Source organism: Rutidosis leptorrhynchoides, chromosome 4, assembly GCF_046630445.1.
Source record: "Rutidosis leptorrhynchoides isolate AG116_Rl617_1_P2 chromosome 4, CSIRO_AGI_Rlap_v1, whole genome shotgun sequence".
NCBI classification, from domain to species: domain Eukaryota; kingdom Viridiplantae; phylum Streptophyta; class Magnoliopsida; order Asterales; family Asteraceae; genus Rutidosis; species Rutidosis leptorrhynchoides.
This window is the reverse complement of record NC_092336.1, coordinates 48,726,836-48,798,924: the sequence shown is the minus strand read 5'-3', so window position 1 is coordinate 48,798,924 and position 72,089 is coordinate 48,726,836. Positions and strand designations below refer to the sequence as shown.

General features: G+C 34.8%; 1 long non-coding RNA gene across 1 annotated transcript; it reads right to left on the bottom strand.

Moving 5' to 3' along the window:
• Positions 1-13,795: 13,795 nt before the first annotated feature.
• On the bottom strand, positions 13,796-64,755 carry LOC139840226 (uncharacterized). The gene is made up of 4 exons (XR_011757283.1): positions 64,171-64,755; positions 63,960-64,030; positions 63,618-63,872; positions 13,796-13,942 (listed from the first exon to the last, which is right to left on the bottom strand). It is a non-coding gene; the product is annotated as an uncharacterized lncRNA (long non-coding RNA).
• Between the last annotated feature and the right edge of the window lie 7,334 nt (positions 64,756-72,089).

Here is a 72,089-nt window from a genome sequence, read left to right as displayed (position 1 = left end):
CCTTTATAAATATTGTAAACTTTGTAATATCAATATTTTTAAAATTGTAAATATTTGAAAAATTAATATAAGTTTGATATGAATTTATGAATTTTTAAATTAAGTTTGGTGTGAATTTTTAAAATATAAATTTTTAATTTTATGCATTTCAAATTTTAAGTTTGGTGTGAATTTTTAATAATAATTTTGAATTTTATATTTAAGTTGTGTGAATTTAAAAACAAAAATTTACTTTATCTCATTAAGTTAAGAATATGATTTTTAAAATTCATCGTAAGTTGAAGACTAGGTCTTTGAACCGAAATTGCTTTACCCGAGGGAGGGACGAGAACTTTTATTATCATTATTTTTAATCTTATTGAATTAAAGTATGCCAAAAACATTAAAAAAACCCAAAAATCTTAGCTTTTAAAACAATCGCTACAAAAAGACAAATTTTAAAATTTTGTCGAGAGACAGACTAGGACATCGATCCGAAACGACCTCGTCCTAAATAACAAGGGAAACAAAATTTTAAAATTAATTTCTTAATTGTTTTCAAAAGTTAATGATTATAAAAAAAAAAAAAAAAAACAAACAAACTCCGCGAGTCGCGGAGTTTGAAGAGTATTTCACCGCGACTCGCGGAGGGTCTAAAAATCAGAAAAAAAATATACCCGCAGAACAGATCAGTCCCCAACCCAAACCAAAAACATACTGCGAATTCTGCACGAAAAAACCCCGAAAATACACCCAAAAACACCCCAAAAATCCCAATTTTTAACCGTTAATCACCAAATCTTTTGCTAAAATCATGTTGAGAAGGATGCTATCTAAGAATTACTCAAGAAAAACGGTAAATTTCTACACCTAAACACCATTTAATCCGAAATTTGATGTTCTTGAGTCATTTTTTTTTCCAATTTGATTTTGATGCTTTTTAGTGTAATTATGCTTAAATTGTTTATGTATTATGCTTGTATAACCTAGATTGATGCTGTTTAACATGATTAGAAGCCTTAAACTTCAAATTTTGAATAATCTAGGGTTTGTGTTCTTGAGCAATTTGGGGCTTTTTGATATAAACAGGTTATGGCCGATTTTTGTCATGAATTGTTGCTAAATTAAGTAGTGTAACATGTTTAGGTAGTTAAATGATCCAAACTTTGAGCCTAAACATGATTTTGAGAATTAAAGTGGACTTTTTCAAGTCTAAAATTCATGAACTTGATTTTTGAAAGATAATGCCATTTGAGACTTGTTTAATTGCTAGTAATGATTATTTTGACATATTATTTGAGTTGAATGCTTATGAACTTGGCGAAAATTTTCGTATATGCTTATTTGAAAAAGTGTAGATTTGATAAAAATGTGAAAATAAGCTTAAGTTTGATATAAATTGATAATGTCATTGTAATTATTTTGATTGATGATTTTGCTGACACTAATGCATATTTGGATGCACAAAAATTGTGTTTGATGTGTTTTGCAGAATGAAAGGGGTGAATCTTCATCCCAAGCCCGCAATGCTCCTGCTGAGAATTTGGAACAACAGGAGGTGGATAACTACTACAAGCAGGATATACCTCATCCAGTCATGACCTTTTCTGATATGCACTTGGAAGAGTTGCACCCGAACCTGAGATTTGACAGACTTTGGATAGATTATCCAAAATATCAACGGGGTTTGCATACTCTTCATTCTAAGGTTGTTGAGGTACCGAGGGTCATAGAATGGGGACCCTTAGAAGCTGTAGAATTGGCCGGGCCAATTAGGGAATTACTTGTACAGAGGTATGGTAATTCTTCTTTTAATGACTGGATATGTTTATTCACCATACGTAGACCTGTATATAAAGTATGGTGTGAAGAATTGTTATGTAGTATAGAGTTGAATGATCGGGTAGCTAGTTTAACCGATCGTTCTTTTATTAGATTTTTGTTAGGCGGTTCGATGCGCCACATGTCTTTTCTGGACATGGCTCAGGCTTTACGTATATATACGCCTGAGGAGTTAGCGTCTGCCGATTATAGAGGATTGATACTAAACGGTAGAAAGATAGATGAAAATTTTGATACACACGGTGTGTGGAGTCAAATGACAAGCCATCACCATTTCAAAGGGGGAAATTACTCTTATTTGGATATAGATAGAGCCGAATTAAGAGTGATACATAGGTTTTTAGCTAATTCGATTACACAAAGGGGTAAGAACAAGGAAAAAGTAAATGAACAGGATTTGTTTTACCATATGTGTATTCGAGACCCACAAAGCGCTGTAAGTATACCATATTGTGTGGGTTATTATTTATCAGCTATGGTTCGGGGGATGCGACCACATAGCATAATAGGAGGTGGAATTTTTATTACTTTGATTGGTGAATATCTCGGTGTGGATATAAGTCGGGGGGGATTATTAGTAGAAGAACCAGAACCCCGCGATACTATAGGTTTAAATGTATACCATGGTGCGAAAGTTTTGAAGAGGCGAAATAACGCCGCAGTACGATACCATGGTAGACATCCACAGGTGGAGAGAAACCAGCAGCAAGGTAATGTAGGAGGGGGGAATGAGATGCAAGAAATGCATAGGTTTAAAGCTTCTCAGGAATACGAAAATGCTAGACAGAGAGCATTTGAAGATTGGCAAGTTCATCAGAACCAGATCATAGCTCATTACCAACATATAGGTAGAAACTATATTCCTACACCGAAACCCATCTTCCCTCCTTGGTCTATAGAGATGCAGCCACCATATCCTACGTATGACCCTGCCGAAGCATTCTATAGCACTTATGGTTATGCCTGGAACCCCTATTGGTACCAATATCATCCTTAGTTTACTTATTATTTTTTTTATTTTATTTTGTAATTTGTAATTATTGATACGTTTAATACTTTTGTTAATATTGTAATCATTTTTATAATTATCTAACTTTTATTCTTAGATTTTAATAATTTTTGAATGTGGGGTAATATACCAAACTTCAAAAATATGTATATATGTTTGCAGTTTATCTTATGTACACAACAGGGTAAAACAACGCATTTTCAAAGACTGGCATTAAGTTCAGCAAAAGCAACTAATTTTGACGACAAGATGCAAAATATATGTGAAATAACAACAAGACGGAATGAACAAATGATGTGCACCATTTATCATTCAGCAAACAAATGCCAATATATTTGGAAACTTTGGTAAAATTTAATCATTTTCACACTAATCACCCTCAATAATTTAAATTGTTACTGATTTCTTGCAAATGAGGGCATTGCAAGATCTTAAGTGTGGGAAGGGGTTAAATTCTTTCGGATTTTAAAATTTTTATCTTAAACACTTGGTTACCATTAAAAATACTAGTAAAGCAGTAGTTGTATTAGAATCTAGTGCTCTCTGATAAAAAAGAACAGCCCTGGTCTTATATACTGACTACCCAATTCTAGTAAAATTTTTCAAAATTTTCAATTAAATGAATTCAAAATCATGTTTATACATATTTATGAACGATAAAACTAGGTTTTAACACCGAAATTATTGTTACCTCGGAAAGGACATAAATTGAGAAACAAACTAAAATGTTAAAATTCATTTAAAATGGAATAGAGGACGATAAAAAGGAAAATAAAAGCCAAGTGTGGGAAAATTTACCAAGTTATCTTAACATATGTCACATATATCTGTAACAAATAACTGAAAATACTTTTGCTTTGGACTAAACTAAACTGTTTTTACCCGATGAAAGAAAAGAAGAGATGGATCTACACGATGAATCAATTCCATCATTAAAAGGAAGTAAAGTCTTCCGAAAAAGACACGCGCTTCTTGATTTAGGTCATGAAGTTGTCGTCCAGACCAGCTGTAGGTTGACGAAAAATCTAGAAAAGTCATCACTAAAATCAGCAGGAAATCCACGGACCTCAGCATTAAACAGGGTCGCCAAGTGGTCAGATTTATCCTAACCATGAGAAGGATTTATCTCGTACAATGGGGGGGCACCATGCAAATTAGCTGGATAAGACTAATGAATCAGATCCCCAGAAAGGATAATCTCCTTAAAGATTAAAAATCAGCTTTTAAGACTGATATTACTCAATCCTAGAGATTGACCTTAAAGATTGAGAATTACAAACTCATGGAATTCGATGATATCTAAACTCGAGCTTAAACGAGAAAATATTTTGATCAAAATTATAAACCGATTTGTTTTCTGAAAACCCTATTTTCAATGCGTTCATTACCATTGAACGTAAAATCCTAGGAATTCACCTGGAATTCATTAGGTCACCTGAACTAAATCGGGTGTCAACCGTAAGAACGGTGGTTGCATAGTGGTCAAAGACAGGACCTTGTGCTAGACCGAAAAATTATAAGGGTGAGCTTTACTATTGCTCCTACCAAGGATAGTAATTGCGTCCGACACGTTATAGACCATAATCAAAAGCATGTCACGGGACATTGCCTTAACAGTTGCTTGTTCAACGCTTTCCTTTACAACCGGACGGTAGTTTGCCGAAAGGTAATATACGGAACAAGTAAACTGGACGTGTTGCTTTCCAAATACAAGGTTAGCAAGTGGGTGACACAAAACAGCAAGTTTTGAGCTAAAATTTTCAATTCTGAACCCCACCAAACCCACAAAAATATTTTGCAAACACCGGTAAAAGGTTATCCCGGAAAACTTATCTAGGGTAAAAACTAGATTTAATTTTCAAAAGATCAAATGTTTTCATAAAGATCCAATTTCCTTAATGGATCTAAATTTTTATAGTCATGTGGGACTGTAAACCATATCGTTACTACCATTGTTTATACCGCCGTATAGAAATCACTGATGTGCAAAGAGTGAAGAATAAAGAAGTGATTCTAGTATTTCAAGACAATATTGCTTGAGGACAAGCAACGCTCAAGTGTGGGAATATTTGATAATGCTAAAAACGAACATATATTTCATAGCATTATTCCTCAAGAAAGACAAGCTTTTAGTTGCAATTGTTCTATTTACAAGTGATATTCGTTTAAATAATAAAAGGTGAAGACAAAAGACAGATTCGACGAATTGAAGACGCAAACGACCAAAAAGCTCAAAAGTACAAAAGACAATCAAAAAGGTTCCAATTATTGATAAGAAACATCTCGAAATTACAAGAGTACAAGATTCAAAACGCAAAGTACAAAATATAAAATTGTACGCAAGGACGTTCGAAAATCCGGAACCGGGACCAGAGTCAACTCTTAACGCTCGACGCAACGGACTAAAAATTACAAGTTAACTATGTATATAAATATAATATAATATATAATTAATTATATTAATTATATATATATTATATATATATTATAAAACCGTCGGCAGAGAAAGACTCCAAGGGTGTGAGCTGTAAATTCATTCTCCGCGACTCGCGGAGTTTGAAGAGGATTTTGCCGCGAGTCGCGGAGCCCCAAATTTCAACTTTTCCTATAAAAGCAACCGAATTCTGATCGCAATATATAATCTATTTCTCTCTTCTCTCATATATACGTAAAATATATATATATAATTTATATTTTAATTTTAATTTTAATTATAATTCTAATAATAAGGGTATGTTAGCGAATATTGTAAGGGTGTAAGTCGAAATTCTGTCCGTGTAACGCTACGCTATTTTTAAATCATTGTAAGTTATGTTCAACCTTTTTATATTAATGTCTTGTAGCTAAGTTATTATTATGCTTATTTAAAACGAAGTAATCATGATGTTGGGCTAATTACTAAAATTGGGTAATTGGGCTTTGTACCATAATTGGGGTTTGGACAAAAGAACGACACTTGTGAAAATTAGACTATGGGCTATTAATGGGCTTTATATTTGTTTAACTAAATGAAAGTTTGTTAATGTTAATATAAAGATTTACAATTGGGCGTCCCTATAAATTACCATATACACTCAATCGGACACGATGGGCGGGGTAATTATATGTACGAATAATCGTTCATTTAACCGGACACGGGAATGGATTAATAGCCACTAGAATAATTAAAACAGGGGTGAAATTACATTCAAGGGTAATTGGTGTAATTGTTAACAAAGTAGTAAAACCTTGGTTTACACGCAGTCGATAACCTGGTGTATTCATTAAACAAAGTATTAAAACCTTGTTACAATTCGAATCCCCAATTAGTTGGAATATTTAACTTCGGGTATAATAATAATTTGACGAGGACACTCGCACTTTATATTTATGACTGATGGACTGTTATGGGTAAAAACCAGACGGACATATTAAATAATCCAGGATAAAGGACAATTAACCCATGGGGCATAAAACTCAAATCAACACGTCAAACATCATGATTACGGAAGTTTAAATAAGCATAATTCTTTTATTTCATATTTAATTTCCTTTATTTTATATTTAATTGCACTTCTAATTATCGCACTTTTATTTATTGTTATTTAATCGCACTTTTAATTATCGCAATTTTATTTTATCGCACTTTTATTATTCGCAATTTCATTATCGTTATTTACTTTACGCTTTAATTTAAGTCTTGTATTTATTTTATATTTTACAATAGGTTTTAACTGCGACTAAAGTCTTAAAATCGACAAACCGGTCATTAAACGGTAAAAAACCCCCCTTTATAATAATAATATTACTTATATATATATTTGTATTTTTATAAAAGTAAACTAATATAGCGTTGAGCTTTGTTTAAAGATTTCCCTGTGGAACGAACCGGACTTACTAAAAACTACACTACTGTACGATTAGGTACACTGCCTATAAGTGTTGTAGCAAGGTTTAAGTATATCTATTCTATAAATAAATAAATATCTTGTGTAAAATTGTATCGTATTTAATAGTGTTTTCTGCTAAAATTAATAACTATTTTATATACACCTCGCATAACATCAATGATAGTAATAATAGTAATAATAATAATAATAAAAAAATGTTTCTTTTTAATAATGAAAATTTTAATAAAAAATATGATAGTTTTTAATGATAACAAAATAATAATTTTAGCGGAATGATACTTTTAATAATAATAGTAGTTTTTAACTAAAAAGATAAGTTTAATAATATTGATAATGAAAATTGTCACGACCCGGAAAATTTTGACTAATTTTAAACCAAACTCTCAATACGATATTGTATTTTTGACACGATAAGCAAAGTCTGTAAGGTTAAGTCTCAAAAATTTTGAATTTGTTTCATATATTCAATTGACCTTTGATTGTGTCCGACGATTCACGAACAATTAATTATAAATAAATATGTATATATATAAATATAAGTATATATATATATATATATTAATTTGAAATTATAAAATGTAATTTAAGCATTAAAATTGAATATGTAAAAACAAAATACAAAATAATTATGTTGTAATTTAAAAATGAGTTTATATATAAATAGATAAAAGTTCAATGTATAATTATTATTAAATGCATAATGTAATAGATATAGTAAATATATATTAAATTAAATATTACTAGTAAACATTACGTAAGTAATAAATTGTAACAGTATTATACTAAAAGTAATAATTTTTATATTATCATTATTAATATTATTACTGTTATAATTATCATTACCATTAATATCAAAAATCATTGGTATAGCTATCATTATTATTATATTTCTTTAAAAAAATAATACAATATATTATAATTATCATTATTTTTCATATCCTTATTATTAATGATTTTATTTTTATTATTATTAAAATAATTATTATTAGTATTATTATTAGTATTAATACATTTATTATTAATATTTATTTAATATAAATTAAACATAAATACTATAAGAAGATGCTTCATATCACTTTCCGTTCTGTTCAATTTGTATATATGATTGACATTCAATCAAATAAAATTCCTGATACATACAAAATCTGTTACTAATCGCCATCTAACTTTTATTTGTCTTCTGCTTCCATGTAATATTCTTGGCTATCCCAATTATACACCACCAACCCATAAAACAATCGCCCGAGATCAATCAAATTCATTTTTTTTATGATCATTCCAAAACACAAACTCATCCTTTCTTTCTTTCTTTCTTTCTTGATATGTGAACTAACCAAACATAATCTCACCATCTCCTTCACCATTATATCTCTCCTTCTCTTCCCTATTGAAACGATCACCGCCACATGCCATATTGTTTCGGTTGCTTGATAAGTCACCACCATCATGAAACCGATACTGTTTCTGGATTTGCTATTAGATGGAAACCCAAACCAAAACCCACCAAACCACCCTATCCGATCAACACACCATAGCCATCACCTTCATCAACACAAACCCAATTGTTGTTGCTTTTGTTACCGGTCACCACCGCAACTACCTGTTGCTGCCACCTTGGTCTTCGGTTTCATTCAACCATTGTCTTCCACCATAACCACCATTTAACCACCACTAAGACCCCGCACACCTGCAACTATTATTACTATATTTTCTACTGTACTTGTACAGGCTGCAGTTACAATACCATCGTGAACTGCTACTACTGGGTTTGTTGTTTCTGTTATATGCGTTGAGTGAAAACCCTAACCGAAACCCATGATTATTAATACTGTGGCTAACGAAACCCATCACCACCACCTTCATCTAAACCGAAACCTACAACCAACATGAACCACCATTACAACCTTAAATCATGGCTCCAACCCCACCTTTAATTTCTTGCTTCTCCTCTTCCTTCGGTTGTTTTAATCGTAACCGAACACCCCATAATTTTACGGTTTTTGCTATGTTTGTTTTGGGTTATGCAAACATACATTTTTTATTTATTTAATGATAATGGGGGGACAAACATGAGCTGGAGAAGGTTGGTTGTAGTGCCCACGTTGAAAGCTATGGGGTGACAAAACATACATGCACGAAAATGATATTGTAATGGAGTGTGGGTTCCATTTTACTTTATCTATAATTTTTTTTTACCGTTCCATGTTGTATTCGTTCCACAATGTATCGGATCAATTGATTTCCTCTTTTGGGCCGTGATTCTTGGGCCATGATTCAACAAATAACCTCCTAATTGAGCCGTAAAGAAGTAACCTCAAGTTCGTCTTGCTAATTAGTATGAGGAACGAGCTATGAACGATGATGATTAGTAAAATTGAAGAAGAAGAAGAATTAAGGGAAACAAGAAAATAAAATTTAAATAAAAATGATCATTAATTTAGAAAAGTAAGCGACAAAGGAACGGTTAAGGATGTTACCGGGTTAGCGGGACGTCACGGGTTCAAACCCGGATTTGGGCATTTTTTTTAGGGGATACTTCCTTGAGGTAGTTATTTATTATTATTATTGTTATTATCATTATTAAAACTATCATTTTTAATATTATCATTTCTAATAATTAATTTTATCATTTTTATTAAAATTAAAATTATTATTTTTCTTTTATTATTTAAAAATTAATATTTTTATTATTATTATTATTATTATTATTATTATTATTATTATTATTATTATTATTATTAGTATTATTTAAGTTATCATTTTATGATCATTAAAAACTATCTTTATTAATATAACTATTTTAAGTATTATCATTATTATTATTATCATAAAATAATACAACTTTTTATTTATTATTACTAATATTATTTTACCAATTAACAATTAGTTACATAAAACTATATTTAATACATGTAACATATAATTTATTGAAATAACAAGTATATCATTAATAATATATAAGTTATTCGATTACAATTACATGTGTTAATATATATAAATGATATAGGTTCGTGAATCCGAGGTCAAACCTACACTTATTCAATATCGTCATATGTATTTTTACTACAAAATACAGTATGGTGAGTTTCATTACTCCCTTTTTATATATATTTTTGGACTGAGAATACATGCGCTGTTTTATAAATGTTTTACGAAATAGGCACAAGTACTAAAACTAATTCTATGTGGGTTTAAACCAGAAATATACCCTTAGCTTGATAACATTAAACTACTTGTCTATGTACGGTAGGCTCGAATCCTAAAGATAGATCTATTGGGCCTGACAAACCCCATCCTGACTATGGGATGCTTTAGTACTTCGAGGTTATTTTAAACACACCTGATCTGGTGTACTTCAGAGGGTAAAACATGAACGTTAAGGCTTGTTACCGGGTGCCTATGTCTTATAGAATACTTTTATACACTTGCGAGTGTACATATATTTATAAACGAAAATCTTGTGGTCTATTATTATATTGAAATGATTGTTATGATAAACCTATGAACTCACCAACCTTTTGGTTGACACTTTTAAGCATGTTTATTCTCAGGTATGAAAGAAATCTACCGCTGTGCATTTGCTCATTTTAAAGATATTACTTGGAGTCATTCATGGCACATTTAGGTCAGTACCTCGCAATGGGACCAGATGTTGATGATTTCGTCCGGATGGATTAGGACGGGTCACTACAAAAATAATAATTTTGATAATAGTACTAATACTTAATAATAATAATAACAATAATTTAACTATAATCTTAATAATAATAATAAATGATAACTAATACCTATATTAGTAATGATAAGAATAATAATTGTAATACCAACAATAATAATAACAATGATAATAATAATAATAATGATAATAATAATAATAATAATAATAATAATAATAATAATAATAATAATAATAATAATAATAATAATAATAATGATAATTATAAAAAAAGACTACCTCAAAATAAAGGCCTTGGATTCATAAAGCTTAGAAGCATTAAAAAGAAATAAACTGCCCAAGATGGGACTCGAACACCCGACCTCTCGTTAATCCAACCCACCACTAAACCGTGGATCCATCAGCAACTTTTCTGATTTAAATTACTAACCTAATATTTTTAACCCGAAAACAGTTTAAATATTCCACTTGTTCATGTTTCAGCCCAATAGAAAAACAAAACGGCCCAAATCAGAAAATGGCAGCCCAATAACAATTCGATCCAGTTTATTGAAGTTTAAAACCCAAAAATGGAATACGATGAGGAGTTAGCAGCCGTATGTAACAGTAGGTTTTCGATCTGCAGCCATCTCCTTCGATTTATCATCATCAACATTATTCACCATTCATCATCATCATCTCCATAACACCTTTACTGTAACATCACCACGATCATGTTATCATACTCTTCATCAATAATCATCGTTGTTGTAGGTCATCGTCTTTCGAGCTATAAAACAGGTTCATTGTTCATCATCTTTATTGGAGTATAAACAAAACGCAATAGTAGTCTTTTGGGTTTTGTTGGGTGGTTCACGATAGGAAGAAAAATAGTATTGGGTTCTTAGTAATCATAGAACGGAAGAAGAAACAGAAAAAGAGAAATCGTTCGTGGGTTTATGAAGGTAACGGTTTTAATGGGTTTCGAATAAGATGGTGTTCGAGCATGAATAAATATTAGCTCGATGTGGTGTTTGGGCTGTGATCATAATTGAAACAGACAGATTATTGGAAATCATTTAATAGTACCTTGTATAACTAAATGAATAATTAAGTATGATCATAAGTATCACCTTCCTATCGTTATCAATGTCCTGATCGTCACCACTATAATCATTGTTTTTTTTTCTGTTTCCACAACATCATCCTTTATTGTAGCATCGTCATCAACATCCTTTCTTTCTGTTTTAGAAATGAAAACGGACGTGAGCTACAGTTTAATTAACACTGTTGGTGTTTGCAGCTGTACAGCGGTCGAGTAATAACATGGGTGTTTATCTTTGGGTGTCGGTTTACACAAGATAGAGGTACAGCGACAAGATTGATTCGTTTATGGTGGTTTGTTGGGCTGTCGATAAAACAGAAAACATAACAGGTTTGTAGCAGCAGCAAGATAATAGCAGCGGTGATGGTTTGGTCATGGTGATGTTAAGATGGTTTTGAGGTTGGAAAACAACATAAAATAATGGTGATGGTATTTGGTTGTTGAGGGTTCTCGGTGGTGGTGATGGAAGGTGATAAGGTGATGGTGTACGGTGAAAGAGGGTGGTTGAAGGTGATAGACGTTTTGAGCAAGATGGTGGTGATGTGGTTGTGGTTTATAGTGGTGATCGAGTAGTTTGAAGCGGTTGATGTGGTGAAGATGGGTTTCAATTTAGTGAGGGTAATGAAAAATGGTCGATGGTTGATCATAGATGGAAGTGGGTTTGGTGATATCTTTAATCATGCCACTGGATATTGGATATACTTATGTATTTATATAAGTAACCTATGTTAATATAATACTAATAATAATTATAATTAATATTAATAATAATAATAATAATAATAATAATAATAATAATAATAATGTAATGTTAGTCAAAAAGTAGAGAAAGAAAACAACTAATATAATCAAACGTGCAAAAACAAGTTGCAATTCTGCCGACACTGTTAAACTATAAATCACAGACCAGATTTTGTACTCCGTTGTTAATTAGTGGCGAATAAAAAGTACTCAGAAAAATTCCAAATTTTTAAATTAAGTATCTTTATTTATTTAGGTCATTATGGTATAAAATTTGATCGTTAACTATTAAATAAATATTACATTAATATTCACTCCCATTCCCTAAGTAAAATATAAAAAGTTTTAAACTTTATCAAATAACTTCTAAATGTATTATTAATTAGCCTATAATTTATAAAACTCCTTTTTGGATCACCGTTTATTTTAAAATCACATAAGTTCCTTTTTAACTCGTATACTATCAATCGTATGAAAATTGAGTGTTACCTTCGTTTACAAAATAGATTCGAAATCACAAAATATATATTTAACATAATTTATTTATATATATAGATATGTTTTAAATAATAGCTATCATAATATCTCATTTTTATTTTATTTTACATAATTAATTTTAATAACAACAACATATAATATTTAATATTATATCTCCAATTATATTTCAAATAAAAATATATATATGTATCTATTTACAATTAGTCGTTCATGAATCGCCGAGAACAGTCGAAGGTCAATTGAATATATGAACATCGTTTCAAAATTTTCTAGACTCAACATTACATACTTTGCTTATCGTATTGAGAATATATATAGATTAAGTTTAAATTTGGTCGGAAATTCCTGGGTCATCACACAAATCCCATGGAATTTCAAATCCTCGAAATTGAAATCCTTGAACCAAACGCCCCCTAATTCTTTTCAAAATCAAATTTTGACCCTGAATTAACAAAATTAGACTAGAAAAGAAGTACCTTATAAAGGAAGTATAATAACACTAAACATATTGAAAAATGATTTTTTTTATTATTATAATTTTTTACAAATTTACAGTTACATGAGGGGAAAAATATTGAATAAATTAAATTAAATTATTAAATATAAAATAAAAAATCGAGAAAATTTGAGGGAAATAATGATATTTACTTACAGATAAATGTCAAATGTGAGGATTTCAGAATATAAATCTAAAGAGCAGAAGCAATTTAAGGGTTTGTAAGATTTAGAAATGAATTAATTAGTAATTAATATTCATAAAGAGAATTAATAGTAGATTGGTGAGTATTTTAGTATTATTATTAATTGTTATTTATTATTAGTATTAATTATTAATTATTAATTATTAGTTATTAACTATTAATTTTGTTATTGATTATGAATTTATATTATTATTATTATTATTATTAATTATTATGAATTATTATTATATTATGAATTTTTATATTATGAATAACTAGATAACTTTCAGACCGCGCGTTGCGGCGGTGTCTTTTGAATATAAGTTATTCAATACACGATGTTATGTACAAAATAGCTCTGAATAAGCTGGCAATGGTAACGTACTAAGGTATCAGTGTGTGCGAGTGCAGTTTAGTAAGTGAGCATAGATAACATTGTGCATTGTAGCAATTGAAAAGTTGAAGGAGCAGCACGACAGTTACAGTAGTAGCTGTGTGAGCTGCTGGGTTTTTTAATGTTTATGTTTCTCAACAGCGGAATACCTACACACAAAATAGGATACATAAAGAGATTATTAGATGGGTACAACTAATAAGTAAAGCTACTATTGTTTTTGAAAACCATGTCTACTGCACTCGCAATCAATAGCTGGCACTACACGCGTTATTGTACTTTCTATTGCATTTGCTACTGGACTCAAGATTAAGACCTGCTGGTGCAATTGTTGGTGTTCTCCTAAAATATTTACCTTTCATATATAATATAAGAGCCTCTTTGAGGCTCCAAAAATACAAACGAGCACAACCTTTTTTATCAGCATTTGCAAAAGCTAATGGCAACAGAAAGCTAACAACTAAAAAGAACAGCAGAAATGCGTATAAAAGTATATATACGTATATTCATAAACTACTTTTTTAGACCGAACACCGAAAGGTATTCATAAGTAAACATTTAAATAGTAACGTGAAAAGAAGTGTTGGAACCACTAACCAAAGCATACTGATTAATAACACCAATCCATCAAAAGATAAACATAGCAGTCAGTTTACATATCCATATATCTGTAATTTATAACCAACCTAATTATAATAGCAGAAAGTTTACAATATTTTCTTCAACTAATTTTAAGTTTTTATTTCAAATCAAGTGATCAACCATGATGAACATATGTTGTGATGCCCCGTACAAAACCATCGTGTACGAATCATCAATAACAGGATCATTACAAGGTTAAGTACTATATGCTGTAATAAAAGAAGTTGCATTCACGATAAAAAGATGACGTCATAATCGACGTCAATTGTTTTACACCAATAGTATGCTTCTACGAATAGCAAGCATGAATAAATGTATGTGACCCTTAGGTCGTTACAAAACATAGTTTCAAATGTATTAAAGTTTGAATGCAAGATAAAGTAGTTCATGCGGTGATAACACTAGAGCAGCGGGTGTCTACGGCAAGACTTAGCACGACAGCGGAAGCAAATAACCTTAGGCACCTGAGAAAAACATGCTTAAAAATGTCAACACAAAGGTTGGTGAGCTATAGTTTAAGTATAATAGTAAGTAAGGTAGGCCATGAGATTTCAGTGCTACAAAGAGCGTTTCAAAACAGTATGATAAAGTATATGTTAACCGTGGGCACTTGGTAACTAACTTAACGTTTATACCCCCTGAAAGTACACTTGGCAAGTGCGTATATTTACGAAGTATTAAACACTCATTAAATGCTAGCGCTACTAGCCCGAGTGGGGATGTCAAACCCTATGGATTCATATCTAAGATTCGCGTTCACCGGTTCAAAAACCAATGACTAAACGTTACCGAGCTAAAGGGAATGTTTCTGCCATTGTATAACCCACACATATATAAGTTTAAGTACTCGTGCCTAGTATGTAAAACATATAAAAGCGCATGCATTCTCAGTTCCCAAAATAAGTTAAAGTAAAAAGGGAATGCTATAACTCACAATGATAAAGTAGCGGTAAAGTATGACTCGAAAAGTAAGCAAGTAATGAAGGTCGTCCAAACGGGTCCTCAACCTAAGTCAAATTGTACTAAGTCAGTAAATCGTCTGAAATGGTTTAAAAGTATGTAAATAAGGTCTTAAGAGTCATCATCATTCATCATCAAACATAAGGCGTAAAGTAAGTTTCGTTTATGAAAGTAGTTTAAAACAAAGGCTGACTTCAGTCAGTCACCACGGCCTCTACCCTTATTGAAATAAGGTGAGACCGGTGGCCATGGCTCCGTATATGAGTCCTTTAAGTGTGGTAAAATTTAAAGAAGCAAACTCGTCTTCGTTTGACCGTGGCGACGGTCTAAGTGCGAGTAGGTCAGAAATTTCTGCACAACGTTAAAAGGACATAGTGACGATCGGAGGGCCATAAATCCTAAACCGTAACTCGGATTAAGACGAGTCCTATATGAAAAGTTATCTACTCGAACAGAACTATTTGAAAATCAAGGTTACAGTAGCCCAGTGTACTGGTCTGTTACAGAAAACAGTAGGTAGAAGGCAGAAAGCAGAAAAATAATGGGTTCCGGTGAGTTTGGTGCTTGATGTTCATCATGGTTCTCATCCTTGATGCCTATAGCTTCAAGTGTACAAATCATTGATGTGTTTACATCATCTTTACCATGGTTTGACCATCATAACCTAAGTGTAAGTCTAAGACATGAAGCACAACTCACTTAAGAGTTGTATGAAGTTTGATGAACCAAAGTTACATCAAAGTCTTAGATCTAACACATACATGAACTTTAAAACTAATAATAAGTTACAAACTTGAAAGTGAACTTATGAAATCAAGATCTTAAGTTGTAGAACATAGTTCTTAGTTTGATCTTGAAGATCCAAGACTCAAAAGTCTAGATCTAACATAAGTGTACAAAGTTATAATTAAAAAGTTTCATTTATATGTTCTTGAACTTTTAAAGTTAACTTTAAGTTCAAGATTAATGAGATCAAGGTTAACTAGTAACACTTGACCAATAATAACCAACAAACATGAATTTAAAGTGCAAGAATAAAGTGATAAATTAAATAAACAAGTAAAAGGTTCATGGTTGTTCATACTTTTAAAGATTCAACCAAAGTTTGATCTTTAAGAAAAGTAAACCTTAAGTTTACTTCAAGAACTACAAGTATGAATTCAACACATGAACTTACAAACTTTTGAAATAATAAATGTAGAATCATAAACTAGTAAGTTTATGTTCTTGTGTTCTTGAAAATTCAAGATATTATAAAGAATGAAACTAAAGAGTTTGATTCTTGGAAACTAGTAAGTAACTAATAACAAGTAACAAAGTAACAACAACTAACAAGTAATTAACAAAGACAAGTATCAAAACAACAAATGATGATGATGATTTAGGGGTGTTTTGGTTCGGTTTTACAAGAGGAAAGGAAGGAGAAGAACTCAAGTTACTTACAAAGTTTAGAGAGAAAAGAGAGGAAAAAGAGTTGCAAGTATGTGTGTGTGTTTTTGAATGAGAGAAATCTAGTATGAAGTGATAAGGTAAAATGAAACAAAACACTCCATATGGGAGCCTTAGGCCTACGGTTTTCCAGCAGAAAAATGGAGGGAGGGTAAGGTTTAATGGTTACTAGCATGTAAAAGTCATAAAAGGTGGTTAATGGAGGTGTATGCATGGGGATTGTATGTTAACTAGATTCCATGTGCTTAAACTAACTAGTTACTCTTGAAAGTAATACTTACATGTAATGTTGGGCTAGTTAAGTCCATATAGGAAGTAGGGTGGGCTTATAAGCCCAAAGTCATGAGTCCATTACACTAGTCAAGCCCAATTTCAAGTATTTAACAAATAAATCCAATTAAAGCCCAAGTAACTAACTAATAACCTTAGTTAATTAAAATGATTAATAAACTTAATCAAGAATGTAAATAATACTTGAAAATATTATTCGTGAAGTTTCGTGTGTCACTGATGTCAAAGCTAAGGGGTATAAAATACTATTGAAGTTTACAACGAAACACTATTAAATACGATATAATTTTACACAAGATATTTATTTATTTAGAGAATGGATATACTTAAACCTTGCTACAACACTTATAGGCAGTGTACCTAATCGTACAGTAGTGTAGTTTTTAGTAAGTCCGGTTCGTTCCACAGGGAAATCTTTAAACAAAGCTTAACGCTATATTAGTTTACTTTTATAAAAATACAAATACATATATATAAGTAATATTATTATTATAAAGGGGGGTTTTTTACCGTTTAATGACCGGTTTGTCGATTTTAAAACTTTAGTCGCAGTTAAAACCTAATGTAAAATATTAAATAAATAAAAGACTTAATTTAAAGCGTAAAATAAATAACGATAATGAAATTGCGAATAATAAAAGTGCGATAAAATAAACTTGCGATAATTAAAAAGGACGATAATTAAAAGTGCAATTAAATACAATAACAATAAAAATGCGATAATTAGAAGTGCAATTAAATATAAAATAAAGGAAATTAAATATGAAATAAAAGAATTATGCTTATTTAAACTTCCGTAATCATGATGTTTGACGTGTTGATTTTAGTTTTATGCCCATGGGTTAATTGTCCTTTGTCCTGGATTATTTAATATGTCCGTCTGGTTTTTGTCCATAACAGTCCATCAGTCATAAATATAAAGTGCGAGTGTCCTCGTCAAATTATTATTATACCCGAAGTTAAATATTCCAACTAATTGGGGATTCGAATTGTAACAAGGTTTTAATACTTTGTTTAATGAATACACCAGGTTATCAACTGCGTGTAAACCAAGGTTTTACTACTTTGTTAACAATTACACCAATTACCCTTGAATGTAATTCACCCCTGTTTCAACAAGTTTATTAACTATTAATCCATTTCCGTGTCCGGTTAAATGAACGATTATTCGTACATATAAATACCCCGCCCATCGTGTCCGATCGAGTGTATATGGTAATTTATAGGGACGCCCAATTGTAAATCTTTATATTAACATTAACAAACTATCATTTAGTTAAACAAATATAAAGCCCATTAATAGCCCATAATCTAATTTCCACAAGTGTCGTTCTTTTGTCCAAACCCCAATTATGGTACAAAGCCCAATTACCCAATTTTAGTAATTAGCCCAACATCATGATTACTTTGGATTAAATAAGCATAATAATAACTTAGCTACGAGACATTAATGTAAAAAGGTTGAACATAACTTACAATGATTAAAAATAGCGTAGCGTTACACGGACATAATTTCGACTTACACCCTTACAACATTCGCTAACATACCCTTATTATTAGAATTATAATTAAAATTAAAATTAAAATTAAAATATAAATATAAATATATACGATATATTGAGAGAGAGAGATATATATTTGGTGAATTTTTACGATCAGAATGCGCGAGCTTTATAGGGATTTTCGATTTTTGGGGCTCCGCGACTCGCGGCATTTTTGCCTTTAAACTCCGCGAGTCGCGGAGAATGAAATTAGAGCTCAGTCCCTTTGGAGTCTTTCTTGCCGACGGTTTTTATTATTTATTATAATATATAAATAATTATAAGAATTATTTAAATATTATATTATATTTATGTGCATAGTTGACTTGTAATTTTTAGTCCGTTGCGTCGAGCGTTGAGAGTTGACTCTGATCCCGGTTCCGGATTTTTGAACGTCCTTGCGTACAATTTAATATCTTGTACTTTGCGTTTTGAATCTTGTACTCTTGTAATTTCGAGACGTTTCTTATCAATAATTGGAACCTCTTTGATTGTCTTTTGTACTTTTGAGCTTTTTGGTCGTTTGCGTCTTCAATTCGTCGAATCTGTCTTTTGTCTTCACCTTTTATTATTTAAACGAATATCACTTGTAAATAGAACAATTGCAACTAAAAGCTTGTCTTTCTTGAGGAATAATGCTATGAAATATATGTTCGTTTTTAGCATTATCAAATATTCCCACACTTGAGCGTTGCTTGTCCTCAAGCAATATCGTTTTGAAATACTAGAATCACTTCTTTATTCTTCACACTTTGTACATCAGTGATTTCTATACGGCGGTATAAACAATGGTAGTAACGATATGGTTTACAGTCCCATATGACTATAAAAATTTAGATCCATTAAGGAAATTGGATCTTTATGAAAACATTTGATCTTTTGAAAATCTAGTTTTTACCCTAGATAAGTTTTCCGGAATAACCCTTTACCGGTGTTTGCAAAATATTTTTGTGGGTTTGGTGGGTTTCAGAATTGAAAATTTTAGCTCAAAACTTGCTGTTTTGTGTCACCCACTTGCTAACCTTGTATTTGAAAAGCAACACGTCCAGTTTACTTGTCCCGTATATTACCTTTCGATAAACTACCGTCCGGTTGTAAAGGAAAGCGATGAACAAGAAACTGTTAAGGCAATGTCCCCTGACATGCTTTTAATTATGGTTTATAACGTGTCGGACGCAATTACTATCCTTGGTAGGAGCAATAGTAAAGCTCACCCTTATAATTTTTCGGTATGGCACAAGGTCCTGTCTTTGACCACTATGCAACCACCGTTCTTACGGTTGACACCCGATTTAGTTCAGGTGACCTAATGAATTCCAGGTGAATTCCTAGGATTTTACGTTCAATGGTAATGAACGCATTGAAAATAGGGTTTTTAGAAAACAAATCGGTTTATAATTTTGATCAAAATATTTTCTCGTTCAAGCTCGAGTTTAGATATCATTGAATTCCATGAGTTTGAATTCTCAATCTTTAAGGTCAATCTCTAGGATTGAGTAATATCAGTCTTAAAAGCTGATTTTTAATCTTTAAGGAGATTATCCTTTCTGGGGATCTGATTCATTAGTCTTATCCAGCTAATTTGCATGGTGCCCCCCATTGTACAAGATAAATCCTTCTCATGGTTAGGATAAATCTGACCACTTGGCGACCCTGTTTAATGCTGAGGTCCGTGGATTTCCTGCTGATTTTAGTGATGACTTTTCTAGATTTTTCGTCAACCTACAGCTGGTCTGGACGACAACTTCTTGACCTAAATCAAGAAGCGCGTGTCTTTTTCGGAAGACTTTACTTCCTTTTAATGATGGAATTGATTCATCGTGTAGATCCATCTCTTCTTTTCTTTCATCGGGTAAAATGGTTTAGTTTAGTCCAAAGCAAAAGTATTTTCAGTTATTTGTTACAGATATATGTGACATATGTTTAAGATAACTTGGTAAATTTTCCCACACTTGGCTTTTATTTTCTTTTTTTATCGTCCTCTATTCCATTTTAAATGAATTTCAACATTTTGGTTTGTTTCTCAATTTATGTCCTTTCCGAGGTAACAATAATTTCGGTGTTAACACCTAGTTTTATCGTTCATAAATATGTATAAACATGATTTTGAGTTCATTTAATTGAAAATTTTGAAAAATTTTACTAGAATTGGGTAGTTAGTATATAAGACTAGGGCTGTTCTTTTTTTTTATCAGAGAGCACTAGATTCTAATACAACTACTGCTTTACTAGTATTTTTAATGGTAACTAAGTGTTTAAGATAAAAATTTTAAAATCCGAAAGAATTTAACCCCTTCCCACACTTAAGATTTTGCAATGCCCTCATTTGCAAGAAATCAGTAACAATTTAAATTATTGAGGGTGATTAGTGTGAAAATGATTAAATTTTTACCAAAGTTTCCAAATATATTGGCGTTTGTTTACTGAATGATAAATGGTGCACATCATTTGTTCATTCCGTCTGTTGTGACATCACATTTATTTGTCATCTTGTCGTCAAAATTAGTAGCTTTTGCTGAACTTAATGCCAGTCTTTGAAAATACGCTGTTTTACCATGTTTTGAACAATCGACAATATACATACATACAAGTATAATTATGCAAGGCAATTTGAAATGGGACTTAATATCCTACTTTCAAATTCTAAATATGAAATATTAGTACACAATAATAATAAAATAATAAAAATTACACAAATTTATCCAATAACATAAGTTTAAACATGAAAAAGTCAAAAGATAAAAACATAAAAATCATAAAAATAACCAATTGGAACTAAATCAGTCTGGATAGGGGTTCCAGTTCATCTCATCGGGTGGGTTCCATTGTTGGTTATAGGTGTTCTGATAGGCTTGGTCATAGTCATACCGGTTAAAGGGTGGTGGGATATCGGGGCTATGTGGCGGAAAATGAGCAGGTCGAGTAGGTACATAGTTATTTGGTACCTGATATGATAGCTGGCTCATGATTTGGTGCTGATGAACTAACCAGCTATCGTGTTGGCGTCGCCTATAATCCTCGTATACTCGCTCGGAGTTCCACTGCTCATACATACTATGTCTTGCCGCGTTCGTCATTGCTTCCTCATCTATACGAACGTGGACGTCAAGAATAGCATCTCGAAAGACATCCCTAATGTCTTCCGCCTCCTCCATTTCCTCGTCTGAGCCTCTCTCTACCTGAGGATGAGATCCCTCATAGGGTACTGCCTGGTTACGTCTACTTTTCAATACCTTAGCACCCACATAAACTTTCAATCCTAAGGGCTCAACCTGTTCTCTTCAAATCTATAATGGACCCCCTTGGTTCCTATCAACACCTAAATACTCTCCAATGAGAGTAACAAAAATACCTCCTCCTATTATACTCCCGTCCTGCATTCCCTCTACCATTTTAGATAAATAAAAAGCAACACAGTAAGGGATATTGACAAAGCTTCTAGGATCCCGAATACACTTTAGGTAGAATAAATCATATAAGGTAATTTTTTCTTTATTATGACCTCTTTGTGTAATCGAGTTGGCCAAAAATCTATGAATAATACGAAGCTCGGCTCTGTCAATATGTGTATAGGAGTGTCCTCCTGCTCGTGTAAAAACATCAAAATGTGACATACGTCTCCAAATGGCGTCAGTGTCAAAGTTACTATCTACCCGTTCACCATAATGAATCAAGTTTGTACAATCGGGTAATAGCAACTCACCAGGAGTATATATCTGTAAGGCCCTGGCCATGTCCAGCATGGACATTCTGTACATTCTACCGCCAAGGATAAACCTAAGAAATCTTCTATCATCTATCCTAACTATATTTGTATCAAGTGATACAGTACTCATCAACTCAACACACCATTCCTTATATACAGGTCTACGAATGGTGAAAAGACGTTCCCAATCTGTAAAAGAAGAACTGCCATACCTTTGAACTAAAAGCTGTCTAACACGGTCAGCTAGATGGACCGTTTCCAAAGGGGCCCAATCAATTACCCTTGGCACCTCTACATTTTTTGTTACCAATTTGAATTTGTTCCTTTGATATGTCTCGTAATCTCTCCATCTTCTATCAAATCTCAGATTAGGATGTAGAGTGTGCTCAGGAATCGTTGGGAATTCTACTGGCGGCCTCATTGGGAATACTATGAATTCATCAACAAACTGTACCGGATCATAATAAGGTATGTGCTGATCAGGCTGTTGTTGTTCCTGTTGTGGTTCTTGTTCGTGTTGCATTTCTGGCTGTGGTTCTTGTGCTGGTGCTAGTCATCTAGATGATGATGCTCCTGAACCTCCAGTATCGGCTCTCTGTAAAACACATTAAACACAAAAATTGTGCATCCAAATATGCATTAGTGTTAGCAAAATAACAACTTAAAACAATCACTATAACATGTTAAATCAAAATTAAACTTATACACATCTTCACAATTTTTCACAATTCTACACTTTTCAAATAAGCACATATGAAAATGTATACAAAATTCATAAGCATTTAACTCAAATAACATGTCAAAATATTCATTATTAATAATTAAACAAGTCTCAAATGGTAAATATATCAAATTAATCAAGTTCATGAATTTTGGACTTAAAAAGTCCACTTTAATCTCCAAAAATCATGTTTAGGATCATTGTTTGGATTATTTAACTATCTAAACATGTTACACTACTCAATTTAGCAATAATTCATGACAAAAATCGGCCATAACCTGTTTATATCAAAAAGCCCCAAATTGCTCAAGAACACAAACCCTAGATTTCTAAAAATTTTGAAGTTTTTGACTTCAAATCATGTTAAATAGCATCAATCTAGGTTATACATGCATAAAATACTAACAATTTAACACTAATTACACTAGAAATTAACAAAATTGCATTAGGTAAAAAATTGGTAATTATCACAAAAACTAGGAATTTATAGAGTTTAGGAGTGTAATTTTTACCAATTTGCTGAAGAATGAGAATCTAGGCATGATTAGAGCAAGAAAAATGACGAATTACGGTGGAAAAATGGCGAAAATTGGTGAATTTTTGGGTGAGTTTCGGGTGTATGTGTGTGTGTTGTGGTGAAGAACAGACTCGCTGAGAGTTTTTGATCTGGCCAGTTTTCCAGCCTCATGCGATCGCATGAGGTTGGTGTGTAAACCCCATGCGATCGCATGGGGTGCCGGCAACAGTGTTTTCAGCTTTTTTTTTTTTTTTTTTTTTTATATAAAACCTTATGCTTTATAAAACTTATAATTAATTAAATTTTAAAAATTTTGTTTTCCTTTAGGAGCGAGGGCGTTTCGGATCGTTGTCCTAGTCTGTCCCTCGACAAAATTTTAAAATTTGTCAAATCAAAGCGCGGTTTTTAAAAGTAAAGATTTTTGGGTTTTTTTTAATGTTTTTGGCATACTTTAATTCAATAAGATTAAAAATAATGATAATAAAAGTTCTCGTCCCTCCCTCGGGTAAAGCAATTTCGGTTCAAAGACCTAGTCTTCAACTTACGACGAATTTTAAAAATCATATTTTTAACTTAATGAGACAAAGTAAATTTTTGTTTTTAAATTCACACAACTTAAATATAAAATTAAAAATTCACACCAAACTTAAAATTTGAAATGCATAAAATTAAAAATTCATATTTTTAAAAATTCATACCAAACTTAATTTTAAAAATTCACATTATAAATTCACACCAAACTTATATTAATTTTTCAAATATTTACAATTTTAAAAATATTGTTTTTATAAAGTTTACAATATTAATTTAAGATTTAAATATTAATTTTAAAAACATGGTAAAAATAAAATTAAAAATCTTTTTGTCTTTTTATCCCACTTTAATCAATCAAATATTATCAAAAATATGCGCCCCTCTTTTCGGTAAAGTAATTTCGGTTCCAAGACCTAATTTAACTCATGACGAATTTTTGAAATATTTTGGGTTGATTAATTAAAGATATTTATACCTTAAGAATAAACGTTAAATTTCGCAGTGATGTAATAAATTTTTGAATGATATCAATAATTTCGGTCGCCAAACCTAATTTTATTCAATACCAATTTAATACTTTATAGCGAACAAATTAGCGTTTATTATCAAAAGGTTAAAAATAAAAATAAAAACAAAAAAAACTGTACAGACTTACCTGTGAGATAGTATTCTTAGTTATATGATCTATCCCATTCATAAGATAGTCGGTTTAATTGGTTTTCCATGGCTACATAGGCGTAACCTCAAACATTCAGTGTCTTTTCTTCTAAACATATGAACGGTCCGTCTCTGCATAAAGTAACAAATTCGGTATTTGAATAGGTTTGATTATTTGAACATTTACCTCCATGTGACCATTTTCCGCATTTGTGACATCTTTCTAGGTGTCATGCTCTTCTTTTCGCTGCGGATTTTGATTTTCCTTTACCAAATTGTGACTTATTATCTTCGCATCTGGATTCTTTTCTTACTCCGTCCAATCTTTCTCTGATTACTGATACTATTTCACTCGGAAGTGTGTCATTATTACGTTTAGTGATCAAAGCGTGTAGCATTAGACCATGGTTTAGTTCACAGGCAGTCTTCATTTCGTAAAAACCTAAAAAAAAATAAAAATTCAGAATGGGGGGAGAAGACTAGTTCTTTAGGGTCTGCTAGGGAAAGACCATTCGGGTTCCATTTTCGAGAACTACATGAAAACAGACAATCTAACTCTAACAGAAATACATATTATCCTTTAAAGACTTGATTCTCCCCACACTTAGTTAGCTGTGGTGTCGAAATTATGATTAACTTCATTGTCGACTTCCATCGGACCATGTATGTAATGTTTAACTCTGTGACCATTAACTTTAAATTCAATCCCATTTGAATTTATCAATTCTATCGTTCCGTATGGGAAAACTCTTTTGACTATGAATGGTCCAGACCATCTTGATTTCAATTTTCCAGGAAATAGCTTGAATCGTGAATTGAAAAGAAGAACTCTGTCTCCTTCTTTAAATTCTTTTGAACTTCTGATTCTTTTATCATGCCATTTCTTCGTTCTTTCTTTATAGATTAACGAATTTTCGTATGCTTCATGTCTTAATTCTTCTAATTCGTTTAGTTGACTTAATCGTAGACGTCCGGCTTCATGTAAATCAAGATTACATGTCTTCAAAGCCCAAAATGCTTTGTGTTCAATTTCTACTGAAAGATGACATGCTTTTCCATAAACAAGTCTAAAAGGTGTGGTTCCAATTGGAGTTTTGTAGGCTGTTCTAAAAGCCCAGAGTGCATCATCCAATTTAATGGACCATTCCTTCGGATTTGATCCTACGGTTTTCTCTAGAATACGTTTTAAAGCTCGGTTGGTATTTTCAACTTGTCCACTTGTTTGTGGATGATATGCGGTGGAGATTTTATGAGTTACTCCATATCTTTTAAGAACTTTCTCAAGTTGATTATTACAGAAATGAGTACCCCGATCACTTATTAAAGCTTTCGGTGTTCCAAACCTTGCAAAAAGACGTTTTAAAAAGTTGACTACAACTCGTGCATCGTTAGTTGGGAGAGCTTGTGCTTCCGCCCATTTAGATACATAATCAATGGCTACGAGTATATATAGATTATTATGAGATTTTGGAAATGGACCCATAAAGTCAATACCCCAAATGTCAAATACTTCACATACTTGGATGACATTTTGTGGCATTTCATCACGTTGACTTATTTTTCCGGCCCTTTAACATGCATCACAGGATTTGCAAAGAAGATGTGCGTCTTTGTAAATTGTAGGCCAATAGAATCCAGCATCATAAACTTTTCTTGCTGTTAGTTGAGGCCCATAATGCCCTCCTGTTGGTCCTGTGTGACAATGGTTTAAAATTTTACTAGCTTCATCTCCAAATACACATCGGCGTATTATTCCATCGGGACAACTTTTAAACAGATGTGGATCTTCCCAGAAATAGTGTTTTATATCACTGAAGAATTTCTTTCGTCTTTGGTACGATAATCCTTTTTCAAGGAATCCACAAACTAAGTAGTTTGCATAATCTGCAAACCATGGGATTTCATTATAATCTATCTTCAATAGATATTCATCAGGAAAGTTGTCTTGTATGGCTGATTCATTTAGAACTTCTAATTCGGGATTTTCAAGACGAGAAAGATGATCAGCGGCGAGATTTTCTGCTCCTCTTTTATCTCGGATTTCAATATCAAACTCTTGTAAGAGTAAGATCCAACGGATTAATCTTGGTTTAGCATCTTGTTTTGAAAATAGGTATCTAAGAGCAGAATGGTCGGTATAGACCACCATTTTTGCTAGAACGAGATATGATCGAAATTTGTCAAAAGCAAAGACAATAGCAAGGAGTTCTTTTTCAGTAGTTGTATAGTTCGTTTGTGCTCCTTGTAATGTCTTACTAGCATAATATATAGGTTGAAATCGTTTTTCAATCCTTTGTCCTAAAACGGCTCCCATTGCAAAATCACTTGCATAGCACATTAGTTCAAATGGTAGATTCCAATTTGGTGTTATCATGATCGGCGCATTAGTGATTTTCTCTTTAAGAATATTAAAAGATTTGATACACTCATCTGAAAAGATGAATGGAGCATCCTTTTCTAGGAGTTTATTCATAGGAGTGGCAATTTTAGAAAAATCTTTTATGAAACGTCGGTAAAAACCGGCATGCCCTAGAAAACTCCTAACTCCTCTAACATTGGTGGGATGTGGAAGTTTAGCAATTACATCTACTTTAGCTCTATCCACTTCAATTCCTTCTTTTGAAATTTTATGTCCAAGAACGATGCCTTCTTTAACCATGAAATGGCATTTCTCCCAATTAAGTACTAGATTTGATTTTTCGCATCTAATTAGCATTCGTTCCAGATTAACTAGACATGATTTAAATGTATCACCGAAGACTGAAAAGTCATCCATGAATACTTCCATGCATTCTTCTATCATGTCGTGAAAAATCACCATCATACACCTTTGAAAGGTTGCAGGGGCGTTGCAAAGTCCAAATGGCATGCGTTTGTAAGCAAAAGTACCATAAGGGCACGTGAATGTGGTTTTCTCTTGATCTTCGGGTGCTATTGGAATTTGAAAATATCCGGAAAATCCATCTAGAAAACAATAGTAACTATTTCCGGCTAATCTTTCCAACATTTGATCTATGAAAGGTAAGGGAAAGTGATCTTTTCTGGTGGCGTCATTTAATTTTCTATAATCAATACATACACGCCATCCTGTTACAGTCCTAGTAGGAATAAGCTCATTTTTCTCATTTGTAATGACAGTCATGCCACCCTTCTTAGGCACGCATTGAACTGGGCTTACCCATGGACTATCAGAGATTGGACAAATTAAACCTGCATCTAGCAGTTTAATAATCTCTTTCTTAACTACATCTTGCATATTAGGATTTAGTCTTCGTTGGCGTTGCACATACGTTTTATGACCTTCTTCCATAAAGATTTTATGTGTGCAATACGAAGGACTTATTCCTTTAATATCATGAATCTTCCATGCAATGGCTGGTTTATGAGCTTTCAACACAGAAATGAGTTGTGATTTCTCATTTTCAGTAAGAGAAGACGATATTATTACAGGTAATTCAGATTCACCATGTAAATAAGCGTATTCCAAATGGTTTGGAAGTGGCTTTAACTCTAATTTCGGAGGTTCTTCTATCGATGATTTATATCGATATCTATCTTCTTCTTTTAGCATTTGAATTTCTTCTGTTGTTGGTTCATATCCATTAGCTATAAGTGTAGCTAACATTTCAGCTTCATCAATTGGTTCATTACCTTCTCCTAAAGAACATTCTCCTGTTCCTTGTAATTCTGGAAATTCTTCTAATAATTCTGCATGTGCATCTATAGTTTGAATATAATAACATGTATCATCTGCAGATTGTGGTTGTTGCATTGCTCTATCAACTGAAAAGGTAACACTCTCATCCTCTATACTTAGGGTCAGTTTCTTACCGAACACGTCTATCATTGCTTTAGCCGTGTTTAAGAATGGTCTTCCTAATATGAGAGGAACTTGAGAATCTTCTTCCATGTCCAAAACAACAAAATCTACTGGAAATACTAAATTACCAACTTTAACTAGCATGTTCTCCATTATCCCTCTAGGATATTTTATTGATCTATCGGCTAGTTGTATGCTTATTCTGGTTGGTTTTAATTCTCCAAGGTCTAGTTTAGCGTATAGTGAATACGGCATTAGATTTATACTAGCACCTAAGTCTGCCAATGCTTCTATTGAACTAAGACTACCCAGAAAACATGGAATTGTGAAACTTCCTGGATCAGATAGTTTTTCTGGTATTTTATTCAACAGCACTGCTGAACAATTAGCATTCATAGTAACAGCCGAGAGTTCTTCCATTTTCTTTCTATTTGAGATTAGATCTTTCAAGAATTTAGCATATCTAGGCATTCCTGAAATCACATTAATGAAAGGAAGATTTACATTTATCTGTTTAAACATATCCAAGAATTTGGATTGCTCGGCTTCAAGTTTCTCTTTCTTCATTTTACTCGGGTAAGGAAGTGGTGGTTGGTATGGTTTAACATAAGGTTTATCCTTAACTGTGTTATCTTCATTAACCTTTTCAACTACCGGTTCTTTTTCCTTATCTTGATCAGGTTGTGGTTCTTGTGGAGTAGGAATAGTTTCATCAGAAGTTACAGGTATTTCAGGTGGTTTAAGTGTTGTGCCACTTCTTGTGGTAATAGCTTTAGCTGTTTCATTCCGGGGGTTAGCATTTGTATCACTAGGTAGACTTCCCGGTTTTATTTCACCTATTAACCTTGCTAGGTTACTTACTTCTTGTTCCAGATTTTGAATAGAAGCTTGTTGATTTCTAAATGCTTGAGCATTTTGTTCATTGGTTTGTTTTTGAGATGTGAAAAACTGCGTTTGAGTTTCAACTAGCTTCGTCATCATATCTTCTAAATTCGGCTTTTTATCATCAGTTTGTTGTGGTGGTTTGTTTTAAAAATTAGGTCTTTGCTGATTATAAGTATTATTGGATACTTGTTGATTGCTAGGACCTTGTTGGTTGTTGTATGGAATATTTCAGTTATAATTCTGGTTTTGATTGTAAATTGGTCTTGGCGGTTGATAATTATTCTGATAATTATTTCCAGGCCTTTGGTTTATGTATGAAATATTCTCTCTTTGTTTCATTGTTAATTCAATACTGAGACAATCTTTTGTCAAATGTGGTCCTCCACACTGCTCACAACTAATTTGTATTGAGTGAATATCCTTAGTCATCTTTTCCATTCGTCTCTCCACAGCATCTATCTTTGCGGAAATGGAATCTAAGTCATGGCTAGAATCGGCTCTAGCTGCTTTAGATGATCTAATGATATCTTTTTCTTGGTGCCACTCATGTGAGTGGGAAGCAGTGTTATCAATAATTTTGTAAGCATCAGTTTCGGTTTTCTTCATAATAGAACCACCAGCTGCTATATCTATGTCTTTCCTTGTAGTGATGTCGCATCCTTGGTAGAATATTTGTACTATTTGACAGGTGTCTAAACCATGTTGCGGACATCCTCTTAATAACTTTCCATATCTAGTCCACGCCTCATATAGAGTTTCATTTGGCTTCTGTGTGAATGTAACAATTTCTGCTTGAAGTCTTACGGCTTTAGATGCAGGAAAGAATTGTTTAAGAAATTTGTCAACTAAAACGTCCCATGTATCAATCGCCCCCTCAGGTAACGATTCCAACCAATCTTTGGCTTCTCCCTTTAAAGTCCAGGGAAATAACATGAGATATATCTGTTCATCCTCCACTTCTCGGATTTTAAATAGTGTGCAGATTCTATTAAAGGTACGTAAATGTTCATTAGGATCTTCCTTCGGCGCACCACTAAATTGGCATTGATTAGTCACCATGTGGAGAATTTGTCCTTTGATTTCATAATCTGGCGCATTAATGTCTGGATGAGTAATTGCGTGACCTTGGCCAGTGCGTTTAGCTCTCATTCGGTCTTCCATACTTAAAGGTTCCAGATTCTCCATAATTGAATTTGTTGAATCGGTATCACTAGATGATTCTGATTTAATGGTTCGTTCCTCAACAATCTCTGTTTGAATGATTGGTGGTTCCGGAGGAAAGTTTAATGGTTCAGGATCTACGAACCGTTCCTGAATATTCTCCGGATTCTCAATTGTGAGGTCGGGTTCAAAAAATGGATTATCGGAAATTTGAACTGAAGTACTTGGTCGACTGGATGACGATTCTAAAGAAAAATCAACGGCGGTTATATTTGCTAAATGTCTTGATCTAGTTACAGGTGGTGAACGTACAAAAGGTGGTGAACGTCTTGTTCGGTGCATTCACTGAATATCCTATTAGTTTTTAAAAGGAAAGAAAAATTATAATAAGTTATCCAACCAATAGACTTTTCTGATTTTGCCCACGTTTTGAATAGCCAAAAGATGCAGCAGAGGGGCAGGATTCGTTTGGTCTCAATATAATTGAGGACTGTTTGGCTCTAATAACCCGGTCCACGTACAAATTCAACTATTACTACGAACCAGAAAATTTTGATGTCTATCAATTTAACCACTTAAAATAAATTTTCGTAATTTTAAGAAAATTTAGATAAGAAGTAGAAAAAATTCTAAGTCCTAAAAACTAGAATGGCGAGAAATAAGAGAGAAAAAGAGTTCGTCGCAAAAGGTCGAAAAAGAAAAATGGTTGAAAAATAAAAGGTGACGGAAAAATAAAAGAAACTTATAAAAAATTAAAAATACTTGACTAACCTAACCTTATTACTACAACTAACTTAAAATTATAATCGCAAATTGATATTACTAATTGGAATGATAATTGATACATAGTAAAAGGTGTCTAAAAATATTAAAGCTTACAGGAAAAACTATATCCCAAATGGAAATAACTTAAAAAGAAACTAAAACTTAAAAAGGCGTCGCAAAATTCTAAAGCACCTAAATCTTAGTCTAAAGAAAAAGCACTTAAGGAATTCTACGGCAAAGCCTAAAAATCTAGGAGTAAAAATAACTATAGCAAAAACTAAGTTTAAAATTAAATATGAGCTAAAAATACAAATATTACGCTAAAACGATTAAAAAGGGACAAAATATAAAAATATACAAAAAGTTGTAAAAATTACAATTTTTATAAAAATATTATTTTTATATTATTTATTTAATAAAACTACTAATTTTACAATTTAATAAAACTAATTAATACTAAATACATAAATTAAATAAAAAGTAAAAGTTAAAATAAAATTAATTATAATAATAATAATAATTAGGGTTAATAATAATAATAATTAATAATAATCCGTAATGAATGCAGGATTAGGGCTTCCTGTTCGCGTGTCAGAGCATCTCCGCGAGTCGCGGTAATTAATGCAGAAAACCCCGCGAGTCGCGGGGTTCAGAAATTCAGATGACAGCTTATTAAATTCGACGCGTTTTTATTTATTTATTTTTTTTATTTTCTGTTTTCTGTTTTTATATAAATAAAAGATATTTAAATAAAACTTATATTTTTATAAACTAAAATAAAAATAAAGAAACTTATAAAACTTAAATATTTAACAAAATCTTAAAAATACTTATATTTTTGTTTTTCTTTTTATATTTTCGAATATTTAAAACGTATTTTTACAAAAGCGACTTTTAATAGAAGTAAACTAAATTTTTTTTTTTTATTAGCGTTGCGCTTCCGGCGTTTAGAAAGTTCCCCGGCAGCGGCGCCAAAAATACTTGATGTCAAAGCTAAGGGGTATAAAATACTATTGAAGTTTACAACGAAACACTATTAAATACGATATAATTTTACACAAGATATTTATTTATTTAGAGAATGGATATACTTAAACCTTGCTACAACACTTATAGGCAGTGTACCTAATCGTACAGTAGTGTAGTTTTTAGTAAGTCCGGTTCGTTCCACAGGGAAATCTTTAAACAAAGCTTAACGCTATATTAGTTTACTTTTATAAAAATACAAATACATATATATAAGTAATATTATTATTATAAAGGGGGGTTTTTACCGTTTAATGACCGGTTTGTCGATTTTAAAACTTTAGTCGCAGTTAAAACCTAATGTAAAATATTAAATAAATAAAAGACTTAATTTAAAGCGTAAAATAAATAACGATAATGAAATTGCGAATAATAAAAGTGCGATAAAATAAACTTGCGATAATTAAAAAGGACGATAATTAAAAGTGCAATTAAATACAATAACAATAAAAATGCGATAATTAGAAGTGCAATTAAATATAAAATAAAGGAAATTAAATATGAAATAAAAGAATTATGCTTATTTAAACTTCCGTAATCATGATGTTTGACGTGTTGATTTTAGTTTTATGCCCATGGGTTAATTGTCCTTTGTCCTGGATTATTTAATATGTCCGTCTGGTTTTTGTCCATAACAGTCCATCAGTCATAAATATAAAGTGCGAGTGTCCTCGTCAAATTATTATTATACCCGAAGTTAAATATTCCAACTAATTGGGGATTCGAATTGTAACAAGGTTTTAATACTTTGTTTAATGAATACACCAGGTTATCAACTGCGTGTAAACCAAGGTTTTACTACTTTGTTAACAATTACACCAATTACCCTTGAATGTAATTCACCCCTGTTTCAACAAGTTTATTAACTATTAATCCATTTCCGTGTCCGGTTAAATGAACGATTATTCGTACATATAAATACCCCGCCCATCGTGTCCGATCGAGTGTATATGGTAATTTATAGGGACGCCCAATTGTAAATCTTTATATTAACATTAACAAACTATCATTTAGTTAAACAAATATAAAGCCCATTAATAGCCCATAATCTAATTTCCACAAGTGTCGTTCTTTTGTCCAAACCCCAATTATGGTACAAAGCCCAATTACCCAATTTTAGTAATTAGCCCAACATCATGATTACTTTGGATTAAATAAGCATAATAATAACTTAGCTACGAGACATTAATGTAAAAAGGTTGAACATAACTTACAATGATTAAAAATAGCGTAGCGTTACACGGACAGAATTTCGACTTACACCCTTACAACATTCGCTAACATACCCTTATTATTAGAATTATAATTAAAATTAAAATTAAAATTAAAATATAAATATAAATATATACGATATATTGAGAGAGAGAGATATATATTTGGTGAATTTTTACGATCAGAATGCGCGAGCTTTATAGGGATTTTCGATTTTTGGGGCTCCGCGACTCGCGGCATTTTTGCCTTTAAACTCCGCGAGTCGCGGAGAATGAAATTACAGCTCAGTCCCTTTGGAGTCTTTCTTGCCGACGGTTTTTATTATTTATTATAATATATAAATAATTATAAGAATTATTTAAATATTATATTATATTTATGTGCATAGTTGACTTGTAATTTTTAGTCCGTTGCGTCGAGCGTTGAGAGTTGACTCTGATCCCGGTTCCGGATTTTCGAACGTCCTTGCGTACAATTTAATATCTTGTACTTTGCGTTTTGAATCTTGTACTCTTGTAATTTCGAGACGTTTCTTATCAATAATTGGAACCTCTTTGATTGTCTTTTGTACTTTTGAGCTTTTTGGTCGTTTGCGTCTTCAATTCGTCGAATCTGTCTTTTGTCTTCACCTTTTATTATTTAAACGAATATCACTTGTAAATAGAACAATTGCAACTAAAAGCTTGTCTTTCTTGAGGAATAATGCTATGAAATATATGTTCGTTTTTAGCATTATCAGTCACAAAGACATTTTGGGCATTCAAAAGTTAATCGCGATAACAAGTAAATGTATATAAACAACACATTCATTAAACCAAGTATGATCAATCATGGTAACAAGTAAATGTAATACATACATTCGTTAAATCACAAGTATTAACAATAATAATTATTAATAAATAAACGTTGAAAAATCCAGGGTCGTTACATTACCCACCTGTTAAAGAAAATTTCGTCCCGAAATTTTAAGCTGAGGTAGATGGAGGTGTCGGAAAAAGGTGAGGATACTTCCGCATCATTTGATCCTCTCGTTCCCAAGTAAACTCAGGTCCTCGTTTGGCATTCCATCGTACTCGTACAATCGAAATCTTGTTGCGTTTCAAAGTTTTGATCTCATGATCCATAATCTCAACTGGTTCTTCTACAAAGTGGAGTTTGTCATCAATTGTAAGTTCTTCAAGTGGTATGATAAGTTCAGGTGCAGCAAGACACTTCTTCAAGTTTGACACATGGAAGGTAGGATGAACTGAGCTCAATTGTGCTGGTAGATCCAAACGGTAAGCAACGGGTCCAACACGTTCCAAGATTTCAAAAGGACCAATGTATCGCGGGTTCAACTTTCCACGTTTTCCAAAACGGATCACACCTTTCCAAGGTGCAACCTTTAACATTACACGGTCGCCAACATTGAATTCAAAGTCTTTACGTTTAAGATCGGCATAACTCTTTTGGCGATCACGGTGAAATGTCCCGTTCTTATTGATTAAAAACGTTCCATATTAATTGATTTCGTTGCGAGGTTTTGACCTCTATATGAGACGTTTTTCAAAGACTGCATTCATTTTAAAACAAACCATAACCTTTATTTCATCAATAAAGGTTTAAAAAGCTTTACGTAGATTATCAAATAATGATAATCTAAAATATCCTGTTTACACACAACCATTACATAATGGTTTACAATACAAATATATTACAACAAAATAAGTTTCTTGAATGCAGTTTTTACACAATATCATACAAGCATGGACTCCAAATCTCGTCCTTATTTAAGTATGCGACAGCGGAAGCTCTTAATAATCACCTGAGAATAAACATGCTTAAAACGTCAACAAAAAGGTTGGTGAGTTATAGGTTTAACCTATATATATCAAATCATAATAATAGACCACAAGATTTCATATTTCAATACACATCCCATACATAGAGATAAAAATCATTCATATGGTGAACACCTGGTAACCGACATTAACAAGATGCATATATAAGAATATCCCCATCATTCCGGGACACCCTTCGGATATGATATAAATTTTGAAGTACTAAAGCATCCGGTACTTTGGATGGGGTTTGTTAGGCCCAATAGATCTATCTTTAGGATTCGCGTCAATTAGGGTGTCTGTTCCCTAATTCTTAGATTACCAGACTTAATAAAAAGGGGCATATTCGATTTCGATAATTCAACCATAGAATGTAGTTTCATGTACTTGTGTCTATTTTGTAAATCATTTATAAAACCTGCATGTATTCTCATCCCAAAAATATTAGATTTTAAAAGTGGGACTATAACTCACTTTCACAGATTTTTACTTCGTTGGGAAGTAAGACTTGGCCACTGGTTGATTCACGAACCTATAACAATATATACATATATATCAAAGTATGTTCAAAATATATTTACAACACTTTTAATATATTTTGATGTTTTAAGTTTATTAAGTCAGCTGTCCTCGTTAGTAACCTACAACTAGTTGTCCACAGTTAGATGTACAGAAATAAATCGATAAATATTATCTTGAATCAATCCACGACCCAGTGTATACGTATCTCAGTATTGATCACAACTCAAACTATATATATTTTGGAATCAACCTCAACCCTGTATAGCTAACTCCAACATTCACATATAGAGTGTCTATGGTTGCTCTGAAATATATATAGATGTGTCGACATGATAGGTCGAAACATTGTATATGTGTCTATGGTATCTCAAGATTACATAATATACAATACAAGTTGATTAAGTTATGGTTGAAATAGATTTGTTACCAATTTTCACGTAGCTAAAATGAGAAAAATTATCCAATCTTGTTTTACCCATAACTTCTTCATTTTAAATCCGTTTTGAGTGAATAAAATTGCTATGGTTTAATATTGAACTCTATTTTATGAATCTAAACATAAAAGTATAGGTTTATAGTTGAAAAAATAAGTTACAAGTCGTTTTTGTAAAGGTAGTCATTTCAGTCGAAAGAACGACGTCTAGATGACCATTTTAGAAAAAACATACTTCCACTTTGAGTTTAACCATAATTTTTGGATATAGTTTCATGTTCATAATAAAAATCATTTTCTCAGAATAACAACTTTTAAATCAAAGTTTATCATAATTTTTAATTAACTAACCCAAAACAGCTCGCGGTGTTACTACGACGGCGTAAATCCGGTTTTGCGGTGTTTTTCGTGTTTCCAGGTTTTAAATCATTAAATTAGCATATCATATAGATATAGAACATGTGTTTAGTTGATTTTAAAAGTCAAGTTAGAAGGATTAACTTTTGTTTGCGAACAAGTTTAGAATTAACTAAACTATGTTCTAGTGATTACAAGTTTAAACCTTCGAATAAGATAGCTTTATATGTATGAATCGAATGATGTTATGAACATCATTACTACCTTAAGTTCCTTGGATAAACCTACTGGAAAAGAGAAAAATGGATCTAGCTTCAACGAATCTTTGGATGGCTCGAAGTTCTTGAAGCAGAATCATGACACGAAAACAAGTTCAAGTAAGATCATCACTTGAAATAAGATTGTTATAGTTATAGAAATTGAACCAAAGTTTGAATATGATTATTACGTTGTATTAGAATGATAACCTACTGTAAGAAACAAAGATTTCTTGAGGTTGGATGATCACCTTACAAGATTGGAAGTCAGCTAGCAAACTTGAAAGTATTCTTGATTTTATGTAACTAGAACTTGTAGAATTTATGAAGAACACTTAGAACTTGAAGATAGAACTTGAAGATAGAACTTGAGAGAGATCAATTAGATGAAGAAAATTGAAGAATAAAAGTGTTTTTAGGTGTTTTTGGTCGTTGGTGTATGGAATAGATATAAAGGATATGTAATTTTGTTTTCATGTAAATAAGTCATGAATGATTACTCATATTTTTGTAATTTTATGAGATATTTCATGCTAGTTGCCAAAAGATGGTTCCCACATGTGTTAGGTAACTCACATGGGCTGCTAAGAGCTGATCATTGGAGTGTATATACCAATAGTACATACATCTAAAAGCTGTGTATTGTACGAGTACGAATACGGGTGCATACGAGTAGAATTGTTGATGAAACTGAACGAGGATGTAATTGTAAGCATTTTTGTTAAGTAGAAGTATTTTGATAAGTGTATTGAAGTCTTTCAAAAGTTTATAAATACATATTAAAACACTACATGTATATACATTTTAACTGAGTCGTTAAGTCATCGTTAGTCGTTACATGTAAGTGTTGTTTTGAAACCTTTAGGTTAACGATCTTGTTAAATGTTGTTAACCCAATGTTTATAATATCAAATGAGATTTTAAATTATTATATTATCATGATATTATCATGTATGAATATCTCTTAATATGATATATATACATTAAATGTCTTTACAACGATAATCGTTACATATATGTCTCATTTAAAAATCATTAAGTTAGTAGTCTTGTTTTTACATATGTAGTTCATTGTTAATATACTTAATGATATGTTTACTTATCATAGTATCATGTTAACTATATATATATATATATCCATATATATGTCATCATATAGTTTTTACAAGTTTTAACGTTCGTGAATCACCGGTCAACTTGGGTGGTCAATTGTCTATATGAAACATATTTCAATTAATCAAGTCTTAACAAGTTTGATTGCTTAACATGTTGGAAACATTTAATCATGTAAATATCAATCTCAATTAATATATATAAACATGGAAAAGTTCGGGTCACTACAGTACCTACCCGTTAAATAAATTTCGTCCCGAAATTTTAAGCTGTTGAAGGTGTTGACGAATCTTCTGGAAATAGATGCGGGTATTTCTTCTTCATCTGATCTTCACGCTCCCAAGTGAACTCGGGTCCTCTACGAGCATTCCATCGAACCTTAACAATTGGTATCTTGTTTTGCTTAAGTCTTTTAACCTCACGATCCATTATTTCGACGGGTTCTTCGATGAATTGAAGTTTTTCGTTGATTTGGATTTCATCTAACGGAATAGTGAGATCTTCTTTAGCAAAACATTTCTTCAAATTCGAGACGTGGAAAGTGTTATGTACAGCCGCGAGTTGTTGAGGTAACTCAAGTCGGTAAGCTACTGGTCCGACACGATCAATAATCTTGAATGGTCCAATATACCTTGGATTTAATTTCCCTCTTTTACCAAATCGAACAACGCCTTTCCAAGGTGCAACTTTAAGCATGACCATCTCTCCAATTTCAAATTCTATATCTTTTCTTTTAATGTCAGCGTAGCTCTTTTGTCGACTTTGGGCGGTTTTCAACCGTTGTTGAATTTGGATGATCTTCTCGGTAGTTTCTTGTATAATCTCCGGACCCGTAATCTGTCTATCCCCCACTTCACTCCAACAAATTGGAGACCTGCACTTTCTACCATAAAGTGCTTCAAACGGCGCCATCTCAATGCTTGAATGGTAGCTGTTGTTGTAGGAAAATTCTGCTAACGGTAGATGTCGATCCCAACTGTTTCCGAAATCAATAACACATGCTCGTAGCATGTCTTCAAGCGTTTGTATCGTCCTTTCGCTCTGCCCATCAGTTTGTGGATGATAGGCAGTACTCATGTCTAGACGAGTTCCTAATGCTTGCTGTAATGTCTGCCAGAATCTTGAAATAAATCTGCCATCCCTATCAGAGATAATAGAAATTGGTATTCCATGTCTGGAGACGACTTCCTTCAAATACAGTCGTGCTAACTTCTCCATCTTGTCATCTTCTCTTATTGGCAGGAAGTGTGCTGACTTGGTGAGACGATCAACTATTACCCAAATAGTATCATAACCACTTGCAGTCCTTGGCAATTTAGTAATGAAATCCATGATAATGTTTTCCCATTTCCATTCCGGGATTTCAGGTTGTTGTAGTAGACCTGATGGTTTCTGATGTTCAGCTTTGACCTTAGAACACGTCAAACATTCTCCTACGTATTTAGCAACATCGGCTTTCATACCCGGCCACCAAAAATGTTTCTTGAGATCCTTGTACATCTTCCCCGTTCCAGGATGTATTGAGTATCTAGTTTTATGAGCTTCTCTAAGTACCATTTCTCTCATATCTCCAAATTTTGGTACCCAAATCCTTTCAGCCCTATACCGGGTTCCGTCTTCCCGAATATTAAGATGCTTCTCCGATCCTTTGGGTATTTCATCCTTTAAATTTCCCTCTTTTAAAACTCCTTGTTGCGCCTCCTTTATTTGAGTAGTAAGGTTATTATGAATCATTATATTCATAGATTTTACTCGAATGGGTTCTCTGTCCTTCCTGCTCAAGGCATCGGCTACCACATTTGCCTTCCCCGGGTGGTAACGAATCTCAAAGTCGTAATCATTCAATAATTCAATCCACCTACGCTGCCTCATATTCAGTTGTTTCTGATTAAATATGTGTTGAAGACTTTTGTGGTCGGTATATATAATACTTTTGACCCCATATAAGTAGTGCCTCCAAGTCTTTAATGCAAAAATAACCGCGCCTAATTCCAAATTATGCGTCGTATAATTTTGTTCGTGAATCTTCAATTGTCTAGACGCATAAGCAATCACCTTCGTTCGTTGCATTAATACACAACCGAGACCTTGCTTTGATGCATCACAATAAATCACAAAATCATCATTCCCTTCAGGCAATGACAATATAGGTGCCGTAGTTAGCTTTTTCTTCAATAACTGAAACGCTTTCTCTTGTTCATCATTCCATTCAAATTTCTTCCCTTTATGCGTTAATGCTGTCAAGGGTTTTGCTATTCTGGAAAAGTCTTGGATGAACCTTCTGTAGTAACCAGCTAGTCCTAAAAATTGGCGTATGTGTTTCGGAGTTTTCGGGGTTTTCCACTTTTCAACAGTTTCTATCTTTGCCGGATCCACCTTAATACCTTATTTGTTCACTATGTGACCGAGGAATTGAACTTCTTCCAACCAAAATGCACACTTTGAAAACTTAGCGTACAATTCTTCCTTCCTCAATACTTCTAACACCTTTCTCAAATGTTCACCGTGTTCTTGGTCATTCTTTGAGTAAATAAGTATGTCATCAATGAAAATAATGACAAACTTGTCAAGGTATGGTCCACACACTCGGTTCATAAGGTCCATGAACACAGCTGGTGCATTAGTTAAACCAAACGGCATGACCATAAACTCGTAATGACCGTAACGTGTTCTGAAAGCAGTCTTTGGAATATCATCTTCTTTCACCCGCATTTGATGATACCCGGAACGTAAGTCAATCTTTGAATAAATAGACGAGCCTTGTAGTTGATCAAATAAGTCGTCAATTCTCGGTAGTGGGTAGCGGTTCTTGATGGTAAGTTTGTTCAACTCTCGGTAGTCGATACACAAAATGAATGTACCATCTTTCTTCTTGACAAACAAAACAGGAGCTCCCCACGGTGATGTGCTTGGTCGAATGAAACCACGCTCTAAAAGTTCTTGTAATTGGCTTTGCAGTTCTTTCATCTCGCTGGGTGCGAGTCTGTAAGGAGCACGAGCTATTGGTGCAGCTCCTGGTACAAGATCTATTTGAAATTCAACGGATCGATGTGGGGGTAATCCCGGTAATTCTTTCGAAAATACATCGGGAAATTCTTTTGCAATGGGAACATCGTTGATGTTCTTTTCTTCAGTTTGTACTTTCTCGACGTGTGCTAGAACAGCATAGCAACCTTTTCTTATTAGTTTTTGTGCCTTCAAATTACTAATAAGATGTAGCTTCGTGTTGCCCTTTTCTCCGTACACCATTAAGGGTTTTCCTTTTTCTCGTATAATGCGAATTGCATTTTTGTAACAAACGATCTCTGCTTTCACTTCTTTCAACCAGTCCATACCGATTATCACATCAAAACTCCCTAACTCTACTGGTATTAAATCAATCTTAAATGTTTCGCTAACCAGTTTAATTTCTCGATTCCGACATATATTATCTGCTGAAATTAATTTACCATTTGCTAATTCGGGTAAAAATTTACTATCCAAAGGCGTCAATGGACAACTTAATTTAGCACAAAAATCTCTACTCATATAGCTTCTATCCGCACCCGAATCAAATAAAACGTAAGCAGATTTATTGTCAATAAGAAACGTACCCGTAACAAGCTCCGGGTCTTCCTGTGCCTCTGCCGCATTAATATTGAAAACTCTTCCGCGGCCTTGTCCATTCGTGTTCTCCTGGTTCGGGAAATTTCTAATAATGTGGCCCGGTTTTCCACATTTATAACAAACTACATTGGCATAACTTGCTCCGACACTACTTGCTCCGCCATTACTCGTTCCGACACCATTTGTTCCTTTTGTTCTATTAACCCCTGGTCCGTAGACCTCACACTTCGCCGCGCTATGACCATTTCTTTTACACTTGTTGCAAAATTTGGTGCAGAACCCCGAGTGATACTTTTCACACCTTTGGCATAGCTGCTTCTAATTGTTGTTGTTGTTGCGGTTATTATTGTTGTTGGGATGATTGTTGTAGTTGCTGTTGTTGTTGTTGTTGTTGTTGTTGGGCCGTTTGTTGTAGTTGCGATTGATGTTGCGATTGTTGGGATAATTGTTGCGATTATTGTTGTAATTGCTGTTGTTGTTGTATTGGTGATTCTTATCACCGTTTTCCTCCCACTTTCTTTTGACTTGCTTCACATTGGCCTCTTCAGCAGTCTGTTCTTTAATTCTTTCTTCAATCTGGTTCACTAGTTTGTGAGCCATTCTACATGCCTGTTGTATGGAGGCGGGCTCGTGTGAACTTATATGTTCTTGGATTCTTTCCGGTAATCCTTTCACAAACGCGTCGATCTTCTCTTCCTCATCTTCGAATGCTCCCGGACACAATAGGCACAATTCTGTGAATCGTCTTTCGTACGTGGTAATATCAAATCCTTGGGTTCGTAACCCTCTAAGTTCTGTCTTGAGCTTATTGACCTCGGTTCTGGGACGGTACTTCTCGTTCATCAAGTGCTTGAATGCTGACCACGGTAGTGCGTACGCATCATCTTGTCCCACTTGCTCTAGATAGGTATTCCACCATGTTAACGTAGAACCTGTGAAGGTATGCGTAGCGTACTTCACTTTGTCCTCTTCAGTACACTTACTTATGGCAAACACCGATTCGACCTTCTCGGTCCACCGTTTCAATCCGATCGGTCCTTCGGTTCCATCAAATTCCAAAGGTTTGCAGGTAGTGAATTCTTTGTAGGTGCATCCTACACGATTTCCTGTACTGCCAAATCCAAGGTTATTGTTGGTATGTAGCGCAGCCTGTACTGCGGCTATGTTTGAAGCTAGAAAAGTACGGAATTCCTCTTCATTCATATTCACGGTGTGTCGAGTAGTCGGTGCCATTTCCTTCAAAATAGTCAAATGGAACAAGTTAATCATACAGAATATTAAGAGTAGTTAATAGTATTTCGTAGCATAATATGAACTCATTTATAAAAGCTTTTTCTTCATATTAGCGTTTTATAAGTTTAAATTCGGGTAGTACCTACCCGTTAAGTTCATACTTAGTAGCTAATATACAATTCAACTACTACAATTCTATATGAAAAACTGATTGTAATAATATTTCGCGTTCAAACTTTTATACAATATTTTACAAACTTACAATACCGCTTATTTTACATAAAGCATGAAATATAGCACACAATAACTTTGATACAAGATGGTTGTGAAGATAATTCTAGCTAGTACACAAGTCGTTCAGCAAAGGCAATAAAGACACGTAATTCATACGTCCAGAAACAAGTCATGCATTCTGGTTTTACTATGATTACTTCCCATCCTTGGTCTTGTGGAACATAACCGTTATGGCCGTTGATAAGACAGCGTGTTGTAACGTCGTCAAAGGGACGAGGGTTACGTAATGTCCAACAGTCCCGTAACAATCTAAAAACCTCATTTCTTACCCCAATTACCGACTCCGTCACTTGTGGGAACGTTTTGTTTAATAGTTGTAGCCCGATGTTCTTGTTCTCACTTTCGTGAGAAGCGAACATTACTAATCCGTAAGCATAACATGCTTCTTTATGTTGCATGTTAGCCGCTTTTTCTAAATCACGAAGTCCAATATTCGGATATATTGAGTCAAAATAATTTCTTAACCCATTGCGTAAAATAGCATTTGGGTTCCCCGCAATATATGCGTCAAAGTAAACACATCGTAACTTATGGATTTCCCAATGTGATATCCCCCATCTTTCGAACGAAAGCCTTTTATAAACCAAGGCATTCTTGGAACATTCTTCGAATGTCTTACAAACTGATCTCGCCTTAAATAGTTGTGCCGAAGAATTCTGACCGACTCTAGACAAGATTTCATCAATCATGTCTCCGGGTAGGTCTCTTAAAATATTGGGTTGTCTATCCATTTTGTATTTTTATACTGTAAAATAGACAAGAGTTAGATTCATAAAAAAAATACTTATTAATACAAGCAATTTTTACATATATCATAAAGCATAAGCACACTATATTACATATATTACACCACACAAATACAACTATCTTATTCCGACTCGCTTGTTTCTTCTTCTTCGGTTTTGGTTCGTTTTGCCAAGTTTCTAGGGATATATGATGTTCCCCTAATACGAGCCGTCATTTTCCACATTGGTTTAGAAAAACCTGGTGGTTTAGAGGTTCCCGGGTCATTGTTACAACTTAAGGACTTCGGGGGTTGACGATACATATAAAGTTCATCGGGGTTGGAATTAGATTTCTCTATTTTTATGCCCTTTCCCTTATTATTTTCTTTTGCCTTTTTAAATTCAGTTGGGGTAATTTCTATAACATCATCGGAATTCTCGTCGGAATCCGATTCATCGGAGAATTGGTAATCCTCCCAATATTTTGCTTCCTTGGCGGAAACACCATTGACCATAATTAACCTTGGTCGGTTGGTTGAGGATTTTCTTTTACTTAACCGTTTTATTATTTCCCCCACCGGTTCTATTTCTTCATCTGGTTCCGATTCTTCTTCTGGTTCCGATTCTTCTTCCGGTTCCGACTCTTCTTCCGGTTCCTCTTCGGGAACTTGTGAATCAGTCCACGAATCATTCCAATTTACATTTGACTCTTCATTATTATTAGGTGAGTCAATGAGACTTGTTCTAGAGGTAGACATCTATCACATAATATCAAACGCGTTAAGAGATTAATATATCACATAATATTCACATGTTAAAAATATATAGTTTCCAACAAAATTTGTTAAGCAATCATTTTTCAAGTAAACACGGTCGAAGTCCAGACTCACTAATGCATCCTAACAAACTCGATAAGACACACTAATGCAAAATTCTGGTTCTCTAAGACCAACGCTCGGATACCAACTGAAATGTCCCGTTCTTATTGATTAAAAACGTTCCATATTAATTGATTTCGTTGCGAGGTTTTGACCTCTATATGAGACGTTTTTCAAAGACTGCATTCATTTTTAAAACAAACCATAACCTTTATTTCATAAATAAAGGTTTAAAAAGCTTTACGTAGATTATCAAATAATGATAATCTAAAATATCCTGTTTACACACAACCATTACATAATGGTTTACAATACAAATATGTTACAACAAAATAAGTTTCTTGAATGCAGTTTTTACACAATATCATACAAGCATGGACTCCAAATCTCGTCCTTATTTAAGTATGCGACATCGAAAGCTCTTAATAATCACCTGAGAATAAACATGCTTAAAACGTCAACAAAAATGTTGGTGAGTTATAGGTTTAACCTATATATATCAAATCATAATAATATACCACAAGATTTCATATTTCAATACACATCCCATACATAGAGATAAAAATTATTCATATGGTGAACACCTGGTAACCGACATTAACAAGATGCATATATAAGAATATCCCCATCATTCCGGGACACCCTTCGGATATGATATAAATTTCGAAGTACTAAAGCATCCGGTACTTTGGATGGGGTTTGTTAGGCCCAATAGATCTATCTTTAGGATTCGCGTCAATTAGGGTGTCTGTTCCCTAATTCTTAGATTACCAGACTTAATAAAAAGGGGCATATTCGATTTCGATAATTCAACCATAGAATGTAGTTTCACGTACTTGTGTCTATTTTGTAAATCATTTATAAAACCTGCATGTATTCTCATCCCAAAAATATTAAATTTTAAAAGTGGGACTATAACTCACTTTCACATATTTTTACTTCGTCGGGATGTAAGACTTGGCCACTGGTCGATTCATGAACCTATAACAAATATGTACATATATCAAAGTATGTTCAAAATATATTTACAACACTTTTAATATATTTTGATGTTTTAAGTTTATTAAGTCAGCTGTCCTCGTTAGTAACCTACAACTAGTTGTCCACAGTTAGATGTACAGAAATAAATCGATAAATATTATCTTGAATCAATCCACGACCCAGTGTACACGTATCTCAGTATTGATCACAACTCAAACTATATATATTTTGGAATCAACCTCAACCCTGTATAGCTAACTCCAACATTCACATATAGAGTGTCTATGGTTGTTCCGAAATATATATAGATGTGTCGACATGATAGGTCGAAACATTGTATACGTGTCTATGGTATCTCAAGATTACATAATATACAATACAAGTTGATTAAGTAATGGTTGGAATAGATTTGTTACCAATTTTCACGTAGCTAAAATGAGGAAAATTATCCAATCTTGTTTTACCCATAACTTCTTCATTTTAAATCCGTTTTGAGTGAATCAAATTGCTATGGTTTAATATTGAACTCTATTTTATGAATATAAACAGAAAAAGTATAGGTTTATAGTCGGAAAAATAAGTTACAAGTCGTTTTTGTAAAGGTAGTCATTTCAGTCGAAAGAACGACGTCTAGATGACCATTTTAGAAAACATACTTCCACTTTGAGTTTAACCATGATTTTTGGATATAGTTTCATGTTCATAATAAAAATCATTTTCCCAGAATAACAACTTTTAAATCAAAGTTTATCATAGTTTTTAATTAACTAACCCAAAACAGCCCGCGGTATTACTACGACGGCGTAAATCCGATTTTACGGTGTTTTTCGTGTTTCCAGGTTTTAAATCATTAAGTTAGCATATCATATAGATATAGAACATGTGTTTAGTTGATTTTAAAAGTCAAGTTAGAAGGATTAACTTTTATTTGCGAACAAGTTTAGAATTAACTAAACTATGTTCTAGTGATTACAAGTTTAAACCTTCGAATAAGATAGCTTTATATGTATGAATCGAATGATGTTATGAACATCATTACTACCTCAAGTTCCTTGGATAAACCTACTGGAAATGAGAAAAATGGATCTAGCTTCAACGGATCTTTGGATGGCTCGAAGTTCTTGAAGCAGAATCATGACACGAAAACAAGTTCAAGTAAGATCATCACTTGAAATAAGATTGTTATAGTTATAGAAATTGAACCAAAGTTTGAATATGATTATTACCTTGTATTAGAATGATAACCTACTGTAAGAAACAAAGATTTCTTGAGGTTGGATGATCACCTTACAAGATTGGAAGTGAGATAGCAAACTTGAAAGTATTCTTGATTTTATGTAACTAGAACTTGTAGAATTTATGAAGAACACTTAGAACTTGAAGATAGAACTTGAGAGAGATCAATTAGATGAAGAAAATTGAAGAATGAAAGTGTTTGTAGGTGTTTTTGGTCGTTGGTGTATGGATTAGATATAAAGGATATGTAATTTTGTTTTCATGTAAATAAGTCATGAATGATTACTCATATTTTTGTAATTTTATGAGATATTTCATGCTAGTTGCCAAATGATGGTTCCCACATGTGTTAGGTAACTCACATGGGCTGCTAAGAGCTGATAATTGGAGTGTATATACCAATAGTACATACATCTAAAAGCTGTGTATTGTACGAGTACGAATACGGGTGCATACGAGTAGAATTGTTGATGAAACTGAACGAGGATGTAATTGTAAGCATTTTTGTTAAGTAGAAGTATTTTTATAAGTGTATTGAAGTCTTTCAAAAGTGTATAAATACATATTAAAACACTACATGTATATACATTTTAACTGAGTCGTTAAGTCATCGTTAGTCGTTACATGTAAGTGTTGTTTTGAAACCTTTAGGTTAACGATCTTGTTAAATGTTGTTAACCCAATGTTTATAATATCAAATGAGATTTTAAATTATTATATTATCATGATATTATCATGTATGAATATCTCTTAATATGATATATATACATAAAATGTCTTTACAACGATAATCGTTACATATATGTCTCGTTTAAAAATCATTAAGTTAGTAGTCTTGTTTTTACATATGTAGTTCATTGTTAATATACTTAATGATATGTTTACTTATCATAGTATCATGTTAACTATATATATATATATATCCATATATATGTCATCATATAGTTTTTACAAGTTTTAACGTTCGTGAATCACCGGTCAACTTGGGTGGTCAATTATCTATATGAAACATATTTCAATTAATCAAGTCTTAACAAGTTTGATTTCTCAACATGTTGGAAACATTTAATCATGTAAATATCAATCTCAATTAATATATATAAACATGGAAAAGTTCGGGTCACTACACACGGGCAGTCTTAAGTCTAGCTTGAATTTGAGCAATCTTCTCCGTCGTTTCATGGACTACCTTGGGTCCGGTGATTTGCTTTTCGCCTACTTCGGCCCAACAAATAGGAGATCGGCACTTGCAGCCATACAATGCTTCAAAAGGTGCAGCATTAATGCTTGAGTGATAACTGTTGTTGTACGAGAATTCGGCTAATGGCAAATGCCTTTCCCAGGCCTTTCCGAAATCAATGACACATGCACGCAACATGTCTTCCAAGGTCTGAATCGTTCGTTCACTTTGCCCGTCAGTCTGAGGATGATACGCAGTACTCATGTCGAGACGAGTTCCCATGGCTTCTTGCAAAGAACGCCAAAATCTAGAGGCAAAACGGGGATCGCGATCTGAGATGATCGATAAAGGTACACCATGACGAGATACAACCTCCTTAATGTATAATTGAGCAAGTCTCTCCATCGTATCCGTTTCCTTCATCGCTAGAAAGTGTGCAGATTTGGTAAGACGGTCAACAATAACCCAAATAGTATCGTATCCTCCCACCGTCTTTGGTAGCTTGGTGATGAAATCCATCGTTATCCTTTCCCACTTCTATTGTGGGATTTCCGGTTGCTGAAGTAACCCAGAAGGTCTCTGATGCTCGGCTTTAACCTTCGAGCAAGTCAAACACTTACCAACATAAGTTGCAACGTCTTTCTTAAGATTCAGCCACCAATACGGTTCTTTAAGGTCGTGGTACATTTTGCCCGCACTGGGGTGAATCGAATATCTCGATTTGTGTGCTTCATCAAGTATAAGGTTCCGTAGATCTCCATAAAGAGGTACCCAAATTCTTCCGGCATAACATCGGAGTCCAGACTCCCTAACCTCGAATCGAGAGACAAGTATATTCAAATGTTCGTGAGATATATTCTCCTCCTTGAGAGCCTCATCTTGGGCTACTCTGATCTGGCTGTTGAGGTTCGAATGGATGGTGATGTTTAGAGCCCTAACACGAAGAGGTGCCGTCCTCTCCTTTCGGCTTAAAGCGTCAGCTACAACATTGGCCTTGCCAGGATGATAACGGAGTTCACAATCATAGTCGTTGAGCGTCTCGATCCATCGATGCTGTCTCATATTTAGTTGCTTCTGATCGAAGATGTGCTGGAGACTTGTGATCGGTGAAGATAGTACTCTTAGTCCCATACAAATAGTGTCTCCACAATTTAAGTGCAAAGACAACGGCTCCAAGTTCAAGATCGTGAGTAGTGTAGTTCCGTTCGTGAATCTTCAATTGTCGGGAGGCATAAGCGATGACCTTTGATCGTTGCATTAGTACACAACCAAAACCACTCTTCGATGCATCACAATAAACAACAAAGTCGTCACTGCCCTCAGGAATTGATAGGATAGGTGCGGAGGTTAGCTTCTTCTTCAAAGTTTGGAATGCTGATTCGTGTGCGGGTTCCCAAATGAACTTTTTACCCTTGTGAGTCAGCGCGGTCAAAGGACGCTCAATCAGAGAAAATCCTTCAATGAACCTTCGGTAGTAACCGGCGAGACCTAGGAATTGGCGAATATGCGTCGGAGTAGTGGGGGTCTCCCACTTGTTGATGGCTTCAATCTTGGCGGGGTCAACTTTGATACCCTGGTCGCTCACAACATGACCCAGAAATTGAACTTCCTTCAACCAAAATCCACACTTGGAGAATTAGGCGTAAAGTTGCTCTTGTCTCAAGAGTTCAAGTACTAGTCGGAGGTGTTGCTCATGCTCTTCTTCGCTCTTAGAGTAGATGAGGATATCATCTATGAAGACGATAACAAACTTATCCAAGTACGGCTTGCAGACACGATTCATGAGGTCCATGAACACGGCAGGTGCATTTGTCAAACCGAATGGCATCACGAGAAACTCATAATGACCATAGCGGGTTCTGAATGCAGTTTTCATCACGTCACTTTCCTTCACCCTCAATTGGTGATAACCGGATCGCAAATCGATCTTTGAGTAGACACTCGATCCTTGTAGTTGATCAAAAAGATCGACAATTCGTGGAAGAGGATACCGATTCTTGATAGTCAATTTGTTGAGTTCACGGTAGTCGATACACATACGGAAGGATCCATCCTTCTTCTTCACAAACAGAACAGGTGCGCCCCAAGGCGAGAAACTTGGTTAGATAAACCCTCGATCTAACAGCTCTTGTAGTTTACTCTGTAATTCTTGCATCTCGGAAGGTGCGAGTCTATAAGGTGCGCGAGCTACAGGTGCAGCTCCTGGCACTAAATCAATCTAAAACTCCACTGCTCTCTGCGGTGGAAATCCAGGCAATTCCTCTGGGAAGACATCGGAAAATTCGTTCACAATTCGAACGTCGTTCACGCTCTTTACCTCAGTTTCTACCACTTTCACATGTGCTAGGACAGCAAAACGTCCCTTCTTCATAATCTTTTACGCTTTCACGCAACTAATGAGGTTCAACTTCGAGGTACATCTCTCTCCGTAAATAACCAGTGGCTCACCATCTCCTTGTGGTATACGAAGAGCTTTATCTCCACAAATAATATCGGCCCTTATCTTGCTCAACCAATCCATACCGACGATCACGTCAAAACTTCCCAATTTGATGGGTATCAATTCAATTTCGAAATCTGCACCAGCTATGTTGATAATAGCTCCACGACTAATATGGTCAACCTTTTCAAGTTTTTCATTGGCGACCTCGACAAGTATACTCTCTTTTAACGGGACTAATGACCAATTAATCTTATCGCAAAAATGTCTACATACATAACTTCTATCCGCACCAGTATCAAACAAGACAGAAGCTAAAATATTTTTGATTTTGAATATACCTGTCACCAAGTTGGGGTTTTCGCGTGCGTCCCTTGCATTAACATTGAAAGCTCTAGCGCGCGGTGGTCCGCCGTCTTTTCGCTTGTTTGGACACGCATTCCTGAAATGGCCCGTCTGCCCGCATTCGTAACACTTCCTTGGCCCGTTAGTGTTCGGCTTCCCATTCAAAGTGGTGACCTTGCAGTCTTTTCCAACATGCCCAGACCGTTGGCACTTCTCGCAGACAATATTGCAATACCCAGTGTGGTGTTTGTAACACCTCTTGCATTGAGGTAGGGTTCCCTTGTAGTTCGGGTTGGAGTTGGTGTTGTTGTTGGGGTTGGGGTTTCCACCGTTGTTGTTTCCTCTGAAGCCCTCATGTCGTTTCACCGGGTTCTGTTCATAGTTTCTTCCCCTGTTGTTGTTGTTGTTGTGGTTATCCCATTTGCGCTTCTCGCTAGTACCCGCTTCAGACTTAGTTTTCTCCGGTTCATCGATGGTTATTTGATTCATTAAAGTATGCGCCATGCGCATCGCTTCGGGAACATTTGGTGGTTTGGATGAGGTGACGTTTCCCTTAATGCTCTTAGGGAGTCCCCAGAAGTACCTTTCCATTCGCTTGAATTCTGGGGTGACCATTGTCGGACACATCAGGGCTAGTTCCAAAAATCTCCTGTTGTAACCATCAAGGTCGTTCCCAACGGCCTTTAACTGCATGAATTCCATTTCCATCTTTTGGATTTCGGTTCTCGGACAATACTCCTCAATCATGGCACACTTAAATTCCTCCCATGGCGTAGCATACGCCTCATCAATGCCTTGTACCTGTGCCATTGTGTTCCGCCACGTGAGCGCGCCATCAGACAGCGTGCAAGAAGCAAATTTGGTTTTGTTGTCCTCCGAACAGTTGCTAACTCGGAATACTGATTCAAGTTTCTCGAACCATCTGGTGAGACCAACCGGTCCCTCAGTGCCGCTGAAGTTATGTGGTTTACAGCTCTCGAATTCCTTGTAGGTACACCCATTTCTAACGGGTTGAATAACCGGTGGTGGTGGCGGTGGCGGTGGAGCTTGGGGTTGCATTTCCGCAATGGCTGCGGCTACACGTTCTTGGATCATCTCTTCAATTTGAGCAGCAGTAGGTGTGGATCGACCGTTAGCCATGGTGTTCTATACAAACATTTTGACTCAAGTCAAAATCCAGCATTCAATATATAATAATATAGTATATAACAACCAACATGTAAACAGCACAACACATGTTAATTAAGTAACGCAAGTTGATACAAGTACCGCAAAACACCATACAGTAACGTAAATAGAACACTTGTGCAAAAAGTAACATCACAAAGTTTCCATTCATTAATAATAAGTTTCATACATCATGATAGATTCGTACAATACATATGTGAAATATGAAACTACAACTAGATTACATCATGAAATCTAATACAAAAGGTCCTACGGTGAAGGTGGGTGTAGGATGTCTAAAACCTGAGCCAACTGCTCCTCGAGCTCAGTAACCCGAGCTCGGAGGAATCCCACCTCCCTTGTCAATTCCTCGACAGTGGGAGATGGTGGGGCAGGTGGTGCGGGTGGTGCGGGTGGTGCGGACCGCACGAAATGGGGTGCAGAAGTTCCGGCTCCGGAAATAGTCAGTACGTAACGGGAAACCTTACGTATCTGTGGGTCGGCAGGGTACGGCACAAGCCGCTTACGAGCAGTAACCCTACGACGCCGACCAAACGCGTGAGTGAAGGCTCGTCCTCCGTTGATCCCCAGAATGATGGTACCGTCGAAGCGATACCGCTTCTTCGGCGGGGTGGAGGGTGGCTGAATAGGTATATCAGCAGGGTCCTCATCATCACTGGAGTCGTCTGAGGAGGTGTCGTCGGATGAAGCATCAGTGGATGACGGGTCGTCCGAATCATGTGGTGGCTGTACGGGTGGCTGAACTAGCAGTCCGAAGGCGGCCAACATCTCTCTGTGTCTGCCTGGAGGAATCGGCACTAAACGTCCATTAGCAGCGCGTCGGCACGGCATGCGCATATGGTTACGGAATGGCCCTTCCCCGAACTCTGCGGGAATCACAACACCACCGATGCGGGGCTGTGGCTCCGAGGGTCCAGGAGCAGACGGAGCTGGAATCTCCGTAGGGTCCACGTGTCCGTCAATAGTAGCCACTGGTGCCGGCGCACTACTACTAGCTCCGGAAGACGAACCGCAGGGGTCACTGGTGCGTATCGGGATCGGTGTGTCGGCAGCAGCAGCAGGTGGGGTGGCTGACGAGTCTAAACTGCCCAAAACGATAGCAGGTGGAACATCCGACATCTGAACAAGGAAAAATAAATTTTCCATGTCAGTAAGTCATAAAGCAAGCACGTATTAGGCCAACAGTTTAAATCATGTATAACAATAAGTAGCATAGCAATAATAACGAATCGTACAGAAGTAGCATGCAATCGAAAGCAAGTAATATCATACAGTAGTGAAATCAAGTAGTAGCATACGGCATGTAGCAGTAACAGTAAGCAGCAGCATGCAGTAAGTTCAGCAGAAACACGTAAACTAGCAAGTTGTAGATTAGTCCTATTAGTGAATCCTAATCGGGTCGGTCTTAGACTCACTAATGCAACCTAATTCCCTACAACCAATGCTCTGATACCAAATGTGATGCCCCGTACAAAATCATCGTGTATGAATCATCAACAACAGATTAGTCCTATTAGTGAATCCTAATCGGGTCGGTCTTAGACTCACTAATGCAACCTAATTCCCTACAACCAATGCTCTGATACCAAATGTGATGCCCCGTACAAAATCATCGTGTATGAATCATCAATAACAGGATCATTACAAGGTTAAGTACTATATGCTGTAATAAAAGAAGTTGCATTCACGATAAAAAGATGACGTCATAACCGACGTCAATTGTTTTACACCAACAATATGCTTCTACGAATAGCAAGCATGAATAAATGTATGTGACCCTTAGGTCGTTACAAAACATAGTTTCAAATGTATTAAATTTTGAATGCAAGATAAAGTAGTTCATGCGGTGATAACACTAGAGCAGCGGGTGTCTACGGCAAGACTTAGCACGACAGCGGAAGCAAATAACCTTAGGCACCTGAGAAAAATATGCTTAAAACGTCAACACAAAGGTTGGTGAGCTATAGTTTAAGTATAACAGTAAGTAAGGTAGGCCACGAGATTTCAGTGCTACAAAGAGCGTTTCAAAACAGTATGATAAAGTATATGTTAACCGTGGGCACTTGGTAACTAACTTAACGTTTATACCCCCTGAAAGTACACTTGACAAGTGCGTATGTTTACGAAGTATTAAACACTCGTTAAATGCTAGCGCTACTATCCCGAGTGGGGATGTCAAACCCTATGGATCCATATCTAAGATTCGCGTTCACCGGTTCAAAAACCAATGACTAAACGTTACCGAGCTAAAGGGAATGTTTCTGCCGTTGTATAACCCACACACATATAAGTTTAAGTACTCGTGCCTAGTATGTAAAACATATAAAAGCGCATGAATTCTCAGTTCCCAAAATAAGTTAAAGTAAAAAGGGAATGCTATAACTCACAATGATAAAGTAGCGGTAAAGTATGACTCGGAAAGTAAGCAAGTAATGAAGGTCGTCCAAACGGGTCCTCAACCTAAGTCAAATTGTACTAAGTCAGTAAATCGTCCGAAATGGTTTAAAAGTATGTAAATAAGGTCTTAAGGGTCATCATCATTCATCATCAAACATAAGGCGTAAAGTAAGTTTAGTTTATGAAAGTAGTTTAAAACAAAGGCTGACTTCAGTCAGTCACCACGGCCTCTACCCTTACTGAAATAAGGTGAGACCGGTGGCCATGGCTCCGTATATGAGTCCTTTAAGTGTGGTAAAATTTACAGAAGCAAACTCGTCTTCATTTGACCGTGACGACGGTCTAAGTGCGAGTAGGTCAGAAATTTCTGCACAACGTTAAAAGGACATAGTGACGATCGGAGGGCCATAAATCCTAAACCGTAACTCGGATTAAGACGAGTCCTATATGAAAAGTTATCTACTCTAATAGAGATATTTGAAAATCAAGGTTACAGTAGCCCAGGTGTACTGGTCTGTTACAGAAACTAGAAAACAGTAGGTAGAAGGCAGAAAGCAGAAAAATAATGGGTTCCGGTGAGTTTGGTGCTTGATGTTCATCATGGTTCTCATCCTTGATGCCTATAGCTTCAAGTGTACAAATCATTTATGTGTTTACATCATCTTTACCATGGTTTGACCATCATAACCCAAGTGTAAGTCTAAGACATGAAGCACAACTCACTTAAGAGTTGTATGAAGTTTGACGAATCAAAGTTACATCAAAGTCTTAGATCTAACACATACATGAACTTTAAAACTAATAATAAGTTACAAACTTGAAAGTGAACTTATGAAATCAAGATCTTAAGTTGTAGAACATAGTTCTTAGTTTGATCTTGAAGATCCAAGACTCAAAAGTCTAGATCTAACATAAGTGTACAAAGTTATAATTAAAAAGTTTCATTTATATGTTCTTGAACTTTTAAAGTTAACTTTAAGTTCAAGATTAATGAGATCAAGGTTAACTAGTAACACTTGACCAATAATAACCAACAAACATGAATTTAAAGTGCAAGAATAAAGTGATAAATTAAATAAACAAGTAAAAGGTTCATGGTTGTTCATACTTTTAAAGATTCAATCAAAGTTTGATCTTTAAGAAAAGTAAACCTTAAGTTTACTTCAAGAACTACAAGTATGAATTCAACACATGAACTTACAAACTTTTAAAATAATAAATGTAGAATCATAAACTAGTAAGTTTATGTTCTTGTGTTCTTGAAAATTCAAGATATTATAAAGAATGAAACTAAAGAGTTTGATTCTTGGAAACTAGTAAGTAACTAATAACAAGTAACAAAGTAACAACAACTAACAAGTAATTAACAAAGACAAGTATCAAAACAACAAATGATGATGATGATTTAGGGGTGTTTTGGTTCGGTTTTACAAGAGGAAAGGAAGGAGAACAACTCAAGTTACTTACAAAGTTTAGAGAGAAAAGAGAGGAAAAAGAGTTGCAAGTATGTGTGTGTGTTTTTGAATGAGAGAAATCTAGTATGAAGTGATAAGGTAAAATGAAACAAAACACTCCATATGGGAGCCTTAGGCCTACGGTTTTCCAGCAGAAAAATGGAGGGAGGGTAAGGTTTAATGGTTACTAGCATGTAAAAGTCATAAAAGGTGGTTAATGGAGGTGTATGCATGTGGATTGTATGTTAACTAGATTCCATGTGCTTAAACTAACTAGTTACTCTTGAAAGTAATACTTACATGTAATGTTGGGCTAGTTAAGTCCATATAAGAAGTAGGGTGGGCTTATGTAACACCCGCGTTTTGGGCCTAGATGAAATGACCATTGTACCCTGGGGAATGGCGTAATTAGTGATTTTTATAATTATATGTTTATAATTATTTGGTTGTTTAGTTGAGACCAGTTTGTGACAAGGGTCACAGAATAGGTTCGTTTGTTTAATTTGGACTCCGTTAGGGCAGTCAAATTAAGTACGAAAGATATCAGATAACTGGTAAATACCCGTGTGTTATGGGGTATGGTTTTATAACCCAATATAAATAGCTTGAATCTGGATTATTCCATCATTTTCCCCAAATTAGAAATATTACTCCCGTACCTAACTCCTTCACTCTTGAAATCCTAATTGATCTAAACTTGAAATTGGATTAAGAGACTTTAGAAAACTGATTTCTAGCATCATTGTAAGCATCATCTCAGGTTTGTCTTGTTGAATCCATGCTTTGATTGTTAGAAATTGGGTTTTTGTGTTCTTGAATAAAAAGTGTGAATATGAGCTTGAATCTTCATGAAATATGTTTATTATGCTTAATTGATGTTAGAAATAGGTTGTATATATGTTTAGTAACTTTCTTGTGCTTAAAATTTGGTCAAAAACACTTAGAAATCGAGTTTTTGGGGAAAAAAAATCACAAAATCAGCGAAATTGGTTCGAAACCCAGTTTGCTACAGTACCCGAGTTGCTACAGTACCCGATTTGCTACAGTGTCACTATTTGCTACAGTATCACTATTTGCTACAGCGTCACTATTTGCTACAGTGCCGAGTTGCTACAGTACCGAGTTCCTACAGTACCTTTTATGAAATTGAAACGGGCGTAACTTTCAAAACGTAACTCCGTTTTTGATGAATAAACTATCGTTAGAATCGTAATAAAGAATACTTTTCAATGGTGAACTTTTAAGAAACTAGATCAAACTGTTTTTGGGTCGGAAAAGGAGTTTTAGTGTGTATGTCGTGTTTTGCACGCACCTGTATGCCATTATTGAATGGAGTCATGATGTAGACTCATAAAATTATGAATATATGGTGTTATGACCTAGTTTATAGTATGATTTGATTATACTATTGATTGAGATATGTATATTGACTTCGTTGTGTTGTTCTCAGGTGATAAGAACAAGGAAGAAGCTCAGAAGTAAGATAACTGAGCTGTAGCTGGTAATCGGTGAGTGGGATTTTCTCCGGGTGTAGTATAGAGTAGCAAGTTGTGCTACTATGTTATACTGTTTTAGTTGCTATGCTTAGTAGTTATGTTGTAATAATGATCATTGTAGAGTTTTCATGCTAGTTGTAGGGACAGTTGTTCGTAGTGGTAGTTGCTTAACAGTTGTGTGCACAAGTTGTAATTGCCTGTTGGAACCTATTGTTGTTAGGTTCAGCTCAGAGAGGTCAACCTTGTTGTGGTTGGGTCCAGTTGGCTACTGTTTGCTGAGTATAGTACTGAATGACGCATCACCTGCGTGTGGATTTACTATACTGGAGATTCAGTAGTAAGGACTTTCGGTAGATGCTAGACTGATCAGCTAGTGGTCGTGTGCTCGTACAAGCCGTTGAGTCTCTAGTTGGAGCATAGTTGCTAGTTGATAGTTGCCAGATGATTAGTTGTTAGTTGACGGTTTCCTGTTATGGATTGTTGTAGTTGCTGTAGTTGTACAAGTTGGTACTGTATGCTAGATCTGTTAGATGATTCCATTCACTTAGCCTCGTGCTAACCCCCCTCACCTCCTCCCTTGCAGGTTTTGGATATTAGTACTGGTAGGGACGGGCGTCGGGTTGACGATATGTTTGACAAGACGAACTCTGATGTCTTAACTTTTATAAATATGTAACTAGTTGTTTAACGTAACACCGGTGGTTTGTAATAAGTAACTAGCTAATGATTTGTGATAATCATGTTTGTAATTAACTAAGGGTATTTATATGAATTAAGACTTCCGCTGTGATCTAAAAAAAAAAAATCAGGGTGTTACAACTTGGTATCAGAGCATAGGTTTGGCTGCATGTACATTGTGTTGAATGTCATGTTCCCAAACCTTGTGTTGTGTCAAACATATATGAGGGGATGGGTTAAGTGAATGTAGGGATTACATGTGTTAGTTGATATATACTAACCTGTTTTCCACTAAGAGTTTGTGTGAGATGTTGTGTTAGTGCAGATATGGCAGATAATACAGGAAACGCAACTGGTCCGTCAGCCCCCGGAACATTCAGAGCCCCAGATGAAGACGGATATGTGTCAGAAGAGGATCCACAGGAGCAAATAATAGATTTGCAAAGTAAGTTAAAGGAAGCACATGATCGAATAAGGGAATTAGAACAACGTCAGGTAACCGTGAATCCAAGTGGTAGTGTACCGAATCAGATGTTTAGTGGTTATCCGGTGCAGCCAAATATGTATCAGCAAACTGGAAGTGCTTTCCAACAACAGCAATGGTTACCATCTCAGTATCAGTTTCCTCAACAGTTTCAGATGCCACCTCAGTATAATCAACAGTTCCCAAATCAGATGTGGAGTCCGTATCAGATGCCGATGTTTCAACAACCAAAGAAATGTACGTTCAAATAGTTCCTGAATTGCAATCCACCAGAGTATTCAGGAAGTTCTAACCCAACAGTGACTCTTAACTGGTTAAGAGAGATAGAAAGAGTTTTTGAGGCTTGTCAGTGCGAACCGGAATTACAGGTTATTTATGTTAGTCGTATGCTGAAGAATAGGGCAATGGTTTGGTGGGATACGGTTATTTCTAGTATACCGAAAGAGCAAGTGAACATGATTACTTGGGAATAATTTTATAGTAAAGTTTGTGAGCAGTATTGTTCGTCCTATGACCTTAATCGAATTAAGACGGAATTTCTGGCAATGAAAATGACACCTCAGATGACGATAGATGAGGTGATTGAGCAGTATATGGATAAATTAAGGTTTGTGCAACAGTGGGTTCCAGATGAGCAGTCCAGAATTCATCACTTTGTTAACATAATTTTACCAGAGTACAGAACAATGGTTAGGATGGCGACGACGTTATCGCAAGCATTTGTTATGGCCAAGATGGTAGAGGATGACGTCAGAGCAGCAAGGAATAGAATAGTAGGTTATGAGATGTCACAACAAGATCAGGCGATGAGTCATTCGGACTCTAGGTCAAAGAAGTCTGTTAAGTTGAAACATAAGAGTGGGTCAGAACAGAGTGGGTCAGCATCAAGTCAGAATTCTTGGTGTTATAGTTGCAGATCATCTCATAGTGGTCCTTGTTCAGATTCAACCAAAAGATGTTTGAGATGTGGTATTGTGGGACACGAGATTCGGATGTGTTCGTTCCAAGAGGATGTATGTTGGAGATGTCATCAAGTGGGGCATAGGTCAGCTCAGTGTCCGTATGTAAGAGGATCAAGTTCTGGGGCGGGGCCAGGAGCGCAGTCGGAATCAGTAGGTGGATCTTCTGGTTCTCCAGTTGGGCAGAAAAGAAAGAACCCACCTACGAAAACAGCAAGAGCTTATCAGATGGTTGCAGATGCAGATGTTGAATATGATGTGAATACAGGTATGCTTCAAAATCCTCGTATTATTTAGTTATATACATGTATATGATTGGGTTTATATATATGTGTGGTAGATTAGTAGATCTTGATAGTAGTGTAAGATTTATTTTGTTGCATTATGTTGTTTATGTTTTGGTTGCGACCCTTCTGTTCCATGTGGGGTAAGGGTGACCCTTAGGTTGACTTTTTGGGATTGAGAACCGTGACTTGGATAGAGATGCGTTGAGTATGTTTGTGTAGTGGACTTTTGGACGACATGAGGTTGTTGGATAGTGGCATGAGTATGATTGTTATGACGGTATTTCCTAAGCTTGTTGGATGTATGATCTGGTTGATAGATTATATTTGGATGATTGATAGACAAGGTTTGAGTAACTATGATTGGACAGATGTTGTGATTGATTAGTCATAAAGTAGTTAAATTAATTACCGATGCTTATTGAGGAAATTGATTGGACATAAGTTAGTGAATGAGACAAGTAGAATTTTTCCGTTACGAGCAACTCAGAATGAAGGTATGATTTAGGATAATATGCTTGTGTCTGGCCAACAGAAGTATATTGCGATAAATCATACAGAATTTCTAGGAAGCTGAAGGAAAATTAGGCGGCCTGTGCTATATTGGATTGTGATGTGACTGGATATGAGACGAATAACCTGTGAAGTTCTGTTGACTTACGAGACAATTTCGTGGACCTAGGTATAGATTTTAGCATGATGACTAATTCTATTGCCTAAGCTTTGGATAATTGGGAAAAGTGGACTGTATAAAGAGTTGAATTGGATGACAGATCTTGAAATTTATGATACGGAATGGCGAAGAAACACGAATTTGACTCTGATTATTTGACTTGATAGTGTAATTTGTGGGCTTAAGTGGATTAACGGACGTTGATCGATGAAGATTGTGACAAGTTATTTGGTATCGGGAGTGTATTGACGTCAGGAATCTCATTTCCTATGCAATTGTGGTGGATATTGTCGATATCGGGGATAAGATCGATAAAGTTAACCGTGTGTTTTGGCGGTGCGAGTAACAATTTTTGGGTTTGTTGACCATAGTTGACCCGATTCCGAGGACGGAATCTCTTTTAAGGAGGGTAGATTTGTAACACCCGCGTTTTGGGCCTAGATGAAATGACCATTGTACCCTGGGGAATGGCGTAATTAGTGATTTTTATAATTATATGTTTATAATTATTTGGTTGTTTAGTTGAGACCAGTTTGTGACAAGGGTCACAGAATAGGTTCGTTTGTTTAATTTGGACTCCGTTAGGGCAGTCAAATTAAGTACGAAAGATATCAGATAACTGGTAAATACCCGTGTGATATGGGGTATGATTTTATAACCCAATATAAATAGCTTGAATCTGGATTATTCCATCATTTTCCCCAAATTAGAAATATTACTCCCGTACCTAACTCCTTCACTCTTGAAATCCTAATTGATCTAAACTTGAAATTGGATTAAGAGACTTTAGAAACTGATTTCTAGCATCATTGTGAGCATCATCTCAGGTTTATCTTGTTGAATCCATGCTTTGATTGTTAGAAATTGGGTTTTTGTGTTCTTGAATAAAAAGTGTGAATATGAGCTTGAATCTTCATGAAATATGTTTATTATGCTTAATTGATGTTAGAAATAGGTTGTATATATGTTTAGTAACTTTCTTGTGCTTAAAATTTGGTCAAAAACACTTAGAAATCGAGTTTTTGGGGAAAAAAATCACAAAATCAGCGAAATTTGGTTCGAAACCCAGTTTGCTACAGTACCCGAGTTGCTACAGTACCGAGTTGCTACAGTGTCACTATTTGCTACATTGTCACTATTTGCTACAGTGTCACTATTTGCTACAGTGCCGAGTTGCTACAGTTCCGAGTTGCTACAGTACCGAGTTGCTACAGTGTCACTATTTGCTACAGTGTCACTATTGCTACAGTACCTTTTATGAAATTGAAACGGGCGTAACTTTCAAAACGTAACTCCGTTTTTGATGAATAAACTATCGTTAGAATTGTAATAAAGAATACTTTTCAATGGTGAACTTTTAAGAAACTAGATCAAACTGTTTTTGGGTTGGAAAAGGAGTTTTAGTGTGTATGTCGTGTTTTGCACGCACCTGTATGCCATTATTGAATGGAGTCATGATGTAGACTCATAAAATTATGAATATATGGTGTTATGACCTAGTTTATAGTATGATTTGATTATACTATTGATTGAGATATGTATATTGACTTCGTTGTGTTGTTCTCAGGTGATAAGAACAAGGAAGAAGCTCAGAAGTAAGATAACTGAGCTGTAGCTGGTAATCGGTGAGTGGGATTTTCTCCGGGTGTAGTATAGAGTAGCAAGTTGTGCTACTATGTTATACTGTTTTAGTTGCTATGCTTAGTAGTTATGTTGTAATAATAATCATTGTAGAGTTGTCATGCTAGTTGTAGGGACAGTTGTTCGTAGGGGTAGTTGCTTAACAGTTGTGTGCACAAGTTGTAGTTGCCTGTTGAAACCTATTGTTGTTAGGTTCAGCTCAGAGAGGTCAACCTTGTTGTGGTTGGGTCCAGTTGGCTACTGTTTGTTGAGTATAGTACTGAATGACGCATCACCTGCGTGTGGATTTACTATACTGGAGATTCAGTAGTAAGGACTTTCGGTAGATGCTAGACTGATCAGCTAGTGGTCGTGTGCTCGTACAAGCCGCCGAGTCTCTAGTTAGAGCATAGTTGCTAGTTGATAGTTGCCAGATGATTAGTTGTTAGTTGACGGTTTCCTGTTATGGATTGTTGTAGTTGCTATAGTTGTACAAGTTGGTACTGTATGCCAGATCTGTTAGATGATTCCATTCACTTAGCCTCGTGCTAACCCCCCTCACCTCCTCCCTTGCAGGTTTTGGATATTAGTACTGGTAGGGACGGGAGTCGGGTTGACGATATGTTTGACAAGACGAACTCTGATGTCTTAACTTTTATAAATATGTAACTAGTTGTTTAACGTAACACCGGTGGTTTGTAATAAGTAACTAGCTAATGATTTGTGATAATCATGTTTGTAATTAACTAAGGGTATTTATATGAATTAAGATTTCCGCTGTGATCTAAAAAAAAAAATCAGGGTGTTACAGCTTATAAGCCCAAAGTCATGAGTCCATTACACTAGTCAAGCCCAAGTTCAAGTATTTAACAAATAAATCCAATTAAAGCTCAAGTAACTAACTAATAACCTTAGTTAATTAAAATGATTAATAAACTTAATCATGAATGTAAATAATACTTGGAAATATTATTCGTGAAGTTTCGTGTGTCACAAAGAAGTTTTGGGCATTCAAAAGTTAATCGCGATAACAAGTAAATGTATATAAACAACACATTCATTAAACCAAGTATGATCAATCATGGTAACAAGTAAATGTAATACATACATTCGTTAAATTACAAGTATTAACAATAATAATTATTAATAAATAAACGTTGGAAAATCCAGGGTCGTTACATATGCACTATATCATAATTATCAATTTGCAACATTAACTTTACGATGTAACTAAATTAGTAAGACGACAATTATAAGCAAATTAAAAATATAAACTGCACTCACCTGAGAAAACAATCTTGTAGTAGCAACAACTTCATTCCTTATAATCCCAGCATGAAAAACGAAGTGATAAATGATCAAGTGCTCGAATGGCAGACAGTAGATGTCGATGCTATATCGCTGTTGAAAACTGAAATCGATGGACCTACACCGACAGGATTGTCAGATATACCGGCAAAAAGATGTATCCGCAAAAGCAGATGACCGCCAAACAGGAACAATGCCCATACGATTGCGACAGCGTAAACATGTTTTTGGCTGCAGTTTGGCGTGTAGATACTGTGAACGCGTTAGAAAGAAGACCAATTCCACCATCACCCTCGATATTGGTATTCATCGACCGGCCTGATTTCCTTTGACGTATGTACGTACAGTGGCCAAAGTCGACGTGTTTCGTGTATTGGCAATAACTGATACTGTTCAACAGAAAACAAACTAAAATAGAAGTTCAAAGAGGTTGTAGCACAAAAAACACATGAACATGCAAACATAAAATACAACAACAACAACAACAAAAAAAAAAAAAAAAAAAAAAACAGAACACAATAATATTTACCTTGCGAACCTACTACGTTAACATCATCAATAGAACAGGCTGAACAACCGGCACAGTAGCAGCTGCCACTGCTGATATTTCATATGTTTGCTGAGTAAATGAAGCTCGTAAACAGCAGGATGCCTGTACCGCAATAAACCCAGTAGTAGTCACTGCCGCAAGCAATGGACAACATTATAAGCAAAACACAACTAAATATAACGCAGTAATATAGAACTTCAGTAAACCTCATTACCCGAAATATTCGTAACAGAATCCATGGCAGGAACAATAAAGGAGCCGGAATTCGAAGAAGGCAAGCTAATTATACTTACAGGCATTCGAGAAATTTCAAACAATAGCAAGTGACATAAATGATTACCTCAACAGGATGAATAAACCGGAAACAATATAATTATAATGCCTAAATAAAAGGAAGTGGAAAAGACTATTAGATATTGCATAACACATTATCAAACAAAAAACACGTCATCATCATTTGTAGGTAAGAACATACTACGCAGAGCAGTTGCATACTACCTTCTGAAACAAATTGAATCATACAACGCGTAACAAATTCAACTGCATACAACCATCATCTATAAGCAACAACCAAAAAAAAATAAACTTACTGAAATTTACGGCTCTCGAAGTGCAGAGAGTAACATACACCAAGCTTCAAAAAACTGAAAAGCGAAGATCCGAACACAAAAAAAGACACTTGAAAAATAAAAAGCAAAACGAAATATGCATACATAAAAATTGCACGAAGAAAATCGAAACCCTAAAAATTAACAAACCTGAGCCGATAACTTTGCGTGGAACAGCTTCGCTGAGGCGCTAATATCGATCGCTAATTGAATAAACAGAAAAGAAAGAGCAGATTTTAGAAAGGAAGATGTATACATGTAAACTTGATATTCGAAAAGTAATGAAAAACTGAATATGTGCATTCATAGGACACACGTAAAAATCCACTGGAGTCAATTAAAAAGAACATGTGTAAAATCATGCACGCAAATAATATAGCAAAAAATATGCGGCACCATGTTTCGAACACACGATCCGTTAAAACTCATAGACGGAGGTGAAATCGTTGAAGCCACTAACATTGATTATAATAGTAGAAGTTACTCCCATACTATATAAAAAACGATAGTACGGATAATCAACCTTCCTGCCTCAGGTTCTGCCTGGTCAATCGCGACCACGTAATAACATCATAAACACATACACAATTCTACATGTAAAACTGACAAACCATTGTAAAACATCCACTTACCAGGGCAAGAACTCTGACATTACTCACTTTTGCTGTAATTTCCAACAACACGTCAAAAAAATGTTTACTTTCAATATAGGCATTTTATCAAACACTTTATGGGCATAAGTGCATAACCCCAACCAAAATAAATAAAAAAACACTAAAATTACCCATCTCTAAGCTGAGGATCCCCTTGCTCACCATTTGCTAATGGATCATTTCTTCTTAAATCCTGTAAATAAACCTTCAATTACATAAACATGATACATTACCTAATTATGGCATGCATCCCAACATCATGGTATCTATCTATTACGTGTCAGTAACTATTATCACTTGCACTTTAAAAAATACAGTAACAGGAACAATGTAAAATAAATAACATAAATTAGAAACAACAATAAAATGAATTACCATTACGAAGACAACATACGAATAGCAGATTTGAACTTCGAAGTAATTTCACAAACAACCTGAACATAACAAACACAAAGTGCATTATAAACAATCCATATATATGCAGTCGTCTCAATTTACAGGTTCATACACTCATTATTACCATTGTCTAAGGGGTTACTGTTCATCACATCTTAAATTGTTGATTACACTTAATATTCACACTCCATTCGCTTATTTTATTTACTCCTAAACTGCTACACTCATTCGTAATATCCTGTTAATTAACAACCAAAACAAAAAATAAAACAAACCAAAGCATACAACGACATTAACAATAAAACTTACCTTTGGAGTATAATTTCAGTCGCCAAAATATAAAAGAATAAAGGGACAAACATATGCATGTGATGAATTAGATGAACTACCTCGAATATGCAAACGATAAACAACATGAAATCAACAATTAAATGTAAAATTATTTACAGTGGATAACGAAGAAAATGGATGAGAGAAACCAACATCAGCAAATAACATCAAACTGTAGGTCATTAGGCAGAAAGAATCCGTAGCCGCAAATCAACGCACTCAAGATTATTGAAAGGCAGGAACAATCGCAAACAAAAAATCCTGTCTAAAAAACGGATTGAAACCACCACAAACCTTCAATTTTGGCCGTCGGAACCATCTGTTATTTTTCCATCGAATAAAGAACACAAAACATCGCTTAAAACAACCACAAACCTTCAATTTTTACACCGTACCACAGTTGTTGCAACCACCATAGACCACCGAATCTTTGCCCAAAGAAGCCATCACTTTTTTTTCCAATTGAAACCGCTAATGTTTTGTAAAGTAGATCTGAAGTTGGTGAAGAAGGGTGTAAGAGTGTAGAACTGAGAAGAAGTAGGTAGGTGGAATCAAATTAAGGTTTCATAAGAGAGAGTATGAGGGCAGGGGTAATATAAATATGGCGGAGTAATTGTCGTTTTGGCGCATTTAGTGAAGAGAACGACAGAATTATGGGAAGGGAACGACAGAATTATGGGAAGGGAACGACAGAATTATGGGTGCCTATTAGTATATAAGGATGACAGACAGAATTATGGGTAGCTTTTAGTTTACAAGGGTGACAGAATTCTGGGAAGGGAACGACAGAATTATGGGGGCCTATTAGTATATAAGGATAGGGAACGACAGAATTATGGGTGCCTATTAGTATATAAGGAATTCTGGGAAGGGAACGACAGAATTATGGGGGCCTATTAGTATATAAGGATAGGGAACGACAGAATTATGGGTGCCTATTAGTATATAAGGATGACAGACAGAATTATGGGTAGCTTTTAGTTTACAAGGGTGACAGAATTCTGGGAAGGGAACGACAGAATTATGAATTATGGGGGCCTATTAGTATATAAGGATAATAATTATATTATAAATTATAATAAATTATTATCATATTATTTATTATTATATTAAAATAAACAAGGAGAAATGATGTATTATTATTATTATTATTATTATTATTATTATTATTATTATTATTATTATTATTATTGTGGTTTTTGAATATAAATTCTATAACTTTTCTAGCATTCGTACACCACTAAAATCACTTTTTGGGAGAAAAAAAAAACGAATACTGTATAACAAACTCCTTCCATCGAAACATGAAGAAACCAACAAAGATACACACAACACGATTAAACTCTTAAATAGTTAACCAACCCTACCAATCGAGCTATACGTTAACTACAACCGAGTTTAACCCAACCGGATCAATAAACGATCCCGCAACTAAGAACCACTAAGTAAGTGCAAATATAAGCACGACATAACACCACAAACAAGCCGATCATCATGTGAAATCGACACACTAAAACTACTTTAAAGGTTTGTATCAATGCCATATTTAAATGCATATTTAGTAGTGTATGAGTAAATTTGATAACGTACAAATCATCACTTTTTTTACGTACCTTTTATCTTAAAATATTAAGCCATTTTTATGTAATTATTGTCATGTCAAACTTTTTATTGAATTTATGAGATTTTTTACTGATTTAGTGGTTTGTCTAACTCATCGTCTAATTTTCTATTTATGATTAAATATAATAAAAAATTTATTATAAAGAATAACTAATATATTAATTTTTATATTCAAAGTGACACTTTTAATAATAATTAAAAAATATATTGTAAACTTGGAAAATAATTTTTCCTCTGATCTAATCAAACTATTTTTTTCAGGATTTGTTAAGCTAATCAAATTGAGTAGATGGATAATTAGGAAGATAATAATAAATCACTATTCTTAGAATTTTAATGATTGTTTTATTATTATTTACACTAAATAACAATACTTTAGGAACAAACAAAAATAGTATGTTAAATAGGTTTTTAGAATGAATGGAGTTGATATATAATACGTAGTAATTATTTAAAAGTGTTTATAATTTTATTAATATTGGTATTGGTATGAGAAGATTTTAATAATTAATTTGTTAATTTTTTAATTGATATGTAAACTCACACACACCACTATCACGGATTAATTTAAAAATTATATATAATTCGTCAATAGCAGGACTTAAAGCATCAACATTTTTGTTAAAAGTGCTACCTCGGTAACATTTAACCAATGACCCTTTGGTGTTAATTTGTTTAAATAGTGTTACTTGTAGACGTTGAGAGAGAGGATATTAGAATCAACCTAACACGATCTAGAGGCGGAATAACAATAGAAAGAGCTTAAACGAATATCTATGGGTTTTCGGGTCCGTACAAGTCAAACCAAGATTAGATCTTGATAAATACGAAGCCTAGACTGACATTCTGTGGTATTTGGACATGAAGATTGAGAGAGACTCGACCTAGAACGGTTTTTCGTGTATGTGTAATGTGCTGAGTAGTTAGCCAAATTAATGAAGATTAATTAGGCTTAAATACCTCAGTTCCTATGTCGGTCGACAGTGAATGACAGTCGGTCGACTGACCATGTCAGTCGGCCTACTGTCGATTAATATTACGAAATATATTTAAACGTTTACAAAAATAAAGTAACACATCGACAATCAACGTTTAACAATATTACAGATTACAACATGATCGAATAAAACGTTAAAGTTCATGGAACTAGGGATTACAAAATATGCACTAACAAACTCCCCCTAAGACCTAGTTCCTCATAAGTCTTCGATCTGCTTCAATCTCTGTACGGATCCGTAACCATATTGTTCAAATAGCAAACCTTTGCAACACGAATGTACTGTTGTGCTTGAACTCTATTTTCTGGCCTGTACAGCATCCGATTGTAGTACAATGTGAAGATGTCAGCTTCACAGCAATTTCTCAACCAAACGGGATCTAAAACCCGTATTGAGTCTGTCTCATCTTCCTTCAATTTGTCCAAAACGATGACTGCCTCCTCTGAGCGTTCATCGTAGTACCACCAGCGAAAACGTGGGCTAAAGTTCTGCGGCATTTTCATCACAGGAACCTTTCTCATATAATTTACTGGCTTGTATTTGACAATCTTTCTTCGTTCGCCCGTTTTCTTGTTTGTTCGATAAGTGATCGTGGGAAATTGAGGGCCGAATCCCTCAAAGTTCTTTGACAAGTACGAGTGTCTTATCTTCTTGCAGACAATATTAGGAATTCCGTCATAATCCCTATATAACATTTTGAGCCTAGCCACCTGCATAAATTCAAAGTACGGTAGAGACGTGAACTCGTATCCATGTTTGATGTAATCCACTCCGTACTCCTTCTTTATTGCGTATATATTCAACTCTTTAATGTAGGCCCACGCAATTATTTTTCCTTTAGCCAAAAGATTCGCCGGTCTATTAATATAATTCATCCATTCAGGTTCCGGCGCTGGCTTCTCACAATATTTTCTGATCCTCAACAGGATCTTCCACTCAGCTTCTAGAACTTCTATCTTTTCTTTATTTATCTTGACCGGTAAAAATCCTGGAGGCAAATCTTCGGTCTTTTCTTTTTCTTCGCATTTACGGTTTAGAAGCTCTTCATTCATTTTGAAGTAGTCTTGAAATGTAGGTAGATCTTTATCGTTATTACATTCGTACTCTGGAAAATCACCTATTGGTTCATCTTCAATAATTACTTCATCAAAATCTTTGTCGTTTTCATTACTTACGACAATTTCCTCAAAATCATCACTAGAATAGTAACGATTCTCAAAAGATGAGCTAGCAGTTGCGTCAGCTGAAGTACTTGCTTGTTGCTCTTGACGCACTAGCTCGGCCTGCTCCTCAGTGCTTAGATCCGGCGGGATCTCCCCTTCTTCTAAATCATCAAATACAACTGAGTGATTCAGACGATCCTGCTTTGCCAAAAAATCACGTAAAGAATAATCAATATTTAGAGGAATTACTGATAGTGGGTTCTCGCTTGTGCCTTTAGCAATATCCAAACCTAGCTCATCCTCGCCTTGTTCGTTAAAATTACCAAAGTCTATATCCTCCTCGAGATCAACAGCCTCAATATCGAAATTATTTTCCCACTCAAGCACCTTCGAAAGTGCCTTGTTTGCTGTAGTCTCAGCCTTTACAATCAGCAAATTCTGAGCATCAAACTTAGTTTGTAACTTCTTCAATTCAACCTGTTGATCTTCAACCTGCTTGGTCAGTTTGGCAATCTCAGCATCCTTTCTTCTCTCTCGTTCATCAGCTTTTTCTTTAAACTTTTCAAATTCAGAAGCCATATTGACAACCTTCTCACTTAATATAGAAACCGCAGCATCTTGTGTAATAGCAGTCGTGGATGCAGCAGCATGAACTCCTGTATCAGTTTCAGCACGTGTTTCTTGAGTAGCAGCAGCTGAAGGTTGTCGTTGTGGTTGTGATTGCTGTGATTGTCGCTGTTCAGTAGCGGAGGACGACTCAGTCCTTTTTGCCTTCTTAATGAATCTTATGCGCCTCTGCTTCGGCTTTGTGGTAACCGAAGGACCCTCAGATTGTTTTCGCTTTCTCAGCTCGAATTGATCAGGGTCAAGGTCATCTCCTTCATCGTCTTCATCAACCAGTATTTGTTCAATTGGAACAACTGGCGGTGGCTGATTAACCTCTTGATCGTCTTCACCAACTGCGACGATATCATCTTCATTACCAGACGTACTGTTCTCATGACGACAAGCAGCACCTGGTGGACATACATAGTTTTCATTTGCGAGGTGGCCAACCAATCTCTTGAATGGTTCATCCGGACCTCTCTTTTGCTTGACTCGATTGAAAGTCAAATCGTTCAGATGATTCAGCTTAATCTCATCCTCCCAAACCTTATTCAAACCTTGCACTTGCTTTTCAATCATCACCTGCAAGAACCTAGGAAACATTAAGTGGCTCTTCTTTTTCACGTTCACCAACATGCTTCTGAAAATTACTTCGGAGAAGTTGAAGTCCGCATGAAGAACTAGTGCTGCAAACATTGAGCTATAAGTCTCATTCAGCTCATCAAAACCGCCTACCATTGGACTCATGCATCTCAACAACACCAAAGTTAGGTATTTGTATTGATGACAGAATCGAGTTCTCTTAACAGCTCCTTTCATTGGATCACCAGAGTATCCACATCTTACTAGACACCTTCGGACCTTAGTTCTATTCAGTGTGACTGGCATAGAATCATTATCTGGAAAACCTAAGTCTTCACGAACTGTCTGTGCCGAGATCTTTACAATTGTACCACCAACGCTGCTTCGTATTACCTTTCTTCCTTGTTCAGTGACGATAGAAGCATTGTTCCAGAATTCTCGTTGGTGTGAGTAGTATGCTTTGCATTCTAGAGTTATTGCAGTATGAATCCTGGACCTTTTCAAGAATTTGATAATATCAACGAAGCCTTCCTTTGCTTCAGGTCCTTCCTCGTTTAGACATGCCTCTAGATTGGCATTTTCGCTTGCCGTCAGGCCTGGAAGATTCTTGGACAGAGTCACCTCTTCCTCATGTACATCTTCGTTCACTGGACTACCTAGTTGAGCCATTTATTCTGCTATACAAACATATATACAATAGTCGAAAAGCGTTAAATCGAAAAATTTTAAAAAAATATAGGAAACAATAGTCGGTCGACATACTATGTAATTCGGTCGATTTTCAAGGACAGTCGACCGACATTTCGTACAAATCGATCGACTTATAAAGTCGCCCGACATAGGTTAAATCGGTCGACTTAGTAAGTCAATCGGTCAATTTATAAAGTCAAACGGTCGATTTAGGAAGTCAATCGGTCGATTTATCTAACGAAGCAAAAA